Raw genomic sequence first — 72,089 nt, 5'->3', positions numbered from 1 at the left:
GAAAAGAGCTATTAAAACTAACCTTTGTAATACAAGATTTAAATTTTGAAACAGCATAGATCATCTGGCCACTTAGAAATACAAAAATCAGGACCACAGAACTACTACATGAGATACTGAAGATGCAGGCCAGCAACATGTTCTGAAATGACTCTAGGAGATTCCAATGCTAAAGTGTGAGAGTCATTCCATTACTTAAGGATCAGTGGCAGGTGGATTTGTTCCCAACTGAATAGCATCCAGCACTGTGCATGAGACATTGCAAACCTTCAGTAAAAGCATGTAAAGTAAATGCAGAGATAATAAATAAATACAAGCATAGAATTCGGGCTAAGTGAAAAGAAAAAGAAGAGCCTAGTTAAACAAATTTAAAGTATGGTAATTGATAAATATATGCTTAAATAAACAAAATACCATAAGAAACTATATTACCAGTTAAGAATTAAGGGACCCTAGAGAATTTCTTGAGGCAAATCTTGAGTCTTTGTAAACCACCCTGCTGAGGGAGCAAAAATTCATTTGTTAACTGGAAGAAAGCCACGATGCAAAAACGCATAAATTTTCCTTTGTTTTACAGCTTCAGCTTGAGACCTGAAGTTCACATATCTTTGGTGCAGTCATGTTTTGCTTTACTACAAAAAGAAAACAAAAAGCATAGGATTCTTTTGCCTTTTTCCCTGTTGATGTCCTGCATGTAGGAATACCACCCCATTCTTGGGAATTTTCTTTGTTTCCATAGCAAACATTGCTGCAATTTGAAATACCTGAGTTTTTCTAAAAGTTAAAAGAAGTTTTAAATGTACAGAAAAGTAAAAAAAAGAATGTAATGAATACCCATATAACACTAATTAGTTTCTTCCTACGTATTTCATCATTGAAATGCATATTCCCTATGTTTTCTCCAAAAAACTGTCTAGGCATCTACATGTAAATTAACAAACTGATATTATTTTTAAAATCTATTCTGTCTGTACTTATGCATCCCTTTTCCTTTTCTGTATCTTTCTTATTTTCTCTGTTTGCTTTTACTGGTTTTTAGAGGTTTTCTTTTACTTGTGCAGTTTACTAAAAGAATCAGCTTTTGTTTTTAATCATTAAAAACATAATTTTTTTTGCTGAATTCATGTATCAGTTAGAGTAGCCTTTTGTGAAATCTATCCCAAAAACCAAGAGCACACTTTACACACTGTATATTAGGCAATTTGACAATAAATTATATTTTAAAAAGACATAATTTCTGTTGTCTAATATATTTAAGACATTTCTCTCATCTTTTTTATTTTCTTTCCTAAACGTCTCTTATTATATATGGTTGTGGGCTAGATTATGTCACCCCAAAATTCGTGTCTAAGTTTTAATCTCCATTACCTCAGAATGTGCCTATATTTGGAGATAAGTTCTCTAAGGAGGTAATGAAGATCAAATGAAGTCATGACACCAGTTTGATTTATGGTCTTATAAGAAAAGACTTCAATAATGACTTACATAGAGGAGAGATCATATGAGGACACAGGGAGAAGAAGGTGGCTATGTACAAGCCATGGAGAGGCCTCAGGAAAAAAAAATCAACCCTCCTGATACCATGATCTTGGACTTCTAGCTCCAGAATTGTGAGAAAATAAGTTTAAGGTGCCCAGTTTAGAGTACTTTGTTATAGAAGCCCTAGTGAACTAATGCACGGTTTTAAAACTTGTTAATTAATGCTTATTATAAAAGTTACTGATCCCGGGCACCTGGGTGGCTCAGTCAGTTAAGTGTCCAACTTCAGCTCAGGTCATGATCTCATGTTTCGTGGGTTCGAGCCCCGGGTTGGGTCCTGTGCTGACAGCTAGCTCTGAGCCTGGAGCCTGTTTCAGATTCTATGTCTCCCTCTCTCTCTGACCCTCCCTTTCTCATGCTCTCTCTCTCTCAGAAATAAATAAAAAACATTAAAATTTTTTTTAAAAAGTCACTAATCCTAATTGGATAATTGATGAGTCTTCACACACTGAGCACCATCATGTAACCAAGCACACAGACCAGATGCCTGTTTCATATCTTCTATCAGATCTATTGCTCCCCCCTCACCAATTCTGGCCAAGGATAAACTCCACCCTGACTTAAAATAACATAACTCAGTTTTACCTACTACTTTTGTACAAATAACATAATGCACTTTTTCTGTATGTCGTCATGTAACATTACGTTTGCTAGATTTCATCCGTGTTGTTTCATACAGTTGTAGATTGTTCATTCTTATCTCTATATAGTATATCATTGGGTGAGTATAACACCCAATGGATGTGTTATAACAAGCTCTCCATTCTATTGTATTCACTTTTTTGGCTACTATGAACGTATTTATAACCTGTATTCTAGTGAGTACCTTTTGACGAACAGAAGTACATATTTTTCTTGAGTATAACTTAGAATGGGCACTCAAGGCCACTATGTGTGCATGTATTTATCTTTAATAGATATTGCTAAACTGTTTTCCAAAGTGGTTACCCACTTAGAGGCCAACAGCAGGGCATACATCGATTCATATTCTCAGTAACTCTTGGTATTTTTTAATCTTTCCATTGGCCGATTCTAGTAGACATGTAGTGGTCTTGCATGGAAGATTTAATTCACATTCCTCTGATAACTCTTAAAACTGTGCATATTTCTATTTGCTTGCTATCTACTTAAATATCCTCTTTTAGAATTATCTCTTGAACTCTTTTGCCTAATTTTTTAATTAGATATTCTTCCTTTTTCTTGTTTGTGCTTTCTTTTTGTTTTTGTTGTTGTTGCTATTGTTTTGTTGTTTTGTTCTGTTTTTTTTTTTTATTTCCTTGAAGTTCAGCTATTATTGTTAGTTTACTTTAAGTCTGCCTTTAGCTTTTGCTTTTTGTGTTTCAAAATGTTATCTATTGTGCATCTTGTCTGGGAGTTGTGTTACAACATGTTCCAATAGTATCCACTTGGGAAGAATTTTATTTATTTTTGTTTCAAAGACAAGCATATTTTATTTGTGTTTGTACAAATAAAATATAAGGTCTATAGTCATAGAAGTACAAGAAATATTTTCAAGTATTACAAATTACCACAAAATGTGCTCAAGCCAATTTCTTTGGACTAAGATTTCAAATGGAGAATTCATGGTAATATTTTATGATTTACTTTGAAAAGATTAAATTATGAACCTATTTTATGTGTACTAAAATTCATATTATAGACATTTTGTGTACCTTGTATATATGAAAAACTAAACCACACAATAGAAAAATCAATCATTTAAAAAACTTATCACTGTTGATTTGTACATGTCATTCAAAACTGATACCTAACACAATGCCAATCAAAAAGTGAGTATAAAAGTTAATTTATGTAAGCCAAACAGCCTCTATATTTGTATTGTTTATATTTATATGGTAAATATATTTGTATACAATATATATTGTAACATATATAAGTATGCTATGTATAACATATAAATATGTTATGAAAACATTATAAATATATTTATATTGTTTATACAATATACATTCATTCTATCCTTTGGAAACCACAAGGACAAAGTGAATAGGTTATCTCAGTTGCCTAGAATATAAGGAAATTTAAGAGATGAGGAAAGTAGTGTGGTTTGAACACCAGCAATACAACAGAGTAAGTGTACTTATGAAATCTAGTAAATAGTTAAGCCTGAATACACTAGGCCTATTTCCCTAGTTTTTGGGATGAATTCTGGCAATCATTTATAGATTGCCCATTGCAGTAATTCCTAATCTACATACACTTTTGAGTAAATCCAGTATTCTTTATTAATGTCTTCTTAAAAACAAACAAACAAAAAACCCTTTCAATTATTCAATTGCCACATTTTAAAAAAAAGCAGAAATGATATTATCCGGCTTTATTCCTTCTTATTAGTTCTCTGCTTTGTTTGGGCCACAAAGGAAAACATGATGAGAGCTCAGGACATAATTCCTTATGGAAGAATGTTTCTCACTGTAATCTGGCTCTGAATTATGGCTTGGTTGTATTTGTCTTCATCTTTCCCATCATGGAATGACACAGAAGTACACAGTAATACAAAATAAAAATATTTACCTCCTAATAAGACATGGGCATGCTGCAGGGGATTATCAGCTCTTTTTAGGAGGAGAGTTCAATATTTCAAAGCATTTCTGTGACCAGATGATATGAACTCCTGGAAAAAATCAACTTTGATATCATTTAAACCAAAAGAAATCATAAGTACTTTCACCTTCTTTTTGTAAATCTTTGAAATGATCCTATAGTTAGACCATCTGCTGGATTTATTACTTCACTTTTTTCACCAGATGCCTCCTTCACTTATATTCTATATTCTTATATTAATGGCTGCTCATGGACGGACATTCAGGTTGTGCCAAGTTGCCCAGAACAGTCTCCCAGACTGGGCCCAGCATCCCAGTATTCCCTTTGTCCTCTGGGAGACATTTATCAGGAACTAAGAACACAGCATGGATGAGATTAATCCCTGTGATGGGAAAAAAGATTTTAAATGTGAGGTTCAAAAACCATAGAAAATGCTCTATGTAAATAAGATTAAAATCTAAACCTTGGAGAACTTGGCTTCAGGAGTCATTTCTGCTCACTGTAAAACTCAAAGTGTACTATAGCCCAGCAGAGTAAAAGCCTTATTGAGAGGAGACAGTCTGTGGAATCTCAAATAAACAAACCAGCAAAAGGGTTTAGAATTAGAAATTTGACCACATTTGAAGAACAAAAAGACATTGGCTCTAAAGGACATATTTATATTAATAATTAAAGATGTATATTATACTTTCAGCAGAAATTATTTACACCATTCTTATCCTTTAACCTCAACTTTGTATCCTGTTAGCCACTCCCAGACAAGGAAAGCAGATTCATAGTTGCTAGCAAAAGAGTGTTTAATGTCAGGGACGGGTATAAGGAAGTGGGGTGGTGAGGGTTAATTTCAGGCAAACTGCTGCATGTTTGAAGGACACAGATGAATGTGTTGGAGGAGCTAGGCACAGAGGGAGGATCCAGGATGGAGGTAAAAAGATGATTGAGGGAAAAGGGTAGAAGTTTGATATAGAGAGAGGGAGATAGAATGATGCACAGTTTAATTTTTAGAGCTAGGAGAATATGGCTCAAGAATTTTGATTTATTTTGGAATCTTCTCTTTAATATATGGGTGGAGAAGGAGTTTACCAAGTCAATTTAGGATTTCCAGGTACATGGCTCAGGAAGGTTGTGTCTTGAGGACAAATGAGAACTCAGCCCCCTAGAAATATAGAGCCAGTAGTAAATTTACATTCTTCGGTATGTATACACTGTTCTCTGGTAATCCTGATTAGCTTCATCCAGTACCTGACAGCTTACTAGAAATGGATATAGATAGCAAATTGAAATGTCAGACCATAAGAGCTGAGGGTCAGGCTATGGAATACAGCAACCATTCCAAATACAGAGTATTCTCTAAGCCTTCATCTGGGTGTGTGTTGGGGGAGAGGTTGGAAGTCACTTATTCTCCTTTTATAATACTTAACATGCTGTCACTGTTTTACCACGCAAGCCTATGGGTTGTAAACATCTAAGAGCTCTTCTTTGCAGCAGGACTGCTTTAATACAACCATATCTCCTCTCTGGAAAAGTAAAAATTAACAAAGGTATAGATATCCTAACTGCATGTGAAGGTGTTAAATGTGCACACATGTGCTTAATTTAATGCTGTGTTGTAAGTTAATAATAGCTGATTCTAAGAGTATAGATGTTTTCAACATTTTTCCAATGTGAGCTAATATAATCATGTTGTAACTATTACGAACAGCTGCCTCATTACAAAAGTGCTGACATATCCTTTACTGTATTGATGCTGATTAGTGGGAAGAAACTAACTCACTACATTCCAGAGTATAGGGGGTTTGTCTTTCTTAGGGGTATTTTTTATGCTCCATGAAAACTTGACATTTTAAAATGAAGGGTTCAAGTACTAATATATTTTTTTCATCAGACTTCATAATTTTTTTCCCAGGGCCTCAAAATTTAAAGAAATAAATAGGCTCTGAACCTGTTCTCAAGAATGATTCTCACATTGGAAAATTGCTGTTCATTTCAAATCCATTTTTGGAAATGCATACATCAGTTCCTCTATTCCATATATAAACTAGCCATTATGCATTATTCTGTTTTAAGCACTCTGCTATGGGTTGAAGATAAAAAGATGAAATATGTAGTATTTTTCCTTCATAGTCCATAATAACAGGAAAAACACATGTGTAAACAGAAAGTTATAGTTATATGTTTAATATACGATGAGAGTGACAGATATACAGTTGTGGAACTAATAAAAAGAAAAGATTAACTGTTAGGTTCTGTAATTGTAGGAAGGAGCGGAAGACTTTGTAGAGAAGGAACCATGTGAATAAAGTTTCAAAAAATGGAGTTGACCAGAGAGACAAAAAAGGAAAACATTTCTAGCATTACATATTGCCCCTGCATTGCATTTCCACAGAGGCACCATAAGTGTGGGCAACTAAAAGCAATGCAGGAGGGTTGGATTAGGAACCTTGGAAGAGAAAACAATTGGACCTGAGGCACGAGATGCAGGAAGTTACCATTTTATAAAGGGTGTTTATGCCTTGCTAAGGAAGATAGGCTTTGTCCCATAATTAATGGCAAACCGCTAATTGGTTTGAAGCAGGATGATGATGTCTTAACATTTACATTGTGGCAACATGACTTTAATAGCAGATCTGGGATAGATGAGGGAGAGAAAGCTTGGAGTCAGGAAGCCATAGGCTATGCATATGATGGGGGGGGAGGGTTATATTTAGCTGATAGCAGTGGGAGAGAAGATAAATAGCAATTGAAAATTATTTCTGAGGTAAATATATACAGGAAACAATGGGCATGAGTAAAATGGCCAAGGTCAAATGTACCTTGGGCTGTGAAGGAAAAAATTGTGCTCCAAGCAGAATTGCAAAGAAGATTCACATTTAGAGTGCAGATTAGAGTATAGATATGGGGAAAGAACCAGTGTAAGGCTGGCAATGCACAACTGTAAGGAAAGTAGGAAAAGAACTGGAGGACTATGAGCTAGGGTCCCATGTTCTTTTCCGTATTTGCATGTCCTGTTTTCTTCTTATGCAGAGCTAACTCATTTGATTTGAAGTAATTTCTAATTACTCTTGTTTCAGTATAGTTCTATGTCAAGTCATATTTGGGCGATCTATTTTCCGTCACTTGTGCTAATCAGCCTGAACTTAATTGAATTTTTTTCTTTATATACTTCTTTTTTGACATATTAAGTCATATCTATCTATCTGTCTATCTATCTATGTATCTATCTATCATCTATCTATCTATGTATCTATCTATCATCTATCTATCTATGTATCTATCTATCATCTATCTATTTAGTAAAGAGTATGGGAGAATCTGACAACATATAAAATCTTTTAACCAAATATTTCATCTTTGAATCATTACTAACAGTGAACCATAGTTTCACATATACTAGTGCTTCTGACTTGTTTTCTGTACAGAATTTTTTTCATTGAGTGAATATTAAATCTCATTTTTCATAACGTGCAAAAATTAAGAGGTTTGACAAAACCAAGTGCTGACTCTAGTCAACCCCATGTTGAGGGTGTGGTTCAAGGGAGAATTGTTAAATGATGTTTCTGAGAGTGTAATTTCCTGTTGAAGTTTAAAATTTTTATTAGGGGCACATGGGTGACTCAGTGAGTCAGTATCCAGCTCTTGATTTCAGCTCAGGTTATGATCTCACAGTTGTGAGATCGAGCCTGCTTGGGATACTCTGTCTCTCTCTTTGTCGGCTCCTACCCTGCTTGCACTCTCTCAACATAAATAAATAAACATTAAAAAATTTTTTAAATACAAAAATATGTGGAGGGAAAATTACATAAAATGTTAGATTATAACATTTAAAGAGACAAAAATGAAATAAATTGTATGCTTGACCATATTTCTATGTTTTGTATCCACTAGAAAATGAATGGTTACTTGGAGAGCCTATTAGTTCAGGTCAAATCACTAATTAGTTAATGGTTCAAAGACATATTTTCTAATTTTTATGTTTCTTATCTTTTGATTTGGACTAATAAATTAATTATAATCTTTAAACACCCATTTTGCCTGAGTGAAAATTTTGGTTTTATTCAGTTAACTGGGTTATCAGAAGACAGTTTATATTAATATATTGGACATTTTCTCACTATAGTGTTCCTTCACTCCATTTGTTGTTCTTTCTTCAAAGTACTTATCGTAAGAAAGTCCTGGTGAGTTATTACACACCTTTGCTGTGTACAGGAATACTACTTATAGGGTCCTAGGGCATTAATCACCTAAAAGCACTCATTGCTCAAATTAATAGAGAGTGCTTTGAACCCATGATAATAGCACTAGTTTCTTTAGAAGTAGCCAATTCTCCATCATTGCATTGAAGAAAACTATAAAGTCCCTTCCAGAATTGATATGTTTTATTTATAGGAGACTTTACTCCTGGTTTGGCAGGAAATACTTAATAAATGTTGGAGATTGTTGTTCCCACTACTTATTCAAGATATTCTTAGTCTTGTTTACTTATTTTTCTTTGGTTTTGGTTTATGAACTGATTGTACTGCTTCATCACTTTACTAGAATGAGGACCCCATGTGTAGGCATGATGAATTACAATGTGTAATGTTATAGATGGATTTCACAGGTTAACTCTTCTTTCATAGAATATCTCTTTTAATCACAGTGTACTTTGGAGACCCTGAGGGGTAAAATTAGATTTTAAAAAATAGGTGTTAATACTTTATATAAATATATTAGTAATGTTTGTGAAATTCCAGTAGATGTAACCAATGTTGATAAGGAAAGCCATATTACTAGCTAAGTAAAGAAAGCATTTCAAAATAATTTGTTTTTTCAAGGAAATCAATATCATATTAAAATCATTTCAGCAGGAAAACTTTTCTAGATACTATATATTGCTGATTCTGAGATACTTTTTCATTTTAGCACCTTGCTATGTCAGAATGCAGCTTATAATAGATTATATTTTACAATAGGTCTCAGACTGAGCAATCATGACTTAGTCATCTGAAAAGTTTCTCTTAACACCTTTTTGTCATATCAATATTGTTTTGATTTGATTAAATACAGTATTAGGCAGAAATATTTTATGTTTTTTAAATTTTTAAAATGTTTTGATTTATTTCTGAGAGAGAGAGAGACAGTGAGCAGGGGAGGGTCAGAGAGAGAGACGGAGATACAGAATCTGAAGCAGGCTCCAGGCTCTGAGCTAGCTGTCAGAGCCTGACGCGGGGCTCAAACCCACAAACCTTGAGATCATGACCTGAGCCGAAGTTGGACGCTTAACCGACTGAGACACCCAGGCGCCCCAGGCAGAAAGATTTTAATACCATCTATTTAACAGTATAAAAAGCTGATTTGCCAATGAATTTTAGTATTTCAATTTATTCTTATATTAAAAATAAACCATGATGGTATTGTTCTTCCTGTCATGATTCTTACCCATGACTGACTTTTAATCAAGCCATACCTTTGGCTTAAGAAGAGAAGAATTCAGATGGATCCTATCATTTTATCATTAGTTCCTATATGATAGATGGTATTATTCTGGGAACCACAGTTTTGGCTTGACCTGTATGGATTTATCTCAGACTTGTGTTTCAATAATGGTGGGGAGGCATTTCTTATATAAGGGTATAGCCTGTGTCTATTTCTTTCAGAGACATATATAATAATAATAAATAATGTATAATTCTCATTGTGGCAGACTTGAAGGTGGCCCCATGATCCTGCCACCTAGTATTCATGCCGTTGTGAAATCCCATTCCCTTTTTTTACTTTAGCTAATAGAATCATTAGAGCCACGTACGCTTTAAAGCGCAATTATAATTAGGGATGAAGACAGAATTGTAAAATGTTTAGAACATTTCCCTTTATATAAAATAGATAAAACGTTAAGTAAAAATATTTCAAGTCAGAGCAGAATTAACTGTTGAATCAAATTATTTGATGAAATTATTTGAAATTTAGGAAAATAATTTTCCCACAATATTTTTCAGTTCAACATTTTTTATTTTACTTTGAAAAACTAACTATGTACCGTCTTCCATGTGTGGAAGACTATTGTGCGCTCTTTGAATCCTATATAAGGCCTTATTCAATGTCCTAATTATAGTATTTAATTTATTGCATAAAACAGATGAAAAACAACATAAAATATATGTTACTTCTGGCAATATGGCAATTCAATATATTTAGTTGAATTAAAAATATTAGTTAAAATATAGAAAAAATATCTAAGCATATTACCAACTCATGTAACTGTAAGGATTTTCCATGACTCCAAATCAAGTGAACACATGGAAGGTGAGTATCAAAGCTGGATTTTGGCCCTTAGGCATGAATGAAAAAAGAACAGGAAACTTGGCTGCTTTGGTCTTGGTGTTGAGCAGAAGGAAACAGGGTGGAAAAAATATTAGAAAATAAAATTGCTCCAAAATTTCCAAAATTTTTGATCAACAATAATCTTGATATTCTGGAAACTCAGGGAAATGTAAATAGGATACATAAAAATAAATCTCCACCTCGACATATCTAGTTAAACTGGAGAATATCAAGTAAACAGGTAAACATTTTTAAAGCTGCCAAAGAAGAAAAAAAGATCAATAATGGAAGAAGAGTAATTGAAACCAGTTTATATTCAACAACAGTAATAAAAGACAGAAAATAGTGGAAGAATTTCTTCTATGTGCTGAGATCATGTAACTATCAGCCTAGAATTCAGTACTTAGAAGGAATGATTTCATTTGTGAAGGAGAAATAAAAATATCTTTAGAAAAACAAAAACTTAGAATTTACTATCAACAGACACAGACTAAAAGAAATTCTAAAGAATAATTTACCTGGAAAAAATATTACATTAAATAGAATGCCTCTAAGGGAAGAAAGGGTGAGGTGAAGTGGTTTTTGTTGGGTTGTTTGTTTTGTTTTAAATATATTTGTTTTGAGAGAGAGAGAGAGAGAGAGAGAATTCCAAGCAGGCTACACATGATCAGTGGGATCAGTGGGGAGAGAAAGTCTTGAGCAGGCTACATAACCCAGCTTGGAGCCTGATCAAGGTTTGATTTTATGAACCATGAGATCATGATCGTAGCCAAAATCAAGAGTCAGCGCTCAATTGAATGAGCCGCTCTGGTGTCCCACGAGTTTGATAAATAAGTAGTATAAACCAACATTGCCTGGGAAAAATTAATATCTAATTTGTGAAATGAAAAGGACTAGAATTAAACCATTGGACAAAGTAGCCTATGCATAAGGAAGAAATTATTAAGAGACTTTTTAATATCTGGGGGAAATTATATTAATTTAATATTAACTATTAATAAATTTACTACTTTGTTCAGCTAAACAGGCACACTTACATCAAAAATACACTATTAGCAAAAAAAAGTTTAAATATACTTTGTAAATAACAGAAAAAATAAGAAATAAGGGGAAAGTAACATTTAGTAAATCTAAAAGAAAGGTAAGAGGGAGGGAAACAAACAAACAAAAAGGACTGGGGAGAGATGAAAACACGGTTTTAGAAATAAATCCAAATATATTGATAATAACTTTAATTTTTTTCTTTAAAAAAAGCTAGCAAGGCACCGGGACAGCTCAGTCAGTTAAGGGGCCAACTTTGGCCGAGGCCATGATCTCGTAGTTCTGATTTAGAGCCCCATGTTGGGCTCTGTGCTGACAGCTTGGAGCCTGGAGCCTGCATTGGATTCTTGTCTCCCTCTCTCTCTGCCCATCCCCTGCTCACACTCTGTCTCTCAAAAACTAAATAAATCCTAAAAACAATTTTTTTAAGCTAGCAAATGTCTGACTAGTATCTTTCTTTCTAAAAACTTATTTTGGAATAATTATAGATGTATATTCATATTCATAGGTGTAGTTGAAATACAAAATTATTCTGTCACCGCAAAAATAATTCTTGTGCTACCCTTTCATTTTTATATCTGTGAATATTTAGTCTTTTTTGTCTCTCTTAATTTTTTTCTTTGCTTTTTCCTTATTGTTCATATTGACTGTTTCTGTTGTACTGCTCTTCAGGTTTACTGATCCTCCCCCCTCTCTGTTCTCCATTCTTCTGTCCAGTCTATGTGCTGAGATTTTTATTTTGTTTTTTTTTTTAATTTTTTTTAAATGTTTTAATGTTTATTTATTTTTGAGAGAGAGAGAGAGACAGCATGAGCAGGGGAGGGTCAGAGAAAGAGGGAGACACAGAATCTGAAGACAGGCTCCAGGCTCTGAGCTGCCAGCAAAGAGCCTGACGTGGGGCTTAAACCCATGAACTTTGAGATCATGACCTGAGCCAAAGTCGGAGGCTCAACTGACTGAGCCACCCAGGCGCCCCAAGATTTTTATTTTGAAGATTACATTTTTCAATTCTAAAAATTCCATTTGGTTCTTCTTTATATCTTCTAGTTTTTACTGAGTGTTGTGTTTTTTATTCATTTGTTTTAGTTAAATCTATTTGCAGTTGCTCATTGAAGCATTTTAATTTTTATGACGGTTGATTGAAAGTGTTTGTCAAATAATTTTAATATTCATGTCAGCTCATTATAAGCATTTGTCAATTGTCATTTCTCATTTAACTTGAGATTTTCATGGTTCTTGGCGTGATGAGTGATTTTCAGCTGAAACCTGGATCATTTGGGTAATTATACGATGAGACTTTGAATCTTATTTAAATTGTGAGGAGCAGGCCTCCTCTGACACCACTCTGGTAGGATAGAAGGTGTTGCTTTGGTATTGCCAGGTAGGGATAAAAGTCCAGATTCTGATTGGGGAAAGGGAGCAGCTCTTCTTTAATTCTGGCTGGGGGTAACAAGGCAGGATATCTACCAGGCCTGCTGATATAGCCCTAGCTGGGAGGGGGAGGGGCAGTGCTGACCTTCTGTTTGCCTGTGTGAGGGAGTGGCTTCCTTACTGCTGAGCGGTGTGGAAAACCCTGCTAGAACCGCTGTGAGACCACTTCCACGAAGAGTGTCATGGCCCTGGGTGAGGTTGAAAGTCTAGATTCAGCCAGTGGTTTCCCCTGACCAGGGTGGGTCTGAGTAGAGGAAGTAGGAAGCTTAGCAGGAAGGAAAGCTCCCTCCTGGTCTTGTCCAATACCACACCAGCCAGGGTCTTGGGATGCCTAGTTAGAGCCGGGCAGGGTAGAAGTTCATCTTGTCCACTCAGTCTTTGCTGGTGGGTATGGAGGTGGGGCTTCCCTTTTTCTCTGAGGTATTTGGCTAGAGTAGAGCAGTTACTATCTATAAGTTTTCAGTCCAGACTGCCTGTTTCCTGGTTCTTTGGTTACATAGACCAAAATTTTGTTAGGTTTTTTTTTTTTTCCCCATCTGTGTCCATGAATGTTTTTTTGATTCTTTTGACATTATAGCTGCTGTAGTGATGATAAATTAAACTGTCACAACATCAGTTTATCCCTGTCACTTGTATTGTGTCTTTGGAAGCTCCAGTACAGGGCAGCTGTTCATTCTGATTTTTTTGTGCTCGTCTGGGCCTTTCCATGCCCTCTGTTCATCAGCTACTAATGAAGAAAAAAGGTAAAGAGATTCTCCAGTATACCATGGAAGATTGGTGCTAAGTATAGGCACAATTTCTTGTTTGATGCCCATAGGTATTAGTTAGAGGTCTATGCCAATTTTTATGCTGGCATTTGTAGCATAATTAACAGGAATAACATTTAGATGATGTGCACCAGTAAGAGTGAACAAGTTCAGAAGTTACTGAAATTGTCATGTAATGGTTGCTCAGTAGTCCCTCAGTGTCTGTCCTAATCCTTCTGTCCATCTCCAGGACTACGTTTGCTACTTAACCTATCTCAAGGACCCTCAGGGAACTCTCACTGTGTATTTGCTAAATGGTTATTTTCTTACCCAGTGGGGAGCCTCTGGGACCCTATTCAAATTCTATGATCAGAACCTGTTCTGTTTGGGTAGTGGGATATATGTGTATACACATATGCACACCATATATATATTTTTTAATTAATTAATAATCAATAATTAATATTTTTATTATTATTAATTAATAATAATTAATAATTAATAATAATAAATAAATAATAATTAAATATATATTTAATCTCAAAATGTTTCAGCAGGTTAAGCTCCATTTATCCAACTGTTACTGGACATATCTGTTTGATAATTGAACATATTACATACACACACACACAATCTCTCAATAAAACTGGTTTCTCATGTTGTTAACTGTGCAAGGTATCAATGGATGGCCTTGAAATATAGTTGGTTGCCTAAGCCAGAACTTGAAGATAATCATTGACTCTTTCTTCTTCACTTCTGACTTCTAGTTAATGGCAAAATATTCCTTGTTCCTCCACTTTAAGAGCCCCCAGACTCGCCCATTTCTCTTTATTGTCTTTGCTTAGGTTGGTCTTACCTCTCACCTAGATTACAGCAGCTCACTCATAATAGGTCTTCCTGCCTCCTCTATTCTTCCATGGCTCCATCACAGTCTTTTCCATCTCAAACAGTAACTCATCTTCAAAACTGCACTTGATCTAAGCACCAGCCCTCTGAGTGGTCTCCATTGTTTCCCCCTTTGACCCCTTGGGGCCCAGCAGGCAGAGTGGCCTTGATCATTTTAGAAATAAATCACAGCATAATGTATCTTTATTTAAAACTGTTAAGTGGCTTTCCATTTGTACCAAGATGACATGCTAATTTTTTCTTTACTGATATTTTATATTATCTTTACTCTGCCTCATTGTGCACCCTCTTGTTACACGTTCTACTTCCTCATTTGCTGTGCTCCGTATATGCTAGGATTATTTCTCTTCATGCAAGCCATGCTCTTCCTGGCCTTAATATTTTTCCTTTGTGGTTTCAAATTAGCAGAGTTGCCTTTCTCCTAGTTCTTTGAATGTCTGACTTGGACTTTAACATTTGCTCTTCAGGCTTTAGCTCATAGTACTCCCTCAGAAGTCTTTCCTAACTGTCCTAAGTTAGTGATCTCCAGCTCTGTTGTAGCTCACTTGTCATGTTCATTTTCTTTGTAGTTTTTAGCACATTCTGAGTTCTGGGGCTTTATATACCTTTAACTTTAGCTTTAACATATTTGTTTCTTGTCCTCCCCAATAAAATGTAAACTCCCTGAAGGCAGTGCTCAAATTGACCATGTTCAGTGTGTATCTCCTGGTGTATGAACTGTGTCTAGAACATAGTAATGATGACCATAATGATAATGATGACGATGATGGGCTACTTGTGTTTATTACTTACAAAGAGCCAGGCACCGTACTAAACATGTTGTGCATAGGATCCCGTTTAAACTCACATGATGTCGGCTAGACTTGAGTACAGGTATTAATCCCACGGTATTAGAAACAAAATCCATTATATAAGCTATAGCTGCATTAGCTCTCATTCGTTTTCAGATAACTGGAAGAGAAGTTATTACAGAAAACCTAGTAGAAATAAGTCTTAGAAATAAGGCAGTTGGGGGGCGCCTAGGTGGCTTAGGCGGTTAAGCGTCTGACTTTCGCTTAGGTCATGATCTCGCGGTTCGTGGGTTCGAGCCCCGTGTCGGGCTCTGTGCTGACTGCCAGCTCAGAACCTGGAGCCTATTTCAGAGTCTGTATCTCCCTCTCTCTCTGACCCTCCCCTGCTCACGCTGTCTCTCTCTCTCCTAGAAATAAATAAAAATACTAAAAAAAAAAAAAAAAAAAAACAAGAAATAAGGCAGTTGGGTTGCCACACTCACAGCACTAACAGTGCCTGTGGCTAGTAGAAAATAAAAGAATGGGAATATGATCCATATTCTCAGAAGCCACTTCTTCAGTGTGTGGCCTGTCTGGGTCAATTCTTGGGCTTCTGGCTGATTTTGTGGTTAGCTGGTATGGCACTTAATATCAATGATGCATCTTGCTTCTTAAGAACGAAACTTAACACTCGATTTTTACAAATCTGTTCCATCTATCTTTGCCTTTAGTGATGATAGGTAGGCATGTTTATTTTCTTAGTAATTTGGGTGATAGGCTCTATGGTGTGACAGTATATTTTTTAAAATATCTCTATGTATTCAGCCAACTATCTTTCTCTCATTTCTGGATGCAAATAATTGGTGGGGTCTCATGACTTGTTTGTGCATGTAAGCATAAACTCACAGCTTCTCATTTACAGCTTAGTTTTATTTTTCACCCTCACACAGTACATGTACGGAATATTCTTTCTTTATTCACCTCAACATAAGGCTCCTTTACATGCTGGGTGTTAATGCTGTGGCCTAGGGTAAACCATCCTGTGCTTTGCAGGATATTTGTCTACCTTGAACATGAATGATTTCCAGTTGTCTTCCAACATACCCATTTGACATTTGAGAAAAACAAGGCACAGGATGATTAATTAACTTGTTCCTGATCATAAAACTAGTGAGTCACAAAGCCAGAATTTGATTCCAAATACTCTGTTGAGAGTCCATGCACTTAAGCATGAATCTCTCTTTCAATTCTATGCTGTATAATCAAGAGCACATGTGTTCTGTGTAATTGAATAAATAAATCTTCATTCATTTTTTAAATTAAACCTCAACATTTTTCTTAAGAACACTTTCATTTTAATTATTTTCAGCACTTATTAATTGGTAGCATTCATTTAAATACTCAGAATTTTTAGGTTTGATAATGAAATGGCAAACCTCACATATATTTAAGTATTAACTGGGAATAATTTTGGCACGTTGTACACATGGAGCAGACATACTTAGTGTGGCTCAACACATTTTATTTTTCATTCAAGAAATAACCGTGCCCCACTTAGCCCCATATACTTTATTGAGGGTTGGGCTCAATCAGCTAATAGCTGGGGCATAGGAACTGATAAATCAGAACTGCAATTGCTGGAGACAGATAAAACCAAGCAGAGAAAAGAATGTATAACTTTGCCATCTCTTGAGAAATCAGTGTCAATTTTCCTCTGAAAAGTCAAGCTCCATCAGTTTGAGGAAAAGGATTAGAGAAGTTTCTTTAATTAGAAAGTTCAGTGAACAAAGCAAGGAAAATCATTTTCCCTCAGCCTTATGCTGCTCAGAAGGGTAAAGAACCAGGTTGTTAATTCAGCTCCTCTTAAGTGTTGATATAGACTCAAGGCTGTCACCCGTTTGATGGGTGGCCCCTACAACTCTTTAGTTCATGTGCCAGTCCTCTGTGCAGTGAGGAGACTTATGCATAAATCCTAATAGAGAGGGTGGATGGTAGATTGGTTCTTAAAGCAGTCAGTAGCTAACAAATTATCATCTTGGATGAAAAATGAGGTCATGAAGATTTAAATGTGGCAAGAAAGAAGAAGGTGCTGTCTGTGCAGGAAAGATAGTGTGAACCCATCTGTGGTAATAGATTAATTGCCTTCATTAACAAAGATGTATAACTTACATGAACCATCAATAAATGCTTCAGATCTACTCAGGAGTGATTGCTCTGTTGATAATAAAGATAAAACTTATTCCTAAACAAAAGTAAAAGTAAATATATTTCTAAAATTCTCTGTGATATGAAACATAGTTCTATAACAAAGAATAATTATGTATCAAGTAAAAAAAAAGGATGACAACAGAATTACCTTAATAAACTACAATACCTTTAATGAATACTTTATATTTAGCTCTACAGTAGTGTAGGAGGTATTTCTGGCTGGTGAAATTATCTTAACTGACCAGAGCTTTTGCTTTGGCCCTTAAGATAATCAGACAATGTAAAAAAAAAAAAAAAAATCATTCAATGCAGTTATTCTCCAATTCAGCTCGTAGTATTTCCCTCTCCTCTGTTCAAAGAGATGATTCCTGCCCTTCATTCTTCCATTAGGGTATTATTATTATGTATGATTTGTAATAGAAAAAAATACCTTAGAAACACTTTAAAAACTAATTTTTCATTAATTCATGCAAAAGCAGGTACTAGTGGATTTCAAATTAATTAGGGAATAATATCCATATAGTACATGGAATATTTGAGATAATTATTGATATATAATAACACTTATTCTAAAGCAGTCAGAGAGAGAGGGCTATCTGGACTCCAGGTTAACTATAATTGCATTCTTCTGTGCCTTTGATAACCGCAAGCATTTCATATCTTAGAGACTTTTATTATAACCCAACAGAGAGATGCTTTGTAGTCAAGGAAAAAGAATCTGTCTTCAGTAGTTGCAGTGTTAACTACAAGGGAATAAGAACATGAAGTATCATGTTTTTTTGTTTGTCTGTTTTGAGAGAGAGAGAGTGGGTTCAAGTGTCAGAGGGACAGAGAGAGAAGGGGACACAGAATCCAAAGCAGGCTCCACAGTGACAGCAGAGAGCCAGATGTGGGGCTCAATCTCTCAAACCAAGGCCATGACCTGAGGCAAAGTTACACGTTTAACTGACTGAGCTACCTGGGCACCCCTTGAACATGAAGTATCATCTTAAATCATGGCATACATAAGGCTCTGTGATTCATTCAAAAATACTTAATGAGCACTTAGAATGTTGGAGGCAAGGCATAGGTTCTGGAGATAAACTGATAAATAAAAGACACAAAACATTTCTTTTGTAATAGAATTCACATTCTAGTTGGACAAAAGTTAAAAAGTAAGTTGTATATGGGCACCTAGGTGGTTCCATTGGTTGAGCATCTGACTCTTGATTTCAGCTCAGGTTATGATCCCAGGGTCATGGGATCAAGCCCTGCGTCAGGCTCCTTGCTGGGTGTGGAGCCTGCTTAAGAGTCTCTATTTCTCTCTTTCCCTGTGGCCCTCTCTCCCATTCACATGCTCTCTCTCTCTCTCTCTCTCTCTCTCAAAATAAAATAAAAACTAAAAAAAATAAAATAAAAAGTAAGTTGTATAAAATATTTGAAAGCATTAAGTGTGATGGGGAAAAATTAGCAGTGTTAGGAAGATTGAGAATATGGTGGTAGCGAGTGGCAATTGAAGTGGACTGGACCTTGTGAATCTCCCTAAAGAAACTTTAATAAAGACTTAGTAGAGGTGAGGAAGTGTGCCACATGGGTGTATGGGGGAAGACCATCCCAAACAGAAGAAACAACCACTGCAAAGACCAGGAAATAAGAGTACACCAGTCATGGCCAATTTACAGTAAAGCCAGTCTGGGTAGATCAGTAAATTATGGAAAGATTAGAAAGAGTTGTGATATGGACCTTACATTTGCACTCTTGTACTTATGAATAGATTCACACATAAAGGCATACATGTATAATATACTCATTGCTGGCTTTTAATTAATTTACAGTTATATAGATATTCTATTTGGAGAACCTGGGTGACTCTGTTGGTTAAGTGTCCAACTCTTGGTTTCTGCTCAGGTCATGATCTCAAGGTCATGAGTTTGAGCCCTGCATTGCTGACAGTGCAGAGCCTGGTTGGGATTCTCCCTCTCTCTCCCCCTCTCTCTGCCCCTCCCTCACACTCACTTACTCTCTCTCAAAATTAATTAATTAAAATTATCCTATCATTTAAAATGACATTAAAGCAGGCCTTACTCATTCTGTTCTTGCTTTAAAAAAGGAAAATGAAATGGAAATGAGGATAATTTGCAATGAATGTCTGTGAATTTACAGAGCTTGTTTTTACAATGGTGAATTTCCTGTAAACTATCATTTTAATTACTTTTCAAAAACCATTGCTTTAATAATTTGATTTTAAGATTTTTAGAATTTATTTTTTTTTAATTTTTAATGTTTTTTATTTTTAAATTTATTTCTGAGAGAGAGAGAGAGAGACAGCGTGAACAGGGGAGGGTCAGAGAGAGAGGGAGGTACAGAATCCAAAACAGGCTCCAGGCTCTGAGCTGGCTGTCAGCACAGAGCCCAACGCGGGGCTTGAACCCATGAACCATGAGATCATGACCTGAAATGAAGTCAGACACTTAACCAACTGAACCACCCAGGTACCCTAGACTTTTTGAATTTCATCTCATAATTTCTTCTGTGTTGTTTTGAAAATCCAAAGTACATTTCTCTTTCAGAAATGTCAAAAGAACACTCCCTATTCTGAAACACTGTTCCTATCTCATTCTGTCTCAGAGGATCTAAACTGACCAACGTTTGTCTATATTTTGAGTTAAGGCATGGATCCTCCTATCATATGCATATATTCTCCGGAAATGGTGAGACATTAAGTAATCATTACTATAATAGGTTTAATTTATCAGAAAGTAACATTTTACATTTCAAAGCACTTTATAGCACTTTAAAGCTTTTTCACATAATTAAATTATTTCAGACCTTTGGCATATTATACCTGTTTTGCAGATAAAGAAAGTAAAACTTACAGAAATTAGTAAAATGAACTTATTCATATTAGTAAATAGGAAAACCCAACCCATATTTCAGATATTCTGATTCCAAGTGAACTTCTTTATTTTACAAAGTGTAACAGGAGGTAAAAAGTAATTCACAAGGAATCCCTCCTTGCCTAAACTTCAGTCAGACTCCTTTATAGTCAGGTTTTATCTTTTCTGACCACAAATAATTAAATTAAGTCTTGCCCGTTAATCTTTACCACAATACCCTGACTGTTACTTGTTGATTAGTGTCAGTAATAATTCATTTACTCATTTTGGTCTGTCTCTTTAATTAGAATACAAATGCCATGAGGTCAGAGACTGTGATATCTTATTTACCACCTAGTGTCATCTAGAGCTCTCAGCACAATGCACGTAGCTAGTTGACACTCAAATGACTGTTGAATGAGTGAGTGTGCTGGGATATGCTAACTGGGACATGTTGACTTGCTAAAAATGCATCAAGCTGTGATTTAGGACTTTTGATTAGAGGGTTGGGACATTGTGCCTCACTCCCAGACCTCCATGGAGGGAAGAGGGGCTGGAGGTTGAATTTAGTCACCAACAGGCCAATAATTTAATCAATCATGCCTATGTAATGAAACTACTATAAAAATTCCTGACTTTGCAGACCTTCTGAGTTGATGAACAGGTAGAGGTGCTGGGAGGCTGACACTTGGAGAGGTTGTGGATGCTCCATGCTCCTTCCCACATACCTTGTCCTGTGCCTCTCTTCTGTGCAGCTGTTCCTGAGTCATTTTACACATAATATCCCAGTAATGTAGAAAGTCAACTATTCTCCTGAATTTGTGGAGCTGCTTTACCAAATTATTGAACCCTAAGAAGGGGTCGTGGAGAGTCTCTCATTCATAGTTGGTCACTGGTGACAACTCTGACTAATGGTTGGCATTTGAAGTAGGAGAGTAGGGAACCAGTTTTATGGAAATGAGTATTCTGGTAAATAGTACCCACATTGAATTGAATTATAGGGTACCCACATGATGTTGGAGATTTGGTGGGTATGAGACAAATCCCACACATATGATGATCAGAAGTGAAATATTAAGAGGAGACACAGGAGAGTTTATTCTTTTCATGATTAAATGGGTAGCATATTTAAACTGCCTAGCATAAGTTTTAGCCCATGCTAGGAATTCAATTAAAGATAGATACCCTTTTAATCATTTTTTCCTATTAATAGCCAATTCCAGCGTGTTTTCTTTGAACACCAAATATAGCTAAATTATTAGCCAGAATCAACCCTACAGTAATGACAGTATGTTGCATTATGAAGGCCGTATTTCAGAATAGGGTGAAATAATCTATATGCTGTAATTCACCAAAGTGACTGAATGTACCATTAATTGGTAGTGATTTTTATTGAATCTCTCCAACTATATTTTTCATTTTAGTTAACAATGTACAATTTGGTATAAAATTAGAGAACACATTTGAAACTTTTCCTGATGGGTGTTAGGACTTTTACAAAAATGTTCTTTAAACTAAAAATATGGAAACATTTTGAACTTGAGTTTTTACAGAAATTAAACAAATTCAAACTTTTTTAGAGTTTAAATACCATATTCCACCCCCTCCAATGACAATTATTTCTTCCTTAATCTCTGCGGTACTAAAGGACATTTAAAAAAACTGTTTTAAATGAAAGATGCTTTGGAAACAACACTACCTCTTTCAGGTGATCAGAGTAGTTTTTTAAAAATAAGTTATTGATACTGTTTTATTTGCTGAACAATACTCTAATGATTTGCAAGACTTGATGTATCTTTCAAAAGTCTCTTATAAACTCTCATAGAATAAAAAGAACCACAGATTGATAAAGTTTAGTTAATTCATCCATATTAAAAATAAAAGCATATTAATGGCATGGCTGATGAACATTACTAGCCACAATTTAAGATTTCATAACCTTTTTACCATGAAATAGTGAACTGTACTGAGTCGTGACCATGTTTATAGCTGTGGAATAATGGCCCCACCTTATTAGAGTACTGTATAGAAGTTAGAAGACAAAAATCTGGAATTCACCAATAGAAATTTAGAGACTAAATCAAAATAAAATATCCTAGTATTCAGTAGGCAATACTTATTAAAAACCATAAGTAAGTGAATAAACTGAATAATCCACTTCTCTGGGAATGGAGTATTCTCAACAGAAGGATAAACAAATGTAGAGTCCCTGAAGCACAAGCTTGCTTGGGTTGTTTGTGATTCAGAAGTAGCAAAGAGCCAGTGTGCCTGGCTCAGAATGGTGGTAGGAATTGAGAAGGGCACCTATGCATGCTCTTTCCTCCTTCATGGGCAGATTTGGTCCTCCTGACTGCAAATACTTAAGTTTTGCCTATTAATCTACATCATAGTACCCTGACTGTTGCTTATTTATTAGCTTCAGTGATAATTTGTTTGTTTTGGTATGTCTCTTTAAAATACAAATGCCACAAAGCCAGAGACTGTGATATCTTAATTACAATATTAGTTTTATCTCTAGCACTTAGCACAGTGCCAGATACCTGGATGATACTCAAATAATTGTTGAGTGAATGAATGACTGTTCTGTGAGGTAGTAACTGGGACATGCTGATTTGCTAAAAATGTATGAAGCTGTGATGTAGGATTTGTGAGCTTTTTTATAGGCACATTGTATTTCAGTAAAAATCCCTCTGACAGCGCAGATTAAAAATATACACAATGAAAATTTAGCAAACTTGGGGAGGTGTTGATAAAAACAAAAAAAGAAAAAAAAAAAGAAACAGATAGTGACCTGAACCAGACCAGTATGCAACAATCCATCGCTGTTTGTGTAGCCTTACACCCATCCTCTCTATAATGATTTTGCAGTAGCTAGTAACTTCCCACTCTTCCTGGGCCCTTTGTCTGGCCTCTGAAGAATAAAAATCACCATCTAGTTCCTGGATCCCAGAGAAACAGTGGACAAAGGATCCTCCTGTCCATCTAAGCTGAAAAACCATCCCTTAGAAAGTTCTTTACCAAAACAGCAGATACCATTTTAATTGGGATATCTAGCACTGCTATAGTTCAGTTATGTTTTCACTTAAATCACCTTTTGGCAGCATATGGGTAACTAATATCATCTAATTGACTGGAAACAGTAAAATCAGAAGGCATAATTCCACATCACTGATTCTTCCTAAGTCCAACTATTGCTTATAAAAAGTGTTTAAGTATTTTAAAGGTATTTTAATTAATTTATTCATTGTTCTTTTTTACTTCGCAAAGAGAATATTTTAATAAGGAAACATATTCAGGACTCCTTTAATAATAAGCAAAATACAAATTAAAACCCCAATGATATACCACTATGCAATTAGTAGAATGCCTAAAAATAAAATGCCATTATCAATATTTGAAAGAACGTGGAGCAATGAGAATTCTTATGCAGAAACATGTTGGCATTACATACCAGAATTTACCATACATGGAATCCATGATACTACAACCCACTCTTAGGGTATGTGTGTACCCAACAGTAACGTATGCATAGCCACATTATTCTAAACAGCCAAAGAACCCAAATGTCCACTTGCGGAAGAATAGATAAATGAATTGTGATGTATTCATTCAATGAAGTAATATATATCAATAAAAATCTCCAGTTACAATGAGAAAATGAAACAACACGGAGAGCCTTCACAAATACAAGGAGCAAAGAAGCCAGACCCAAAACTGCACACTGTGTGTGTCTTAGTCCATTCCAGCCACTATAACAGAATAGCATAGCCTGGACATCTTGCACAATATTTATTTCTTACAGTTCTGGAATCTGGAAAGGTGCTGGAACATTCAGTGTCTGGTGAGGGCTCTCTTCTTGGTTCAAACAAGGCTATCTTCTCAACTATATTCACATGAGAGATGGAGTGAGAGACCTCCCCAAGGTCTCTTTTATAAAGGCACTAATCCCATCATGCAGGCACCAGTCTGGTGACCTCACAACCTCCCATAGGCCCCACCTCCTAACACCATCACATTGGAAGTTAGATGTCAACCTGTGAATTTGGAGGGGACACAAACATGCAAGTCTGTATGATGAAAACTATAGAAAACTTATGAAAGAAATTGAAGAAGACACAAAGAAATGGAAAAACATTCCATGCTCATGGATTGGAAGAATAAATATAGTTAAAATGTCATTACTACCCAAAGCAATCTACACATCCAATGCAATCTCAATCAAAATTGCACCAGCATACTTCTCAAAACCAGAACAAACTATCCTAAAATGTGTATGGAACCACAAAAGACCCCGAATAGCCAAAATAATACTAAAGAATAAAACCAAAATGGGAGGTATCACCATCCCAGACTTTAGCCTCTACTACAAAGCTGTCATCATCAAGACAGTATGGTATTGGCACAAAAACAGACACATTGACCAAGGAACAGAATTGAGAACTCAGAAGTGGACACAAAAGTGTACAGCCAACTAATCTTTAACAAAGCAGGAAAGAGTATCCAATGGAAAAAAGACAGCCTTTTTAACAGATGGTGTTGGGAGAACTGGACAGCAACATGCAGAAGAATGAAACTAGATCATTTTCTCACACCATACACAAAAATAAACTCAAAATGGATAAAGGAACTGAATGTGAGACAGGAAACCATCAACACCCTAGAGGAGAAAGCAGGAAACAACCTCCTTGACCTCCACCGCAGCAACTTCTTACTTGACACATCCCCAAAAGCAAGGGAATCAAGAGCAAAAATAAACTGTTGGGACCTCATCAAGATTAAAAGCTTCTGCGCGGCAAAGGAAACAATCCATAAAACTAATAGGCAACCAACGGAATGGGAAAAGATAGTTGCAAATGACATATCAGATAAAGGGTTAATATCCAGAATCTATAAGGAACTCACCAAACTCCACACCCGAAAAACAAACAACCCAGTTAAGAAATGGGCAGAAGATATGAACAGACACTTCTCCAAAGAGGACATCCAGATGGCCAACTGACACATGAAACGATGCTCAGCATCCCTCCTCTTCATGGAAATACAAATCAAAACTACACTGAGATACCACCTCACGTCAGTTAGAGTGGCTATAATGAGCAAATCAGAGAACTCTAGATGCTGGCGAGGGTGTGGAGAAACGGGCACCCTCCTACACTGTTGGTGGGAATGGAAACTGGTGCAGCCCCTCTGGAATACAGTGTGGAGGTTCCTCATTAATTTAACAATAGAACTCCCCTATGACCCAGCATTAGCACTGCTAGGAATTTACCCAAGGGATACAGTATTGCTGATGCATAGGAGCACAAGTACCCCAATGTTCATAGCAGCACTCTCAACAATAGCCAAACATGGAAAGAGCCTAAGTGTCCATCAACGGACGAATGGATGAAGAAGATGTGGTTTATCTATACCATGGCATACTACGTGGCAATGAGAAATAATGAAATCTGGCCATGTGTAGCAACATGGATGGACCTTGAGGGTGTTATGCTGAGCGAAATAAGTCAGGCAGAGAAAGACAAATACCATATGACTGCACGTATAGGAGGATTTGGAGGAACTTAATGGAGGACCAAGGGGGAGAAAAGTGGGGGAAATAGTGGGGGAGAGGGAGAGAGGCAAACCATGAGATACTCTTGAATGCTGAGAACAAACTGAGGACTGATGGGTGTGAGGGTGGAGGGGGGATATGTGCATGGAGGATGGCACTTGTTGGGATGAGCACTGGGTGTTATATGGAAACCAAGTTGACAATAAACTATTTGTAAAAAAAAAATCAATCAATCCCCCCCAAATAAAAAAAATAGAAAGAGAAAAAAAAGAAATAATTTATTCATTGTTAAATGTTTGAACAAAAATGTGTCTTCCAGCCCCACTGAGGTTACATATATATTCCAGAAGTCAACATATTCTCTCTTGCTTGTGTTTAATCCATACACAGCAGGTTTTAATAAATTTATAGCATACAACATATTGAAAAATTCAGTTCCTTTAAAATAAATAAAGCAACGATTAGATTGCCCAGTTGAAGAATTCCAAGAGGCGTACTGAAACCAAGAGGTTCACACATACATGTTTCATATAAAAATTTTTCATCTTGTACAGTGCCATTTATTTGACAAACTCTTTGTTCTAATCGAAACAATAATTTGAAAATTTATTTATAATTAAATATTAAAATTATTCTACAGGTTAGATAATAAGTGGTTTAAAAATAATTTCAATAGAGGTTTTATCAGTAAATCATTGCTAAGATATTTGGACTCTGCTTTAGGAGTATAGAAAATCCAGTGGCTTGTGACTCCTGGGAAATACATAAAACCTTCCTTTCCCCTTCACCCCACTCACTAAGTAGTCTACCACCAAGTATCTTCAGAGTTGGAGAACCTTAGTGTGATAGGCAGAGGTAGATAAATCTATTACTGACATTTTTTTGTTTCTGATCCCATTAATTTAAAAAAAAATGAAAAGCTGATTGTCATGGAGAAAGTGTATACATTTCTTATATACATTAGCCGTTTTTGTTGACTGATTATTTGGACCCTGTTATTGACTTCTCTATTTCAAATTCTTCAGGGTGAGATAGAGAATTTGAATTAATATGTTTACCTTTGTTTATGTGAGAGCGAATAGCCTTTGTTCCAGTGACTGAGTTTGTATCTTGGAGAGGTTTCCTGCCTATTACCATTTGTTGTAATTTGAAAAATAGACTTATCTTTTGTACAGATCTTCTCAGTCATTAAAGATTTAATTGACTTGTACTTGGCAAATGGACAAGGCTTCTCTTTCACACCCTAAATTTGAAGGATGGAGTGGTCTTCCTAGACAACCTTAGACAAAATTTTGAGACTTCACAAATGAATCTTCCTAACAATGTTTCATTTTCTACATTTAAAAGTATTAATGGGAATATTTTTATTGATCATTGTGTCTGCTTTGGTATTGTGGTATGATAGTCATTCAATTGCTTCTCTAAAATACCATGATTCTAAAATGTACAATTTGGGGCACCTAGGTGGCTCAGTCAGTTAAGCATTTGACTCTTGATTTTGACTCAAATCATGGTCTCCCAATGTATAGGATTGAGCCTTGCATCAGCCTCTGCTCTGATGGCATGGAGACTGCTTGTGATTCTCTCCTCTCTCTCTGCTCCTCCTGCCTGCTCATGCACTCTCTCTCTTTTTTTCTCTCTCTGTCTCAAAATTAAGGTAGATTAAACAAAGATGTGTGTCCTCTAATTGCATATATTCATTTATTTACTCATTGTTTCATTTATTCATTCCTCTAATATTTATTTAGTATCAACTTGTTTTTAAGGTTAGCAACCAGGCCTTGGAAATGTAGCCATAAAAAAAGACATGCCTCTAGACATCCATGAGTTTATCACTTAGTGGTAAGAGACATCATGCACAGTGCAGGTCATAGGGCTATAAAAGCAGCCCATAAGAGACCAAATTTTATTTAATTGACAGGAAATATTAATATTATAGATTTGTAACTTTGGTAAAAAAAAATCAACCTAGTGTAATTTAAATATTTAATATAGTCCCTATTCTTTTATTATAAAAATGTTACCTTCTGCATTCCTTTTACTGGAAGTCTGGTAGTCATCTTACAAAATAAAACAGGTTTCAGTTAAAATACATTTGAAAAACTTTAAGGAGAGCAATTGTGTGAATGACCTTTATATTATTAATGCCCTGTGCTCCTTTGACAGCAGTAGCAAGAAAATTATTTTATTTAGTTTTTGTTAGGTTCTGTAGGATGTTTTATTTCTGAAAAAGTGTAACATGGAGGATGATAAAAAAGAAGTCCACTTCCTGAACTTTATATCAGCTGATACTGTGGTTGGCATGTCTCTACAACTAACCAAGATAAAAATGCTGTAGTAAATATATATTTATGCTAATAAAAAATGAGGAAGAATTAGATTTTTACTGATACTCTGTCTCCATGTTTTCCTGTAGGATGTAGGTATTTATAACTTTGCTGTTGATAGTATTTTATTGCCCTTTTATATGAAAACAAATCTTATAATGTTTAATTCATTAACATAAAATTTGAAATATATACAGTATAAATAAATAGAGAATTTAATTTCCAGTGTTATACAGAAACATCATTTGGGGCACCTGGATGGCTCAGTTGGTTGAGCATCTGACTCTTGATTTCAGTTCTGGTCATGATCTCAAGTTTCGTGAGTTTGAGCCCCACATCAAACTCTGTGCTGACAGTGTGGAGACTGCTTCGGATCATCTCTCTCTGCCCCTCCCCTGCTCATACTCACACACACTCCCTCCCTTTTTCTCAAAGATAAACAAATAAACCCTAAAAAAAGAAAGTTTTACTGACTTTAGTTTTGTATAGAAAATGTTGGACATGTTTTAATCTGTAAAATCTACACTCAAGAGAAATTTTTATGTAAACCTGACAACTCAGCAGATCCCTAACCTTATGTCCATTATATACAAATCACCTCAGCCTCATACATGAAATCTCTGAAGAAGTAGTAAACTCCACAATTTAAGGACATAATCAAAGCATTATTGTTAAAGAATTCATTGTTGTTGTCTGAGCACTCATGCCCTCTGAGGGCTATGATAGGAAGCTGAAAGAACCACGAAACATGTTAAGATGGGCTGAGCAATGAGTCTGGCTCATTGAGTCAGAAAAATCAGAGTACACCCATGGAAGACGGCAGAGGTTTTATGGTTACCTTCCATTAAAATGTACTTGTCCCCATGCTTCCTTCAAAGGACATTGTTCCTTTGAAGCCAGTAGTTTCATTGCTTGAATGCCACATGAACCTAGTACCTGATTTTCTATGGAAACTCTAACCAAGTCCCGACACCTCAAGAATACAGTTTGGGAAAGTCTCCCAGTTTTTTGCCGCTCCTGGAGCACTATAAACTCACCTACTCCTCGTGTGAATGAACATAGCTACCAAAGCCACCATCCTCATCACCTAGAAGTAGTGGTCTCCATCTACTTTTCCATCAAAAAAAGGGTTTGTTTGTTTTTTTTTTAAAGCTCATTCCTTCCAAAGCAAAGGCTTATAAATACCATGATTTTCAGGGAAGCTCTATCCCTATCCCTAATTGGAATATCTCTTGAATTAATATGGAAAGAATGTCATCTTTTTTTCTTCTTTTCCAAAGGGACTCCAGAAACTACAAATAAGAAAGGCCTAGACAAATACATGTCTCAATCATCTCCGTACAAAATAAGGTCACTGTCAAGTGTGTGTGTGTATTCTCTGAATATTATAGCCAAGGCATCTGAACCAGTTGAGATATTATATTTTTTATTAAAATTGTTTTTTACATTTATTTAGTTTTGAGAGACAGAGTGAGACAGTCCGTGAGCAGGGCAGGGGCAGAGAGAAAAGGAGACACAAACTGAAAGAGGCTCCAAGTTCTGAGCAAACGTTCAGCACAGAGCCTGATGCGGGGCTCAAACCCACAAACTGTGAGATCCTGACTTGAGCTGAAGTCGGATGCTTAACTGACTGGGCCACCCAGGTGCCCCTGAGATACTATACTTTTAGTTGCAATAGCAACTGACTTTCCTGTCTAGATCTCTTGGGCATAAACCTCCATGACTTTTGACTGACTCACAGACTCTCTAGCTGCTGTATTCTGAGCAAGACTTATGCTTTCAACGACCCAGAAATCAGGGCAAATGCCCAGGATAACCTGTCTTTGTAGAGTAGATCTAATTCTCCTTAATTGCTGGATAATGTGCTTCTCCTATCCTAGGCTGCCAAAGGACTCCAGCAAGTCCCTTGATAACAAGTTGTATATTCAATAATTCTTGAAAACACACTTGAGTTCTCAAGACTTTAGGCCAGTTTGTTGCCCACTTAGCATGAGAATGAGCATATAGGCAATTCACTAAGAAGTTTTGATGAACCTGAAAATTAGTGAAGTTTATTTTCTTGTCCGAGTCTATGTAATAGAGAACAGAAGCCTTTTCTCAGGCAAAACTGAGGTACATTATCCTGCATAACACAAAGAACCCTATAAAATAAGCCTTTTTCCAGGTAATCCTTAAATGTTCACGGGTTGGGAATTCTGTCTTATTTTTGGTAGTGGCGAACCTTTGACTTTTATCCTAGTTCTAGAAACTTAGATGCTTGTCTTAATATGTCACATATGGGTTCTCATCTCATTTTTTGTGTTTTCCTGGAACCATAAAATAAGATTTTGTTTTGTTTATGGACTTTGTTCATATATTTCTTCATCAAGACTAGAGTGCAATCTCTTAACATTTCCTGTAGTTGGAATAACTTTAGACCTTGTGGATATTATTTTTATTTTATTTCATTTTATTTTACTTTTGATTTGGTTTGGTTTCTTGAATTAGCTGACAGATTTTTGTTGGATAAAGATCTATACTATAATGGATTTGCTGCCCTACATGGAAAGTTTATCTCAGTTCTTAGTTTTCCCTGGTCTAGCCTGCTCTGATATCAGGCAGGTGCCATTTCTGGTGATTTGAAGAAACAGAAGACCGATGCTTTCCTGTTGGCAAGAATCTCACTTTGAAGCCTTAGATTCTTTAAAATAGAAAATAGGAGAAAAGAAGAAAGCAGTATAGGGAATTCATCTTATGTACTAGATTTATGCTAGGCAATTGTGTATATGTATTATCCTTTGGATGCTAAATTTCTTGGGAGCTGGAAACATGCCTTTTTTTAAAAAATGCAGAGTATAGCAGAGTATCTGGCACCTCATGAATAAATGCTTCATAATATAGGCTCATATTTTCCTTTCACATACAAGCTACAAGAAAGATATCATAACCATATTACAGATAAAAAATTGACGTTCAGGGAAATTAGGCAATTTTCCCAATAACATTTTAAATGACAGCCCAGCATTCATATCTCGGATCTAACTCTAAAATATATATATTCTTTACTCTGATTATTGCTATGTGATTTTGATTTATATCTATGTTATAAAAACTTACTTTAAAAAAGAGTTGAAACAATTTCAATATTAATAGATGTATAACAATATGCATTTTTAAAATTTCATAAACTTACTGAAGTGCTAATTATATATTAAATATATATTTAACTGTTATATATTAACTAATGACTTTTTAAAGTTACTAATAATATATTAAAGACAAAATCGAAAATTAGCTATTTGTTTCCATCAAGTGACACAAAAGAATGTGAGCTCTCCAGAAGAATAGGCGCAGGAGGATGCAATGACGTATGTAGTTTTATTTTTTCACAAATGAAAGATTAAGTTGTTTTTCCTAGTACAAATTTTTCTCAGGACGAACATAAAAGAAAAAATAAGTGAGACTAAAATTTCCTTGGAACTAACTGGACCTCTAGAATTAATAGAAATGATCAGATGATTAACAGTAAGGAAGCGGGCCTGGGTGGCTCAGTCATCTGAGCATCTGACTTTGGCTCAGGTAATGATCTCACGCTTCATGAGTTTAAGCCCCACATTGGGCTCTGTGCTGACAGCTCAGAGCCTGGAGCCTGCTTCAGATTCTGTGTCTCCCTCTCTGTCCCTCCCCACTCACACTCTGTCTCTCTGTCTCTCTCTCAAAAATAAATAAACATTAAAATTAAAAAAAAAACTTTTAATAAAATAGTAAGGAAAAGTTGTGTTAGTTTTCCTTATGATTCTATTCATAAGCTGGTGGAATCATCCAAATGACAGTAACAATGCTAAGGGTTCACTTGGCCACTCAATATTTATACTTGTAAAGTTCCTGATATAGGAGTTTGTGAATATACAGTAGTCATCAGGGGAAGGAATCTTTACATTCTTGAATTTTTGTATTAAATTTTCTTATATTATTTTCTGATATCACTGTAAAGAAGTTTATCACTAAAGTCTGAGATTGCAAAATGTTATATGCAATTTTTAAAGATATCAGTTGTAAACAGTACCCATTAAGTAATAATTATTTCAAATACATAGAATGTGCCTAACAGCTACATACATGCTAAATATTTCACAGGGAGTAAATTCTCTGGACCTGTCCACAACCTGTGAAGTACATGCTGTTATTATCCCTACTTTCCAGCTAACTAAACCTGGATAAAGAAAGATGAAGTCATTTTCCCAGAGTCACAGAGCTATTAGGCAGTAGAAGTAGGATTTGACACTGGAGAGATCAGCAAAAGGATTTACAAATCTAACCCCTACACTGTGTTTAAAGAATGAAAACTTCATTACGTCCAGAAATCTTTGTTTTATTCTCTGACTCATTCCAAATGCAGGAATAGTGTGTCATTCATTGTAGACATTCAATAAATATTTGCAAAATTAATGTTTCTTCTTTCTTTTTGTCAAATATACTCCATTACATTTGTGTTTTTCCCCCCAAAATTCAGTTCCTTAATATATTCTGTTGATTATTATTTATAATTCTCATATAAACTCACTGATCACTTTTTATTGAATAAACTGACATGACTGTAAGAAAGTCTACAGTATTTCCTTTCCCTAAAATTTTAGCTATATTCCTGAAAGCCTTCATAGTAAGGTAATTTGCATTTGAAGAATATTAAGCCTTATGAAGAAAGTATGTTAAAATGCTTAAGGTCACAAATAAATTATAAAATCCTGTATAAATATTTTATGTTTATTAAAATAAAAGAAACCAATTAATTTTCATTTATAATCTTTCAAGGTATTATCCTCTGCAATTATTAAGATTCTTGAGAGTCTGTTGCTTTGTTATAGATAAGGTAAGTATGCATAGGAAGAGTCTTTTAACACCCATACCTAATCCTCATGAATTCAGTTCTGATTTTCTGGTTTGGAATTTTATACTGTGATTTCAGAAAACTCATCTGAGGATTTTAGGATTCAGAATATTTTTATAGTTGAACAACAATGATAGAAAATGTTAATATTTCCTCAAATCAATACAGCCAAGAACTTATGTTGAAACTCTCTTTCTATAAACACAGTTATCGAGCCTAAGTACTATTTGTGATGACTTAATTCCAGCACATATGAGCATGCCACTACACTGAAGCACTCTGACTCTGCTTTTTAAATAACTATACAATTTCATAAACTGAGTACCTTCGTTTAAACAGTACTCAGATCAAGGAAAAGAAAATACCAGCAGCCTGGATCTTCCTCTCCCCTTGCTAGCTTTTGGTTATTTCTATTCCCACCCTACCCCTGTAAGAGTAACTAGTACCTAGATCTCTTGCAGTGTAGGTTAGTCTCATTTGTCTTGGTACTTTATATAAATGGAATCGTATGGTACGAACTTCCCTTTTTCTTCTGACTTCTTTCTCTTCATATTAAGCTTGTAAGAACCACACTTAATGTAGTATGTATAGAATGTTCATTCTCATTCATGTGCACATGTCTTTTGATCAATACTTGTTTGTATTTTTGTCAAATATACCTGTGAGTAACAATGCTTTATTATGTATAAGTTTATTTTTTATTTTTTTTAATAGTTCATTTTGAAAGAGAGATAGAGACAGAATGTGAGCAGGGAAAAGGTAGAGACAGAGGGAGACACAGAATCCGAAGCAGGCTCCAGGCTCTGAGCTGTCAACACAGAGCCTGACACAGGGCTCGAACTCACAAACCATGAGATCATGACCTGAGCCCAAGTTGGACACTTAACTGACTGAGCCACCCAGGAGCCCCTGTATATGTTTAGTTTTAACAGACACTTACACTTTCCTAAAGTGACAAACATTTTCAGACCCAAGGTTAGTTTACAAAATTTCTGTTGCTCCATATCCTCCTCAGTGGTACATTTTTCTCTTTTCTTATTTTAGCAATACTGAAGATTATTTAGTGATATCAAATTGTGGTTTTACTATGTATTTCTCTGATGACTAAGTTCCTCATTTTTTTACATACTTATTGACAACTTGTGAATTCTTTTTGGTTGTGTTCCACATTTTTTGCCAATTTTTATGTTTTAAAAATATATTCCAAATATGAATCCTTTCTCAGATACGTGTATGGCAAATGCCTTCTCTTACTCTGTTAGTTGCCTGTCTATTAATTCCATCTTTTAATGAGTGAAAGTTCATAGTTGCAATATATTCCAATTTATTTATTTTATGGTTAGTATTTTGTGCATTTAGGAAAACCTTGCCTGCTCAAGGTCATTTGCTTTAATTTTCTTCCAAAAGCTTTATTGTTTTGCCTGCCACACATTTATATCTTCAGTTCATCTGGAACAGATTTTTATACCTTGCACAAGCAGTAGTCAAAATACAATTTGTTTTCTTTATAGATATCTGACTATCCCAGCACCATTTATTGGAAATGCTATCCTTTCCCCACACTGACACTCTGACTTCACTTTATCTTACCTCTTTGCTTACTGGTAGCCACACTTTCCATTTGATACACATGTCCTTTTCGCCTATCCACCTTCATTTTATTATCTGTAGCTTAAAGCCACTTTATCTCTAGTTTTAAAAAAAAAGATGTACACACACAACTTTGATATAAACACTGCCTTTAATTTATTATTCTTATTAAAATAGTTTTAATGTTACTTATTTTTGAGAGCCAGAGTACAAGCAGAGGCAAAGAGAGGGGACACAGAATCTGAAACAGGTTACAGGCTCTGAGCTGTCATCACAGAGCCCGATGTGGGACTTGAACTCACAAACTGTAAGATCATGACCTGACCTGAAGTTGGATGCTTAACCAACTAAGTCACTCAGGTGCCCATGTTTTTTTTTTTTTTTTTTTTTTTTTTTTAAGTTTATTTATTTTGAGAGAGACAGAGACAGTGTGAGTGGAGGAGAGGCAGACAGAGAATCCCAAGCAGGCCCCTTGCTGTCAGCACAGAGCCCAACTAGGCTTGAAATTCAAGAAACTGCATGATCATGACCTGAGCCAAAACCAAGTCAAGATGCTTAACTAACCGAGCCACACAGACACCCCAACACTGTTTTTTAAATGGACCTTCGCTGTTAGAGAGTATAGAGCACTGTGTTGACACAACCATGGTTATCAAACAGTTGACTCATCCATTCCCAGTGGGGGCAGTATGTAATCGGTAGAGTGAGAATAGTGAACAGCATCTGCTCCACGCTCCTTGCATGCTTTCCTGTTCTGTGAGGTCAGGATCTGCAGAAACCAAAGAAAACAACAGCCATCTTTTTTTCAGTTTCCCTGAGAACTAGGGTTCTGTATGTTGATAAGCTGTATTCATACAAAGCTGGAAAGACTAAAAATAGCGGAGGAAATGTTCCTGTGGCTTCAGCTATTTCTCTTCTCGCATTCCAGTGTGGAGACACTCACAATTTGTGCAGCGGTGCTCAGCACCCAGTCTTATTTGAGGGTATTAAGAAATAGTTGTGTCTTCTTCCTGATTCCTAGACCACAGGTCGATCAGGTGTCTTTCAAATTGAAGTCTTATTTTTCAGCCTTGTGTTTGTGATAGAAGTTAATACTCTCTCCCGTTGACCTTACCTGTAGTTCATTCTTGTAGCTTTGCCTGAAGATCTAGCCTAGAGCACACCTTTTCAGTATTTCTAACACTTGTGTAAGCATCACATTTCCTACAGTAAATCCCTTAGTGCCTAAATAACTACAACAGCATATTTCCTGCAGCGGTGCCCTTTTGAATAAAGGGGCTATAACATTTGACTGAAGGATGAAGTACTTAAGGAAAGGAGGGCAAATTGCGAGTGGGAACAACTGGCTGCAAAATAAGAGTTCTGACTCTTCAGAGGCAAGGCGATGGAAGGACAATACTGGTAGTAAAGAGATGATACCAATAAGTAAAATAAGCTTATTAAATAATCATATAGTATAACTTCATAAAGGCCTTCAGTGAAGAGAAAGCATGCTTTATCAGCTTATTGTCACTTTTAGTCATGTATTTACCCATTGTTTTTCCCTACTTGCCATTAACCAAGACAGGAAGAGTACATAATGAATACATTTGGAATTTGAACTCTAACTGTGCTGCAGGATGCAGTTTTACTGATTCAGATTTTCAGCTTATTAGAGATCTTCCTCAGCTTACAGTGTGGTTATGTCCCAATAGGCCCATTATAAGTTGAAAGTGTCCTAAGTTAAAGATGCATCGAATGCATCTAAACTACCAAACATCATAGTTTAGCCTAGGCTACCTTCAACATGCTGGGAACAGTCACATTTGCCTACACTTGGACAAAATCATCTGACACAGAGCCTCTTTTGTTACTAGGTGTTGACTATCTCATGTAATTTATTGAATACCACATGAAAGTGAAAACCAGAAAGGTTGTATACAGAATGGATGTAAGCGTATCAATTGTTTACCCTCGTAATCATTCGGCTGATGGGGAAGTGTGCCTCACTGTGCCGCCTAGCATCCCCTAGAGTATCTTACTGCATATCAGTAGCTTGGGAAATGATCAAAACTCAAAATTTGAAGTACAGTTACTACTGAATATGTATCACTTTTGCATCATCATAAAGTTGAAAAATCCCGTGATAAATTTGGTATTGTCTGTATTTGCAATAGAGACATTTACCCAGAGGAAATGAAGTAATTGATTCTTTTTCCTTTGTTACTCGGAACGCACCTAAATCCATAAAGGACCTGGGGTAAATTATATAATAAATCATTAAAATAATGCTAAAATAGGATGATTTATATAAAATCAAAGATAATATTTGTGCCAAAATAGAAACACAAGGCTAGCAATATAGCAGCTGTGTACAGGGTTTGACTTTAAGCTTCCTAGAAACTGAGATAAAATAGACAATATTTTTTACATAATCTATTACCTAAGAAAAGATAAAATTCCAGGCTATCTGAAAAAGAGTTTTCCAAATATATACTGTGAGAAAAATTTAGAGTTGTCACATTCTCTTAAAATGTAATAAATTGTAATACAACTTATAGTAATAATATAAAGCTTAAGCAAACACATTTTCACATTTGAGGAAGATTAATGGTAGACACACTACAGATCAAAATATATTAAATACAATTTTGGTATTCCAATCACATTCAATATTAATCATTTAAAAAAATAGTAAACTTAGCATGTTTTTTTAATTGTGTTATATTATGTATGGGAACTTAATAAAATATAATTTATTGCATTTTCCATAAGGAATGTTACTTTACTGATACCAGTTATTCATTTGGAAATAAAAATGTATTTGAAAATACAAACAGAGAGATAAAATTGAAAATAAATATAAACAAAATTTTTACTAGCTATTGATTTTGATTTTTTTAGCTTTCCTTCAAGAAATCCTTACTGAGAAACTATTTTGTATGGGGACTACAGGAAATACTGGTAATATAAAAGGCATAAAGTCATCAAACTTGCCTGATCCAGTTGTTATTCACATTCTCTGATTACTTTGTTAACATGGGTAAAGCAGAACAAATGAAACACAGTTCTAACATTTCTGTTTCCCTCTTATGATATTATTATTATTTTAAGCTTCCAACAGCCATTTTAGCTCTGTATCCTGGGGTTGTTGGTTTTTCCCTCCTTGGGGTTTTTGCTCTGTTTCCTGGGGTTCTTGCTATTAAAGCTTTATTATAGGAGATTACTTCCATGATGATAATCTCTTCACTTACCACATTTATGTTTTGCACCCTCAGATTCCAGACTGACACACATGCTCTTTGTTCTTGCCAGCCCATGTTGCCTTCATTTTGCAGCTTCTTTGCTGGATACATTCTCTTTTCACCGTGAAGCTGAACTGATTGGGATTTAACCCTCATTATTTGCTGGATTGTCAGAAAAGGATTATTTTATAAGGTGTCTGTCTCGTTTGTTGCTTCTGCGTTGTGTTCAGGCATGGGGAGTTATAATCTTCTAATACCAAAGAATGAAGGGCTATATCTGTAAACCCAGTGGGTACAGAGGAATCTAGGATTTCACATTTCAAAACTGTACTTAACTGGATTTCTTCATCTCCACATGTAGGTCCACTTCTTCCCCATTATGGCCTTGACCTTGGTTTAGACCTCCTGGGCCTGAGAATTCAACATTTTCTGTAGCTCCTTAATTACAGTTAAGCCCTAAACCTGGTTCTCTGCTCTACCTGTCTTTGAGATACAAATCATCAGGATTTCTATAAATGTTGCCAAGGAGACACCGGCTTTCAGTTTGTGCCTTGAATTGGTGATTAATCATTCCAACTGTGCCATTAGCTATCTTCTGCAAATCAATGAAAGTCAGCAGCACTTAATTTCATGGCATTTATGATTAACTGTCCTATCATACTTCTCTAGTAGCAAAGATATTGTACCAGTTTGGTTTTCCCTTTCCACTGATATCCCACTCCAGTTAACATCATTTGGTGAAATTTTTAACAATCACATTGCTACAACATGCCAGAGGCTCCACCTACTCCACCTTTTCCCATTATGCCTGCTTAGTGCCAGCTTGCTGCCAAATGATCCATTTCTACAATCCCATATTAGAGTATGTTCCCTCAAACTACCCTTGGTCGTGGCTATCTTCAGTTATATTGCCTGGAAATAAAACTCTGAGACAGAGAGTTGTACCGGAAGATTTGTTGAACAATGATCTTGGGGAACACACCTGTAAGAAAGACAAAATCAGACACAGAAAGAATCTGTGTCACAGCATGATTGAAAATGAGGCCTCAAACAGTTGGATGGGGGACCTCGGGAGTTAAATTGTCTTTCACTATTCTCCTGAATTGAAACAAAGAAGTGGGAACTTGTATGCCTGCATCAACCAGTCACTGGCTGCAGATTGAAAGTTATGCAAGGAAATAACTTTATATGAAGATGTTTCCACTGGTAATTTCCAGTGAAGGGCACACAGTGTGAGCTATCAGCTGGTCAGCATTCCTAAACTAGGGGATAGATGCATTGACCCTAGAAAGAAAAGGGGAGTTATCTAGGCAGAACATCATAGTACTCATGATAACCTGAAAAAAAAGCATATGATACAGTTTATTGCCCCCAGGATATTATAATCTACTGGAAAGAGGAAGCTGACATTTTTGAAACAATGAAAAAGACATTTGTGCGTTTAATTATTTTGTGAGGTGTTTGATGGTAAGGCCTATGAACCTATACAGGTGGAACCAATTGTGAGAGATTGTAGAAAGTAAACACAGGACAGAATTGTTCACTGGGTTTTACATGTTCTTCCTGCATCTAGTCATGAACTTGTAACTGCTCTCATTGGTGCCGTCTCTTAGAAGTACTGGTGATTAGGCTTCTGATATTGTCTCAAGGTCTTTATTTATTTGTCCTTAAGAATAAATAATAACTTTTTATTGTGAGACAATGAGAACTTGGCATCCATTGGGTTCTGGCAGCCTATTGGGCATGGAAGGTTTTGCTTCTCCATGACCTAGACTCTTGTTACTTGTGCTGGTCTCACAACTTTCTGCCCTCACAAAGGTATATTTTGTTCACTGCTGTCTTCTTCACTCACCACTTCCTTGAGAGAGCACTGGCAAATATTGTATGTCACACAGCCCATCATCGAGTGTTTGAAGTTGCACTCTGGCTGCATAATAGCCTTCTCTTTCTTCCCATCTTGCTCTGCTTCCACAGTACTTTATGTGTATCTATTTTATCTCCTTGCACTGAAATGACTAGTTTTCCTTTCTGATAACACTTGTTTGCATCTTTCATGCAGCATCCCGCAGAAGCATGACTGCATTTTCATGATTTTTTCATTCATTCATCATATGATCACTATTTTGACAAGGCACAAGGGGATACTTAGATACTTAAGACAAACCACTGCTCTCAGTGAAATGACAGCCTTTTAAGGGAGAGCAAACTATAACATAAATTACAATGTAGTATGAAAATGTTCTTACAGTTTATGTCTTTATATATAAGCACTGAATCTGGTACGTTTTGAACTATTCAGTGATCCCTGAACGTAGAACCTTTAGTGTGAACCTTGCTTTTGCTAATGCAATTCCTTTTGCCTGAATTGTGGTACCTTCGTGTAACTAAATATTATTCATCCTTCAAGACCATTTGTCTTGGGTGATCCTATTTTGAGAAGTTCTCGAGAGATGCAACCTAATGTATTTAACTCTTGGTTAGGTGAACTTTCTCTATAATTTCATAGAAAAAAAATCAAGCTTTATTATGTTACTTATTAACTAATTCCATCATTTGCCAGCAGTTGCTATTATTTATTAATAGTGACATTTATTAACCATCTACTATGTGTTGGCTTCTTTCCTACATACTTGGCATGCATTTTTACACTAAGCATCCATGCAATCTTAGGAAGTAAATATTATTTTCATTTCACTGAAACTAATAAAATAATCATCGTGACTCAAGAGGAGTTTATTGGTGCCTCAGAATGATTAATTGTTGTCTAAAACCACAAGGGCTTCTTTCTCTTGATAAAAATTGAAAATGTTTTGACCTTACCTCCTGAGAGACATTTCTGACGGAGACAAGTGAAAAAGTGTATGTAAGACACCCTCAGATACTCATAAACAGTAGTATTTTTCCAAGTAGTAACCTTATGTTCCTGACCACCTAGATTATCTCGTTGGTGTTGATTTTTGCATTGCAGAACTCAGTGAAATTTCACAAAAATATTCATTAGGATATGGAGATGATATTGTAAGATTTTAGAAACATTAACTTTATAGAAAGATTATGTGCATCAAATCTGGGCAAGTAATTCCCTCTTATTTACAAATCTTTCTAAACTATTTCCATCTAATCCTTTTGGGAGTATCATCCTTAGCCCTGAGGTAATCTTAGTCTCTTACAGATGTTCACCTGCCTCATTCAATTACTGACAAAGAAAGAAAATAAAAGTGGCCTAACATGAAAATTCTTCCTCAGAAATTCTCATTTCTTATTTAGGTTTATAGAATATTATTAAATGAGAATACAAACAGAAAAGAAAAAGTGTGTGTGTGTGTGTATGTATGTGTGTGTGTACGTGTAAAATGGAAAATGTACAGTATGTAATGGGAAGGACTACATATACACATATAGATAGCATATACAAAGTTGATGTGTATATGTATGTGTGTGAATGTGTGTGTATGTGTATGTATGTGTGCAAAAATAACCTAGAAATGTATGGCTTTCCAATAAGTGTTATGTGAAATTTAAAGCAATGTTTTAGAAATGTGGGTCTTAATATATTATTCCAGTTAAAATAAAAGATTCTTTGGACATTGAATCTTTATTATATTGTGTTTACTTGATTAGTAGTATTTTTGTAGCTATTTTCTTTTAAGTATTATATTTGTACATAGAGAAATATTTTTATCATAGTGGCAAATGTAAATAATTTCCCGATTTCTGTAACAGACCAAATGCTTTGCCCTCATTACAGTCTTTCATATCACAAATTTCCCCCTGAATTTCAATATATGTGGCTATTAGTTGATGGAAATCATTTCATGCTCATTGAAAAGCAAAATACATTTAATGCTCATAGCAGTCAAAGAGCCACTGAAAATAGACCTCAATTTGCCTTTACAGCATCCATTTCTCTTTGTGAGTCAAAGAAGTCACACTGAGAGAAAAACAGGTGCTTGGAAGCCTGAAAGCCTGCTCTTACTAGATACTAAGAGCCTTAGGAAATGTTAAGTGTTAAGAAATATTTTCTTTTTCTCGATTGTCACTCAGGTACAACTTTCTCTCCATTTACCTTGTCAAATGCCTCTGTCTACTCACATCTTATCTCTCTTTCTGATTTATAATTCAAAAACTGAGAATGAAATCCTAGTATGCCACATGCTATAGCTCAAGATTTATTAAGAAAAAAATTAGGTTGCTGTGCTGATTTTCTTCTGAAATATTTCAATTTTCTTTGTGAAAAGCAAATACCATTTTTCTGACAGGTCACTGGTTTCAAGTAACATTATATTTAACATAAGGATCTACCTCCTTCTAGAATGAGACAAAAAACTGTTAAATTATTCCTTATTTTGAAGAGGCATGACTAGATCTTTGTTGAAACTCTTATTTTTGAGAACATTAGGCAAAAAGAATGAAGAAAGTAAATATGTTTTTCCTTTAAATTGCTGTTACAGTAATCACTAAAGTAGCATTATTATAGGGAAAGTTCAATCTGCCTGTAAATATCAGGTATGTCTTACAAAACCATAATTATATACCATTCAGCCATATTTAAAATATCAAGAGCTCTAGTGAGTAAACCCCTAAACAAGTGTTATTAAAAGGAATAATTTTATCTTTTACTTACTAGACATTAAAGAGCTGTTTGAAATAAAATACATATATTCCTCCAGCTTCAAAACAGAATAAGTATAAAAAGGATCTCCGATAATTCGTCCAGCACATATTTCCTTGTGGCTCAGCTGTGTTTGAAGCAGTTGAAAGAAGTGACTAGTGAAAAGAAAAAATGACCTATTTTAGAGTTACAATTTTTTAGAATAGTTCTCTAAAACCCATTTTATTTTTTTTAATTTCGATTTCAGATTTATGAGTCATAATAACTTGTCATTGAAGTATCTTCATGCATGGAAAATAAGAATGTCTGTTGCTTATTTGCTACATACCATGCCAATTTACCCAAAGAAATGCATCCAAGCACACTTTCTCATCTGATTCACTAAATTTTGATCATTTGTGAAACATAATTGAATCAAAGAGCCAAACAGTTATGTGTGTGGGGTAACTAGATGTAAAGATTGATTACTTAAGAGTAGGTGTTTAGACAAGAGTATTTATTGAATGCTTTTATCTACAAAGGATAATGCCTAGGTATATTTATGTTTATTTAAATTTAAAACCATCTGTCTACATCTGCCTTACATTAGTTTTATTGTTCTAAATACAAATCCATGTCCAAACTAATATTTATAATTATGAATACTTCTGGCATTTTCTTGCTGTAGAAAGATGACTTTAATCTTCCTTCTCATAACTGAAAATGTCAGAGTAAAAAAAAGTGTTGGGTTAAGTGTTAGGAACCCCATGTTTAAGACTAGTTTGTCACAGTTACCTCGGACTCAGTCTGTCTGGGATTTAGTCTTCCTACCTCTGTAACCAAAGAAACACCCAGTGTTCTCCTATTTTCACTCAAGGTGGAAAGCAAATGCTTGAGGTTGTAGTGTTTATATTTTATCCTATTTACCAATGTCATAACCAAATGGAGAGAATATTTTCTTCTGTTCCTTCCTTTTTTCTGTGATTGTGTATCCTTTAAGAAGACGTGAATCTGAGGGATGCCTGGGTGGTTCAGTTGGTTAAGCGTCCAACTTTGGCTCAGGTCACAATCTCAAGGTTCATGAGTTGAAGCCCCGCATCAGTCTCTGCTGTCCACACAGAGCCCACTTTGGATCCTCTGTTTCCTCCCCCCACTCTCCCTATTTCTCTCTCTTTTTCTCAAACTAAATAAATTGACTTAAAAAAAAAAGAAGTGCATTTGAATTCTCTTGGAAATCTTGAAGTCTCCTTGTCTTAGGTGACTTGCAAGCAAATAAATAAAATCTGCCTCTAACTCAGGATCACAGAGCTGAGAACTTAAAGAAACAAAAACAAAAGTAATGTCATTGTCCAATTGAGTAAGTCTAATCTGTACTCTTAGATGTTTCCTGAGGTAATAAGGCTTTCCCTTAATTCCCAGGCCATTTCTGTGTATGATTATTAAACAATAAAAATAATTATATTAATCTTGAACTCTATGTTGTGGCAATTATATTTTATCTCAGTCATAAAAAGTCTGAAAAAATTGATTTCTGTCTGTTTAACATTGTTGCTAACAATTTATTCATCTTTATGCAAGGTTACAACCTTTCCTTCACCGCACATCAATCTACTTATGTATTTATTTTTGGTATCATTTGACTACTTCTTACTTATTTAATTTTTTAAAATTAATACATCAGTTATTTTAAACATATGATTATTGCCTCATCCTAAGTGATAATATTTGGGAAAACATTTGATAGTTAAAATTTTCTAGTACATACTGACATAAATTCAAAACTAATGAGGTAAAAAAAAAAAAAAGACCACCTATTAACTATGGCTAGTCTTCTGAAATGACTCCTGTGGTACATGCACTACATTGTGGGAAACACTGTAATGTTCACTTAAAAGATAGTTTCTTGATAAATTCTTTTAGAAGATAAAAATGAAATCCATCACAAGGGATGAGAACTTTATGTCTTTCAGTTTTCAGAGATTCCATACTTCATTTTTCAATCATACTGGGGGGGCGGGGACCTCCCCTCACTTTGGTGGGTGTAAGATACAGTTGTTTATTTTTTTCCCCCTGATTTGGACATACGTTAAAAAGATTTGACAGAATATATTAAGTACTGAAATTTCAATGGAACTGAGTAGAAAAGATGAAATAAATATTGTTTCAAGGAAATGAAAAGAATTTCATGGTTATCTCAATGAAACATAGTGAAGAGTGACATGGAGCACAAGGAGTATTTCATTCACAAAGAGATGGAGTTTAGTTATCAGGTAGGAAAACCATCCAATAAACCTAAACTCTTTTACAACAGAAAGGGTACTTCCCAAGGAAAGGCAGAGTTATGATATTGTGCAAGAACATAAATAACGAATGCTAAAGAAAAGATCTTGAAAAAGGCTAATAATTCTAGCTACTATACTAAATTTCATTGTTTTCTGAATTTAGCATTTAATGATCTTTTCAATTCAAAGCATCGCCTTTAAATATCTGGAGGTCTGTTTTTATATTTCAAATTTATATTAAATTTGTAATTCTAGAGGCAATAATTTTATTTAAATGTTTTTTAAGAATTGAAATAATACTGTGTCTTCATTAAATATTTTAATCTGTAAATTTACCTATCAGGCACATTTATTTAGATTTTCTATAAAAATAATATATTCAGGTTCACAGACAGTTTGAAATATTTGCATGCCAAAGACAAACTATGATTTTCTTAATATGATTTCCCATCTCTATTATCTGTAGTCAAAACTGTAATGTTATCTACTTGTGAAATACATGCAGAAAAATACCAGTGAAATGGAAATGAGTGACCCCCTCAGCCCTTTTTCTTCCTTCTAAGATTCTGTCGCACCATATTTTCTTGTTATATGCATCATGTCCCTAGAATATTGAAATTTCATTACTCCTCTGCCATGTTCAATTTTTTGAGTTGTACTTTGATGAATATCATTTTCCTCTGCCCCAAAAGACTGACTCCCATTTCTTCGCATATACTCATAGTCATTCTTCCAGAAGCAGTTCAAACCTTTGCGAACCTTATCCTACTTGTAAATGCAGAAGTTTTTGCTTGTTTTCAGTATCTTGTGTTGCCATAAAATTATGTTCATATCCAGAAATTGAAATTATTTTGCATTGTGATTTTTCTATTTGCATTTCGAGGTTTCTCATTTGTGCAGACTAAGGTAGAGATAGCATCCTATTCATCATGTATCACCTGGCTGGCCTTCCTGGATTTTAATATGCATTCACTAAATGTGTTGAAAGGATGATTAAATAAGTCACACCTATGCAATACTACAGAAAACATTCCAAGTTTTAGTCACTGAAAACTGAAATTAGGCAGATGATGCTGACTGAATTTTTCCTTTACTCTTGAATATTTGGATACCATAAAGACATTGGATTAGAGAACAGGAGAAATTACTGGGTGCAGCAAAATATTTTATTTCTTGGACAGATTAATCTTTCAGTACTGTGCAAAATAGACTAGAAGCAAGAAAAAGATTGACATAAGATATAAGTGAGAAAGCTCTAACAATAATATAATTATGAAAAGATGCTGAAGAGGTAAACTTGAGCAGTAAAATGTAAAATATTTTACAGGTAGAAAAAATAGTAGTAAGGGATAACTGGTTATATTCAAAATGGTGATAGAGCAGGGTTTCAGATAGTAAGGTTTATTGTTTGGATGACATTCATAAAAATATGAAATGAAGGAGAATGAAAAGATTTTATTTGTTCTCTTTATAGTTTGGGAAATGAGAGGAAGGGATATGATTACTTAAGTTTTCAACATATTGTCATTGGAGTCCTAATGAACAATTTAGGTAGAGACAGTCAGAAGCCAATATTTTTGATGAATATCTTCTTGATGATAGTCGTTTTAATAGGTGTCAGGTGATATTTCACTCTAGTTTTGATTTACATTTTTCAGATGATTAATGATGTTGAACATGCTTTCATGTATTTGTGAGATCTTTGGATGTCTTCCTCGAAGAATGTCTATTTATTTCCTGTGCCCATTTTTAAAATGGGATTTTTTTTTAAAAAACTGTATGAAATTTTTTTTTAATTTTTTTTTTTTTTTTTTTTTTTTTTTTTGGAGAGAGAAACAGCGTGAGCAGGGGAGGGTCAGAGAGAGAGGGAGTCACAGACTGAAACAGGCTCCAGGCTCTGAGCTGGCAGTCAGCACAGAGCCCGACGCGGGGCTTGAACCCACGAACCGCGAGATCATGACCTAAGCGAAAGTCGGACGCTTAACCGACTAAGCCACCCAGGCGCCCCAAAAACTGTATGAAATTTTTAATGTATTTTGGATATGATATATGGTTTGGAAATTTTTTTCTTTGCAAATTCTGTAGGTTACCTTTTCATTTTGTTAATTGTTTCTTTTTCTGTGCAGAAACCTTTAAATTTGATGTAGTCCGTAGGGCAAATGGGTGGCTGAGCTGGTTAAGCGTCTGACTTCAACTCAGATCATGACCTTGTGGTCCATGAATTTGAGTCTCACATCAGGCTCTGTGCTAACAGCTCGGAGCCTGGAGCCTGCTTCGGATTCTGTGTCTCCCTTTCTCTCTGCTCCTACCCTGCTATTCCCTCCCTCTCTCAAAAATTAATAAATATTTTTAAAAACTTTTTAATTTAATGTAGTCCCATGTGTGTGTTTTTGCTTTTGCTCCTGTGCTTTTGGTGTCATATTCAAGAAATCATTGGCAAGACCAATGTAATCAATCTTTTCCTTTATTTTTATTATTACTATTTTTTTGAATTTTAATTTAAAGTCATGTATTAGTCAAATACATTTTGAGTTGGTTATTTATTTATTTATATATTTATTTATTTAGAGTGAGTGCAGGGGAGGGGCAGAGAGAGATAGGGAGAGAGAGAATCACAAGCAGGCTCCACAGTGATGTTGTGGGGCTTGAATCCATGAACCATGAGATCATGACCAGAGCTGAAATCAAGAGTCCATGCTTGACCACTTGGGCCACCCAGGGACCCGTTGAGTTGGTTTTTGTGAATGGTATAAAATAGGGGTCCAGTGTCATTATTCTACATGTGGAAAGCTAGTTTTCCCAGCACCATTTGTTGAATAGGGTATCCTTTCCTAATTTGCATTTGTGTGGCACCCTTGTCAAAGATCAGTTCACCATGTATGCATGGATTTGTTTCTAGGTTTTCTATTCTATTGCTCCATATATCTGTGTTTATGCCAGTATTGTACTGTTCTGATCACTATAGTTTTATAGTATATTTTGAAATAAGAAAGTGTGATGTATTCAATAGCTTTGTTTATCTTGGTCAGGACTGATAGATTTATTCATGATCCGTGGTTCCACTTGAATTATAGAATTACTTTTTCTATTTCAGTAAAAAATACCATTGGTATTTTGATAGGGATTTGAATTCAATCTGTAGATTGCTTTGAGGAGTATGGACATTTCAAGAATATTAACTCTTCCAATCTATAAATGCAGGACATCTTTCTGTTTGTTTGTCTAGAGTAAATGGTTTCATCAGTGTTTTGTGCTGTTTGGTATACAAGTCTTTCGCTTTCTTAGTTAACTTTCTTCCTAAGCATTTTATTCTTTCTGGTACTACTGTAAATGTGATTGTCTTCCTAATTTCTTATTCAAATAGTTCATTGTTAGTGTATAGAAACAAAACTGATTTTTGTATGTTGATTTTGTATCCTGCAACTTTACTAAGTTTGTTTATTTGTCCTAATGGTTTTTTGGTGGAATATTCTAGGTTTTCTATATATAAGATCATGTCATCTACAAACAGGACAACTTTATTTCTTTTAAATTTGGATGCTATTTATTTCTTTATCTTGCCTAATTACTTTGGCTAGGGGTTCCAGTACTACACTGAGTAGAAGTGGTGAGATTGGCATCCTTGCTTTGTTCCTGATCTATGAGTAAAAGCTTTCAGTTTTTCACCATTGAGTATAAAGTTAGCTGTGGGTTTGTCATGTATAGCTTTATTGCATTGAAGTATGTTTCATTTATACTTCATTTTTAAAAAACCTTTTCCGCCTGACTTATTTCGCTCAGCATAACACCCTCAAGGTCCATCCATGTTGCTACACATGGCCAGATTTCATTCTTTCTCATTGCCATGTAGTAGTCCATTGTTTAGATAAACCACATATTCTTGATCCATTCGTCCATTGATGGACACTTAGGCTCTTTCCATGTTTTGGCTATTGTTGAGAGTGCTGCTATGAACATTGGGGTACATGTGCTCCTATGCATCAGCACTCCTATATCCCTTGGTTAAATATCGTGTGTTTGCACGTATAGGAGGATTGGGAAGAACTTAATGGAGGACCATGGGTGAGAAGAAGGGGAGAAATGGTGGGGGAAAGGGAGAGAGGCAAACCATGAGAGACTCTTGAATGTTGAGAACAAACTGAGGACTCATGGGGGGGGGCGGGGAGATGGGCATGGAGGAGGGCACTTGTGAGGATGAGCACCGAGTGTCATATGGAAACCAACTTGACAATAAACTATTTGTAAATTTAAAAAAACCTAGTAACATACCAAATGGGCAATTGGATACAGGTAAAATTATACACGAGGATAACAAATTTTGGAGGCATTAGCAAATATTTAAGTAATTGGATGGGCTGAGAGAGAAAGGATAAGAAGATAAGACTAGCAGGAAGATCCCTTCTTATAATGTAGGGGGCTAAATAATTTGAACCAAACCTTGTTGAGGCCAGTTGGAAAAGGTGAACAAAACATTTGTAAAAATCTGTTTAAAGTCAAGGAGGAGTAAGGAAATCAATGAAGAATTATGGGAGCATGAACAAAATTAAATCAAGATGTGAACTAAATGAAAATTCAAGCACAGTAGATCACAAACTTTGAAATATAGCTAAAGCAGTACTTAGAGGAAAACTTAAAGGATTAAATGCTGTATATTAGAAAATAAGATAAGTCTAATATCAATTACCTCAACTTCCAAATTAAGAAACTATAAGATGAAATAAAATTAAACCTAAAGTAACAGGAAATAATTAAAGTGGAAATAAAACAGGAAACCAAAAATAAATTAAATACTTAATGAACCCAAAGTGGACTCTTTAAAATCATCAATAAAAGCAATCAGTCTACAGCATCTGATCAGAATACCATTATCAGGAAGGAAACAGGTAACATTGTTAATTCTGATATTGAAAAGTTAATAAGGGCATACTGGAACAAATATTATGCCAGTAATTTTGACATTGATAAAATAGACAAAGATAAATGGACAAATTCTTTGACATAAAATTTCAACATTCCATAAGAAACAGTGTTAATAGTTTCATAATGAGTAACTACTGATTGATAATTAAAAATTATGAATTAAAATTAAAAATAAAAAATTCCAGGGTAAATTTGCTTCATTGGGAAAGTCTACCTGAAATTTAAGAAAAAAGTAATTTGACTTTTCACACAAACTGTTGCAGCAAATTGAAGACAAAGGAATACTTCTCAATTCCTATTATGAGTCCAACATTACTAATGCTAGACTTGATAAGGATATTAAGAAAAATGACAACTAGGGAGTAATGTGAGATTATCTGTTTCCATCAACTGGAGAGTAATGATTCAGGATAACAGGAACAAGTGAATCAGAGTTCCACATTTGGAAGCAGTCATGGTTGGGCATGGCCCAGAAACCAAGATTATTGACAAGAAATACAGCAAGTACACTTGAAGGAAGAGTGTAACAAAGGATATGTCAAGGTAAAGCAGGTAGGGATCAATCCCACCTGCATTGACTCAGCCATATTTGGAAAGGACCAAGAGATGAAGATTCAGCATGGACAGGTTCTCCACATGATAAATGAACTTTATTGATATTTTATAGCATTTGAGGAAGAGACAGAGCGTCCTGGGATGGATGGACACAAGAAGAGTAAAAGGTCCAGCAACAGTGATTCTGTAGAAAGGAGTGAGGCCCAGGAAGCTGAGTGCTGCATAGGACTGGAACCTGGAAGTCACCTGAGACAATGCCTTATAACCCCAAAGAAGGGGAAAGGTGCATCTACCAATGAGGAAACATTGGGTCACTGGAGTCAAGGCTTGGAACTTTATACCTATTTTTTAATTTTAGAGAGCACCAAGATGTCCCTCAGTAAGGAATGGATACATAAACTGTGGCACCTCCAGACAACAGAATATTAGTAATGCTAAAAGGAAATGAACTCTCAAGCCATGAAAAGACACAAAGGAATCTTAAATGCATATTACTAAGTGAAAGAAACCGATTTGAAAGGCTACTGTATGATTATAACTAGATGACATTCTGTAAGAGTAGTAACTGGAGATAGTACAAAGATCAGAGATTGCAGGAGGTTGGGGGAGGGAAGAATAGGCAGAGCACAGAGGATTTTTAGTGCACTGAAACTATTATGTATGATACCGTAATGGTAGATACATGTAATTATACATTTGTGCAAACTCAGAGATTGTAAAATGCTAAGAGTGAGCCCTGATGAATACAATGGATTTTGGATGATAAAAATGTGTCAGTGTTGTTTTACATTGTGATAATTGTGACAAATCTAACACTCAGGTGCAGGATGTTGATAGCGGTACAGGCTGTGCATGCATGCTTTAATAAGATACACAAATATAACCTAGAGAATAACATTATATGAAAGGAAAAATATAAGCTAATATCTTCTGTGTTTCAATTTATTTTTTATGATTTAAAGAAAGGAAATACCTTTTTTCAGTGGGAAAACCCAACTTTGTAAAAACGTCTCTTCGTGCCAAATTGATCTATAGATTCAGTACAGTATTTTGTCAAATGCAAATATAATTTATTTGAAATTTACAAGCCAAATCTACAATTTATATGATTATATAAGACCAAAATTAGCAGACATAAGCTTAAAGAAGAGTATGAGAGTACAGGATCCACGATATATCAAAACTTATTATAAAATTACAGCAATAAAATCAATGCTGTATTTCTGTAAGAATAGACAAATAGACCAGTGGAGGTGAGCCCATGATTTGTGTAAGTCTACTTTGACAATCCTACCTTGCTTTTACACCCATAAATCCTTAGGGCTATGGTACATGTTTTAAGAGTGGAAAGGGAGCAAAAGTACTAGGATTATTTAATGGAGGGATGACTCTCTCTTTATCCGTGGTATTAAATGAGAAAAGCCTGGAGATAGAATATGAATAACAAATCTTAACAGTGCAATTTAAAGGAAATAGATTTAGACCTAAAGAATTAACTAAGTGAAAAGAATAAGAATGTGAAGCAGAAGAATAATTAACCAAAAATACTATTTTTGGCTGTTAATATCAGTTTTGGTGAAAACTGGGCCTTTAAAGGAGAAAACAAGAATATTGGCAGGTAATGAATTAAGATCAGATTTTCTGGTTGCTGAAAACCTTTCCATGCTTCAGTGGCCGCTTTAACCTACATATTTACTGGAAAAGTAAATCACTTATAACCATTGATTTCCTTCAGGCTATGGAATCCAGAGGGTATTCTGTTAAAGGCCATTTTGTGAAGAAAACATAGTGAAAGACTAATCCTTGTCAGCATGAACTCTTAGAACAAACCATTTTGGGGAGGGTGGGTCACATCACTAATACTGGATAATGCTGATTTAAAGGGATTATTTGGTTATGGACTGATCCTAAGTGGCTACAAACTTTTGTGAACAGGCCATTATGAGTGATATGAAAATTAATCTGTCACAGTGGGTTTCCACACTTACCCAAGAGGAGAAACTGTCCTCCATAACTAGCAACTAGAATCCATTTTTTGACATAGTAGAAGTATCACACATATCAGTACCCCAAATTGGCTGTATAAGGATACATGCCTAAACTAAGATTGTTGACACAGACCATGATAGATGCTGTCATATAGCCAATTCCCTGTTTCTCCACAAATTTTGGGATTCCTGTATATATAACTCTACTAAGTGCCAAGAAAATATTCCAGAGGCAGGAACTCATTTTCTAGTTTATTTATTGTGCCTGAAAAAAAAGGAGTGTGTATGATAGGAATATTTACTATTCAGACAGTGAAGATGTTAAGTAGTCATTGAAAAATAAAACATAAGGGGAAAATCAATTGTATTGCCAATAGAAAGTACATTATCAAATTTGGGACATAAGAGAGAGGTTTCCTCCTACTGTAGCTATCAGTTCTGGTGGCTATAACACATTACCACAGACTGAGTCACTTAGACAACAGATATATATTTCTCACATTTTAAAAGTCTAGAAAGTTCACAATCAAGGTTCTGGTAAGGGCTTTCTTCCTGATATACAGACAGCTACCTTGTTTTATCATCACATGGTAGAGATAGAAGAAGCAAGCACCTTTGTCTTATTAGGCTCTAATTCCATAATATGGGTTCTACTGTTACTACTTATTACCTTCCAAAGACCTATCTTCAAATGCTATAATACTGGGGATTAGGGTTTCAACATATGAATTTTGGGATGACACAAACATTCAGTCCATAGTATCTAACACTTGGTCCCCCAAATGACACAATTATACTTCTTAAGTAACCCACAAAATTAACTCTATTTGGCCAACCCTTTATGAATTTAAATCCTGTTATAAGGGTTGTAATTTGAACAGAAAATACTTGAACATGGTGCTGAATTTACTCTCTTAGATAAATAAAATTTACAATGCTTGAAGAAAATTATGATCTGATCCTGCATACCCTAGCAGGGGATTCAAGGCCTTTTACAGTTGCATGGGTGAGATGATCTGGAAGTAGTGTAAAAAATTTCTGGAGATATTAGTGGGCAGTTATCCCACAGGAGAGGAAGAGAGTGCTCTTACAGGGCCATATATGAAACCTACAGGTCAGGTAGAAGTGGAGGGTACAGCTATAGATTGGAAAATGTGACTACAGAATGTATTTCAAGGTTCTCATGCCCTTACTTGAATGTGAAATTGGAATTGATATTATGTGCAAATGGGATGCTATCTAGTTTTAATTGGATATGCTGGATGGGAATCTGTATTGCCTAGGCACTGTTCTGTAAGAAAATTAAGCAGTGTAGAATTCTAAAAGTACAAGGCCACTCGTTCTTTATTTTTTTAATGTTTTTTTAAAATGTTTTACTTATTAGAGAGAGAGAGAGAGACAGCATGAGCAGGGGAGAGTCAGAGGGAGAGGTAGACACAGAATCTGAAGCAGGCTCCAGGCTCTGAGCTAGCTGTCAGCACAGAGCCTGATGTGGGGCTTGAACCCACAAACCCCCCATGAGATCATGACCTGAGGTGATGTTGGACACTTAACCGACCGAGCCACCCAGGTGCCCCCAAGACCACTCATTTTTATGAAGGAAATGATCAAAGTAGGAGCATTAAAGCCCATTCACTTGTGGGATATGAGAGTTGCTATTGGAGGATATAACAAAGTGGCTCTCCTCATTGTTTATACCATAACCAATGTAGTAAAGACTGTACAAGAAGTGTAACTGACCAAAGATGATTGGTATCATAGATTTAGGTAATGCTTTCCTTTTAATATCTTTTTGAAATCCAGTATAATATTTCTTGCATTTTTGTGACATGGTGTTCAATATATATGTATGAATTTTCCACAGGAATATTTAAACTCAAAGGCATATATAATAATTTAATGTAGTGGCATTTGAACTCTGACAACCATCAAGAGCAAACTGGTCCCTTGCACTGATTATATCATGATAATTGCCTCCTAGACAGAAAGAATGCAGGAGAATTTAAGTCTTTCATACGACAAGAAATGTCTGTCTGATAAACACAGCTGAAATATAAAGCTGTTCCAATGTGTTGAATTTTGAGGAGTAAAATTGCCTGGAGAAAGATACCCTCCAAATGGTGAGAAATGAATGACTATCATTACTGATTTTGCCATTACACAGGACACCCAAAGACAGGTGGATCTTCTGGGTTTTTGTGAAATTCCCCCTTAAAGATTTTATTAATCCCAATTCACAGAGACATTAGAAATAAAGTGAATTTGAATGGAGCCCTGAACAAAAACAAACACTAAAAGATCCGTCTAAAACTTCTTACCTGATGGCCAGCTGGTTTAGTATTGTCCGCAAGTAGGGTATGCTTACTGGAGACGTTAGTAGAAACTGGATATTGTGTTCAGCAGAGATCACTAGGGATTTGTGCTCAAAAGCTGCAGATATCTCAAAAGAGGCTGAGACCATTTTCAGACCTTTGGAAGGACAATTACCAGCTTGTTACCATGAACATTGGTAAAAAGTGACCCTAGCGATGAACAACTGATAATCCTGGGCCCAGCAATACCTTTCCTGTCTTGGGTAATATCAGGAAGCACAGAGAAGGAGTCATTCAGCCGCAGTCACTGATGAAATGGAAATATTATATTCAACCATATGTGTGACAAGAAGAAATTCAGGAGACGTAATCTACATATATGAGTAGCTTATTTCGCTGGCTCCAAGGCCAATAACAGAGCCCTTTGTGGATCGCCTACCTCTCTATCCCCATATTATCTATTTCTATATGAATTGACTTGCTTGCTTTGCTGATGGGAGTTTTTAAATCTAGGATTGTATAGCAACTGAAGTTTGGCCACAATACATCTGTTCAGAAAGTAAAAGTAAATCTATAGAAGGGGCGGAACTGAAAGCTGTTTAATTAGGAATAAACAGTAGAAGAACTAGGCTTGGACTTGAGTATTAGGTATTTATATATTCTTATGCCAGAATTAATAGCATTTCCATGTAATCCTAGATATTTGAATACTAACCACAGCCCTTTTTGAAATATGGAATACTTAGTTTCTATGAGACTTTGGATGAAGCAGAATTAAGGTAGGCTAAATAAGATGCCCACCCAAAAGTTGCAGACAGACATGCTGGGGCAAGTGCCTTAAGCAGAACTCTAAAGCTAGCTCCTAGGATTCATGAAATAAATTGGCAGGGGATGGGAGGGGCATGCCTGACCAGATACATTTGAAGTGAGGAGAATACATTCCTTTCATATCTGACTGTGGCAATAATGTGGGAAGGACATCTACTCACTGCCAACTGGGGAGAAATTCTACTTGAAGATGTGCTTACACAGAATTACTGACTTGGCACTCAACCCCTATCAGTATCATTGTAGGGCTACAAATGTATATTGATTGTAGGTAAAACTATTTTATTCTAGGTGTTGCTTATTTTCAGAAACAAGCAACTTCTGGGAGTACAAGGAAAACTTAGAAACAACAAATAGTTGGGCCGCCTGGTTGCCTTAGTCAGTCAAGTGTCTGACTTCAGCTCAGGTCATGATCTTGCACTTCATGAGTTCCAGCCTCGCATAGGGCTCTGTGCTGACAGTTGAGAGCCTGGATCCTGCTTCAGATTCTGTGTCTCCCTCTCTCCCTGCCCCTCCCCTGATTGTGTTCTTTTCCTCCCTCTCTCAAAAATAAATAAACATTTAAAAAAAATGACAGATAGTTGATCATTTGTGTCCACATGAATAGATATCCTCTGATAAAAGTTTATACTTCATGCCACTACTGTTCAAAAATAAGATATGAAAAAATAATGTTACATAAACCTATCACATACCATATAACCCTCAGAGAAGTATTCTTATTGGGCAACAGAATTAGCAATTAAAATATTTGATGCTTAAAACTTAAGATGGACATTTTGATGTTGGTAAGGCTATGGAGCAACATAACCTCTCAAATAGTTTTGAGGAATTTGAAATTTGTAGTACTTGTTTTTTTTAAAAAGTTGACCTCTTATTTTTAAAAAGTATAGACCCATTCTCTGACTCAGCAATTTTATTTCAATAGAAGCGTATGTGTACATGCACAATGAGACATATGCAGGAAGGATCATCACAGCATTATTTACAGTAGTTCAAAACTGGAAACAAAGATTTCCACTAACAGTAAGATGGAGAAGTAAATTGTTATGTATTTATATAATTGAATTCAATAAAACATTGAACAATGAATTAACTCTATGGGATAAAATGGATAAAAATTTCAAATATATTAAGTGAAAGAATCTTGGAGCAAAATAACATATTGCATATGTATCTCCATGTGATTAAAATTTAGTAAGAGACAAAGTACATTTATATTGTTAAAATGGAGGATAGAGTTTACCTTAGGACAGAGCCACAGCATATAACTAGGAAAGTGATGAATGGATAACTAGATGTTAATTTATTTCTTACCTAATTTTACATGGCTGGTGAGTGGCAGACCAATAATTTGGACTTAGGTCAATTAATTATAAAATCTACATCAACAATCTTTCCACCAATTAATCCTTCTATCATTGGCCATTTTCATGTTTCAAGATTGCCATATGTCTACAACATAAGTAATCTAGTCCTAAATTTTACATTTGAGAGCATCTATGTATTTCTACTGGTGACTGGCCATTCATCTCTCCATTCAACCTCTCCATATAGCTAACCTGATCCTCCTTACATTACAGTGATCTTTTAATTAAATGCCAGGCTGGGCTTCTGTAGCTCTACATTTAAAAACAAAAAACAAAAACCTACTGCATAAATTCTGTCCTGATTAATTTTGACCTTGAGTTCTCATTCTTCAGTAAATGATCATCCAACATTTCCTTTTATGTATTTCACCTGTCACTGATCAACATATTTTTCCTTACAAATTTTGTTAGCATAGTAAAAATATGTTCTATTTCTGTTTAACACTTCATTACAAAATGTAATGGTACAAAGCAAAAGTATATTATCATCTTTCATGATTTTGTGCTTTGACTAGGTTCAGCGGGGCTGTGTTTTGGTGAATTACAATAATATGAATGTTTAATTAGATAACTGGATTTGCAAATGATTTCTTCCCTTATGGTTCTGATGACTGGGCTGGAATATCTGGGACAGCTAGGGATGGTCACTTATCTTTTCATGTAGCCTCTCAAGCTAACTTGAGCTTCTTCATATGATAGTCTTAGAGTAAGGAGACTTCCTGCCAATTGGCCACCTTCTCTGAAAATATTCCAAGAGACCACAGCAGAATTTTCAAGACTTCCTCTAACCTAACTCCTGTCATGAAGTGTCACTTCTGTTACTTTTAATCTGGGCCAATCCAGATTTAAAGAAAAGGAACACCTACACAAAGCCATAAAAACATACATTACATAAAGGTGTTCATTGGAAGTTGATTGAAGACAAGCTGTCATGGTGAACCTCTGGTTTGTAGTCATTCACACCACTCCTTATTTGAACATTGAAAGTCCTCCAAAGCATTTTCCTATTATAGCATGAGATTCAAGATGTAAATCTTTATTGTCATTGTCCAAATTAGATTTAGGCATGGAAGAGTTTTCTCAGAATTCTTTAACATTTATCTCACCTAACACCTGCAAAGTAAGGGGATGTATTATATAGAACATATAGTGGTGATACATGGATATCATAGACTGTGGAAATGAGGCATCCATAGGGAGCTTTAAAAAGCTTGGGGGCACTTGGGTGGCTCAGTCAGTTAAATGTCTGACTTGGTTCAGGTCATAAATCTCACGCTTTATGGATTTAAGCCCTGCATTGGGCTCTGTGCTAACAGCAGAGCCCGGAGCCTGCTTTGGATTTTCTGCCCCCCCCCCCCCTCTGCCCCTCCTTCGCTTGTGCTCTTTCTCTGTCCTCAAAAAATGTTAAAAAATATTTTTAAAAAGCTCGCACATATTCTTGGATATCTATAAGGCCAAACACATGTGTAAGACAGTGCACATGCTCAGTGTAGACCTAAAACGGCCCTGTGGTCTCACTTTCAGATGACCTTATGGTTGTGAACGGGAAGTGCAGACTAAGTCAGAGTTGTATACTTTCTGGCGGAGTGTGTGAGGCATTCCACTGTATATATACAGAGCACCTCAGCAGAGACGAGGCATTTAAGAAAATCTGTGTCCAATCATTAGCTGACCACTAAGTTAACAATCAGATAATTCAGTGGCCGCTCAGGACAAAGAAGAGAGACCTCAGAGATTTAATTCAGAAAAGTCACAAGACAAACAACTACAACAAATAGCAGCAAAAAGGGGGAACATCTGATTTCCCACTTAGTCGTGGTTTATAAATCCTTTTTTCTATTGCTGTATTTGCATTGCTAGCATTTTGTTGAGGTTGTTTGCATCTATATTTATAAGAGATATTGGTGTGTAGTTTCTTTTCTTGTGCTATGTTTATCTGGTCTGGTATAAGAGATGGATAGTGTGTACTTCTCTGTTTTAGAAAAATTTTTGATAAATTGTGTTCCATGTTATATACCCAGGAGAAATGAAAACATATCTATGCAAAAACTTGTTCAGGAATAGTAGCACTGTTGACAGTAGCCCACAGGTGGAAACAACCCGAATAAGATGAACTGGTGAATGGATTTAAAAAATACCTTATATTCATGTAATGCAGTATTATTCAACGATGAAGAGGAATGAAGCACTGATGTATGCTATATGATAAAACACTAGTAGACATTGAAAGTATGCTAAGGAACAGAAGTCAATACAAAAGGCCACACATTATATGATTTATAAGAAATGTCCACAAAAGGCAAATACAGACACAAAGAAAGCAGATTAGATATTGCCAAGGAATAGTTTAGGGGAATGAGAAGTATCTGCATATGGATATGAATATGGGGTTTCTTTTGTGGTGATGAAAATATGCTGAAATTAGGTAATTAGTTATACAATTTTGTGAATATACTAAAACTTCTGAATTGTGCACTTTAAAATGTTGAGTTTATAGCATATCAACTCTATATTAAAATTCCTTAGAAGTGCTTTTGTTTATCTTAAATGTAGTATGTTCTGTCTTAGACCTTTCTGAAGTAGTAACAAAGGGGACCATATAGTACCATCTGGGATTTGATTTTTGCTCTGGAAGCATTTCATACTTTGCAAATATTTGGTTAGGAGAGACTGTGAAGAGAAACAATCTTATTTTTCAATTTAGGAAATCACATTTCTTTATACTCACTTCACATTCTTTTCAAAATTGAACATTTTATTATTTTGTTCAAAATACATTTTTAATATTATAGACATATAAAAGATCCTAGATATTATAAATCTGTATTTTTCTGGAAAATCTCTATAGATCCATGAATTTATTAGATACTCATGTGTTTTCATGTTAAGTGACAGTATTGTCACACTCCCTGCCATTACATAGAATGTGTTTTTTTGCCATCTTCAATAGCATTGTCTTATCTGTCCTTCAAGCTCTAATGAACCATTTTCTCCAGGCTCATCCAGTTGACATTAAAAGCTATCTTTGGGCTTTTGCAGATCATACTTACTACTCAGTTTAAAACCCAATGCTAAATGTTTTAGGTTTTGTTTTAGGTTTTGATACATTGACTGCCCATTTCCAGGCACCTGATTTTATCTTAGTTTATCTATTACCATGTAACAAAAATATTTAAAGCTAAAAATAACAAACAACAATTTGGAGTGTGAGGAATTCAGGCAGAGATCGGCTAGGTGAATCACTTGTTCCACGTGTCAACTGAAACCATTCACTGGTACTTTTTAGGCTGGTCTGGAGGGTCCAAGATGGAAGAAAGACTTGGCTGGCTGGGATGTTTTTTGAATGAAAGCATCTCTATGAGGTAGCTTGGACCTCTACACAATGTGAGTAATGGCATAGTAATCAAACTTTTTTCATGGTGCCCGGCCTCCAGTAGGATTCCAAGAGACTAGGGCAGAAACTGCAATATATTTTTCTGAATTGGCCTCATAGGTCACATACTATCACTGGTAAACACATTGTATTCTTGATAAGAAAATCACAGACAATCCCAGATTCAAAGGTTAAGGATGAGAAGAGTCTGTGAATACTGGGAACTGTGTTTCATTTGGGGAAGTAGGAAGATTTGTGGAGACAAACCTTTTCCATATTTAAAATTATATGCTATTATCTTATGGATATACATGCACATAGATATATAAGTTCCTAGAGTTAAATTTGCAGCTTCCTTTACTTTTAGCAGCTGACCTACCTTTGATTCCTTTGAACCATCTACACCCACCCAAATTTTTTTTTCATATTTCTGGTGTAGGGATTTATCAAAAAATAAAGTAACCTCACATGTCATTTATTCCATTCCAAGCTGTAGGTTCTCTTTAACATCTAGGTAACAGTTTTGTTTTTTTGTTTTTGGGGTTTTTTTTCAGATTAGCCTTAAGCGGGAAAAATATTAGGTAGCATCCTAAATGTGCAGAATCCTGTAAGATAGTTATAATTCATTTGAAAGATTCTCTTTCCCACCAACATTAAGTGTAGCAAATTTTCTTTGTTATAAACAGTGTAACAAAATATAGTTTCAGTGAAATTCATTAAATCAACTAGCTTTGAACATTGTAGTTCAAAAGAAAATACATCATGTCATCATCTGAAAAAAGGTCACTGGTCTTATACACGGGATTTTCTGTTGTTTGGACATTTTCTTATTTTCAAGCATTGTCACACCTGACCTTTAGCTTAGAAGTAACTTTTGGCCTTTTGCTGCTACTGTTTCACTAAACACCTTTAAATATAAACTAGAAGTATGTTGCAAAAGCTGGCATATTTAGGGAAGTGCAGCAATACCAATGCAATGTAAAAAGCATAGAAGAGAAAGAAAATAAGGTGATTATGTACTGTCTTACTTTCTAAATATTTTTGGGATGGCAGAAGATATAAAACAAAGCTCATTGAATGCTTCTTTCGGATCTTTGTGCTCACAGATATGTGAAGTTTTTGTTGGTTTTGTTTTATTTTGTAAGAGCTTCGCATTGCTTTCAAAACCGTTGACAGGGAATGAAAGCTGAGAGGGGAATCTATCTGCATGTGACTAGCTATTACTATATGCAACTACTAACTTTCCCTTTACAAGTATATAATATCCCTGGAGGGTAGGTGGACACATTTCACAAGTCCCAATTGTCATAAAAAAGAGGAAATCAGTGATTAATTTTTATTAAGAGACAGATGCCAGCTAAAAATAAAGACACAAGACTAAAAAGGTAAAATGGGCCTTCATATGCAGATTTTTTGAGCCACTAACAAAAGCTTACACATCTGATACTGACAAGCTGGACTTTTGAATAAACAATTTAAAAAGTCTGGAAAAGTAAGTCTATGGGTTATAAAAAGTCTGGAAAAGTAAGTCTATGGGTCTGAAGTATTACTGCTAAGTTGAAAAGAAAACACAAGCAACAGTTGTATCTTCTTGATACCTATCATCTTCAAAGCATATCTTTACATTTTAGTGTAACAAATTACCTGCAAACTTAGTTTCTTAAACGTCTGACATGTTGGGTAAGTCAGAAATTTAAGAATGGCTTAGCTGGGTGGTTTCGTTCCACCCAGAAGAGATTCTTGTGGAACCATAATCAAGATGCTGGTTAGTGTGGCAGACTTGATTGGAGCTGGAAGATCTCAAGCTCATTTGCAAGGTTGCTGGCAGATGTGTTGGTTGCCTACCAGATGGAACTTCCCACAATATAACATGGCACTTGGCTTCTTCTAGAAGGAGGAAGGTGTGAGAACGAAGGAAGAACATTACGTAAAAGGGAAGCTGCAGCATTTTTAAATAACCTAATTTAGAAATGACATATCGTTATTATGCCGTTTTCTGTTGGTGACACACACAGACCAACAATGATACAATGTGGGAGAAGTATAGAAGCTATGACTTCAAGACGGGAGCGGATCATTGGCAGCCATCTTGAGGTTAGCTACCACAATGCCAAATAAGATAGTTAAACCACAGTACATCTTAAAACAGACTAAAAGGCCTTTCTAAAATCTCTATTTTATTCAATCTCTCTTTCTATAAATACGATCAGTAAAGATGTATTATGATGATAAGTGTAAGTCAAACGTATGAATATAGGTATATATAATGCATATATATTTGTAGGTGTGTTTATGTATGTTATATGCTATTCAGGCTATTTTCTTTATATAGTTTCCTCTTTCTTTTTTTCACAAAAAGAGAAAGGAAGTTCTTGCTGCATAAGTTTTTACATTTCAGCAGAAAGTCATAAACCATTACTTGGTCGGTAATTATACTTTTATGCTTAAAATTAAGCAATTTCTTTAAGAATGATATTATATGTTTATATTATTTTCTGAGTGAAGAGACAAATAGTGGCTTGAATTTTCCTCTGGCATGCATAAAATTATTCTAATACAACATCATTGTAAATAACATGTATCTTAATATGCAGTTATATTTTAAAAGATAATCGTCTCATATTAAACCAGTGATTGACAGGACATTCATCATGGACAATCAGACACATGTATTTTTAGGCTCTATTCAACAATTAACTATTTAATAGTACCTCTTAATTTAAAAATATCATGGAGATAAATACAGTGTTTTCTCTGAGGGATGATTCTGTGCAATTTTGTTGAATTGTAGGGTATGACAAATTAATTTTAAGCTAGCATATGTCTGAGTTGATTAGCTTATGCATTATATCACTGCATTTTAAATATTTTAATTAGCCATAAAATGCCAATAACTCACAGATTTCCTTAATTTTGAAATAGTTTACAGGTGGCATTTAAAAAGTTTCTTATTAAAAATCATTTTTCTTTTCCATGAAATCGGCTCTTGGGCACTTTTTTGTTTTTGCAAATTATTGTATAGCGATAAATCTGTAAATTCCAGTGGGAAGTTATGACTTAAATCTTAGCTATATTAGGTATTCCTTTTTTATAACACATATTGTCCTGCCCTTCCTCAAATTTGATAAGACTGCTTTAAGTTTTAACTGGGATTAATGGTTCTCTGTCATTACTGAGAGGGTAATTGTTGAAATAGACTCTTGGTTCACTTTCCATGAGCTGCTACTTCTCTCATATTGAGGACCATTTTATGGAGATAAGGATAATATTTGTAGTACTGACTTACTGCCTTCCTTTGTGAAAATATACCTCAGTAGTAAGTTAGGTATTTGTATATGAATGTATAGTGAGTTAGAATTTTACTTATTTATTTGCATACTTGCCTAATTAAGGAATAAAAATTAATTGCAGAGCTTCATTAAGTAAAGATGTTATTTTTAGAATTAATTTTCATTTTCTCCAAAATTTCTTTTTTTTTTATTTTCTCCAAAATTTCTTTAAGAAAACTAAGATACATCCAGTAACCAAATTGATCACTTTGAGTGTTACTGGATGGCACCCACACAAAAAGTTTAATTAGATAAATATATAATTTTTAGTAAACATGTATTAATACCTGTCTAAATAATCTGTATTGAAGTTTATTTATTCGAATAAGGACATTTATATTTTCAAAGACTATTAAGTTAAACTAAATTGTCAGCCACTTAGAAAATTATTTTCTGTCAACTCCAAACATTTCTGAGGTAAATATTATTTCTTTAAAAATTATTTTTTATTATTTTTAATATTAATATTATTTTCAATAGACAAATTGAGTGACTCACTCAAGGCCATGCTGAAAAGAAATTATAGAGACAGAAATAGTTGTTCTCACTTTTGAGTTTCCAATCGTCCAGAATACCTATAGTAGAAATGTTTCCAGTGGGAGAAAAGAATGCATTTTCCAATTTGAAATTACTTCTACCCATACTAATTATCAAACGTACTCTCATGAAAGGCAGACAGACATCCTTCATTCTTTATCTTACGTGACCTTCTGTTCCCGTGAGCTGCCTCCCTCCTTCTTGAGACTCTTCTCTTAGCATCCATATTGCAACTCTGGGTTTCAATATGGAAACCTTTGCTAATAAAGTCTTATCCTCATCTTTTTTACCCCCTTTTAAACCCCTAAGTTGTTGTTTTGAGATAAGGCCCATTTCATTTTCTCTTGCATTTCTATAAAGAAACTGGCTCCTTGTCAACTTCTAATTTTCATTCCACCATATTACTATCCTTGCATTCTGCTGATCATTCTTAGTTTAGAGTAAGAAGAGAAAGAAATTGTTTTATGACTCCTGAAATGTGGCAGGACTTTAAAGATGACATATTTTGGGTCATTTCATGGTTAAGTTTGATTTAATTCAGAAAAGTCACAAGACAAACAACTACTACAACAAATAGCAGCAAAAAGAAACCCTGGGAAGGGGGAAAATCTGACTTCCCACTTAGTCGTGGTTTGTAAATCCTTTTTTATATTGCTGTATTTGCATTGCTAGCATTTTGTTGGGAGTGTTTGCATCTATGTTTATAAGAGATATTGGTGTGTAGTTTCTTTTCTTGTGTTATGTTTGTCTGGTTTGGTATAAGAGATGGATAGTGTGTTCTTATGTTTACAGTACTACTGTGAACAATACCCCAAAAATGGAAAGAGTCCCATTGACTCTTGACTGATGAATGTCCCATTGTCTGATGAATTGATAAACAATACATCTCATATATATATATATCATATATACGTATATATATGTATATACAGATAAGATAATATCTCTCATATACATGTATATAGATATATATGAGAGATATTTAATGTATATGAGAGACATATAAGATAATAATATTTCTCATACATGTAAATACATGTATAAAAAAGAATAAAAGTTGCCATTTAATTTTTTTTAAATGTTTATTTGGTTTTTTGAGAGAGAAACAGAGTATGAGTGGGGGAGGGTCAGAGTGAGAGGGAGACACAGAATCCGAAGGCTTCAGGTTCTGAGCTGCCAGCACAGAACCTGACACAGGGTTCAAACCCACGAACTGTGAGATCATGACTTGAGCTGAAGTCGGCCACTTAACCGACTAAGCCACCCAGGCACCCCTAAAAATTGCCATTTTTAATGATGTAGATGAAACTAGAGTGTATCATGCTAAGCAAAATAGGTCAGATAAAGACAAATACCATATGATTTCACTCAAATGTGGAAATTAGGAAAGAAAACAGATGAACATAGGGAAGGGAAGGAAAAATAAGATAAAAACAGGTAGGCAGACCATAAAAGACTTAACTATAGAGAACAAACTGAGGGTTACTGGAGGGGAAGGGTGTGGGGGAATGAGCTACATGGATGATGGGCATTGAGAAGGGCACTTACTGAGATGAGCACTGGGTGTTACAACTAAGTGATGAATCACTAAATTCTACTCCTGAAACCAATACTACACTATATGTTAACTAACTTAAATTTAAATAACACTTTGGAGGAGTGGGAGGGAGCATAGCTTCCTATTATTGATTCCATATCAGGTACTCCTCTAAGAGCTTTGACTGCATCACCCCCATCTAATTCCAGATACCAATAAGATAGTTACTAGTACTATTTCCATTTTACACGAGGAAACTGAGGCTTACTGTGTTTAGCAAAACGTTGAAGATTACACATATGATTGAGTGGGGAGATAGAATCTCATGCTGGTTTTATATGTGGGCACAGCAAACGCTTAGTGACTACAATACCCTAAAATTATAATTCCCTATAACATTTATTGTTAGTTCAGAAACACTTCACGTATTTTTTAAAATATATTTTTTGGGAGAGGGCATGCATGCATGTGCATGAACAGGGGAGGGGCACACACACAGAGAGAGAGACAGAGTCAAAGAATCCCAAGCAGGCTCCATGCTGTCAGCACATAGCCCAACACAGGACTCAAAGTCACAAGCTGTTGGATCACAACCTGAGCCAAAACCGAGAGTTGGACAACTGACTTAGCCATCCAGGCACCTGACACTTTATATTAATGTCAGGGTGCTTGTTGTAAGGGTATTTTTAAATTTTGAATTTAAATTTTAAAATTTGAACTAAATTATCTTACCAAATCATTCTGATAATTTTTGCTTTTTAGGACAAAGGAAAGTTTATATAGTCAGGCATCTACCTACATATCTATACACATAGTTGTAGGGAAACAGGCCCTGACATCATATTTCATTCATTCATTTTTTTTTTAAATTCAAGACAGAGAAAGTTGAGTTGGTATCTATTCAAGATGTAATAAGTATGCTTATTAATCAAAAAACTATTCTGCGATTACTTATACATTGGTCCCGTTAACATGAATGAGAAATAAAAGTCTGCGGAAATATGACTTAGTAAACATTGTGCAAATGAAAAATTAGGTTCTGTTTCAATCACTTGAGGTGAAAGAGTTTACAGAGTTCTAATAATACCTGCAACATTTACATCTGATCTGAATCATATTTAGTTCTGGTGTATAAAGCAGGGAAGCTAATGTGATACTGTAGGGGAAAAATCCACATAATGAGTGATCAAAGAGCCTAAAGGGCTCCTATTATATGTCTTAGATTTCGTTTTACCTCTCATTTATGTGTAGCAATGAGGTGTGAAAATTGTTCTTTGGTTGTCTTAAGTATCTGTAAACTGCATCACACCACACTTCTTCACTACTTAATGGGAATGAGTGAGATTCACTTTACAATTAATTCCTGCATTTAAATGAAAAAAAGGTAATATCCAAATGGTGTTAAACTTCCTCTTCAAGTGAGGTTTCCAGTGAATGAGTCACTATTTCTTTCAAGTCTAGTTAGCAATAACTTCTTTTATGTAAGATTCTTTTTTTTTTTTTACATTGAAGAGCTTTTCCAAGTACACAATTGTACAGATTATACTCAATCAAGATTAAATCATCTAATCGAATATCTTTCACTGGAGTGACAGGTAGCCAGACCAATATCCAGTGATGTTTCTAAGATATAGCTTAGGGTAAGTATGAATTTCTCACCCTATAAAGAACTAAAAAAAAAAAAATCCACTTTTTACTGTTGCTATTACTAAATAAAGTCCTTTGCCATGTCTAAATCCCTAGCATTTATTCACAGGTTATTAAATTTGTGGTTTATTGACTCTTTTCATTTCAAAAGAGATTAATAGTTTTTTTTGCTAAATTATTGAGTGCTTGATCCTAAGAAAATGAGAATTTCAGTCCCTTTACAGCTGGTCAGTATTATGGAGTGCCTGCTTATGCCCTTTATCTTTTGCCCCCATTAAAATTTTGAAACCTTCAACTTCATGTTTGGAAATGGAGCACGGGGTGGTGGTTAGAGTTAAATGAGGTCATGAGATCCTGAAGCCGCAGGATGGGATTAGTGCCCTTCTAAGAAGATAAAGAGACGGGAACTCACTCTGTAGCCCCAGTGAAGTTGTAGCTATCTATAAGCCAGGAAGTGGGCTCTCAGGGAACATTGAATTTGCTGGTAACTAGGACTTCCCTGCCTCTAGTATTAGGAAAAATAAATGTTGTTTAAGCTACCCAGCATTTTTGTTATAGCTCTTCATACTGACTAAAATAATCAACTTCACTTAGATTACTCTTCTACCTTTCTGCTGTTCGGTCAAAAGTAGTTAGACCTTGAGAATTCAGAGTAATAGCTAATCTCTATCATAATTTCTTTAAGAGAAGCTTAAAGTTGTCAGTGCAGGAGTAATTACAACAGTGATGCAGAGTGGTATCACCTTTTTCCAAGATCTCTCTGTTTATAAATTCACAGAGACAATTTTTTGAAGTCATATTTGAACCAAGTGCTGCTTGCTCTTTATGACTGGGATGCTGCTAAAAGGTTGAAAAGCTTATCACTAAGCAATATTATTATAATTCCATTTCTGTTTTTGCTTCATTTTCTTCTATTTTTCACAGTGTGGCTACAACTAAATATTGTCAATTATCTTGTACAATGCTAACATGGGCGTGTAGCTTAGGACATATATATTGCAACAGGCTGAAAAAGGCTCTTCTGCATTCACCCAAGTTTAAAGGTATAATCAGAAATATTTGTAAGGCTTTAGAGTAATAACATAAATTTAACTGATGATTGGAATTATCATCCCCCTTTTCATCCCACTGCTCCATATCTTCTCATGATTATGCCAAAAATTACTTGAGTTAAAAGAATAATATCCTTGTCAAGAAGTGACATTGTCAAGTGTCAAAGAAGTATGTTCTTTTTTTAATGATTATTTATTTATTTTGAGAAAGAGTAACAGGTAGAGAGTACAAGCAGGGGAGAGGCAGAGAGAGAGGGAGAGAGAATCAAACTCCATAGCTATTAACACTCAGAACCTGATGCAGGGTTCAAACCCACGAATCATAAGATCATGAAACGAAGAGTTGGATGTTCAACCACTGAGCCACCTAGATGCACCAGAAGTAAGTTCTTTGTAAGAGCAATCAATTTTTTTCCTAGACTGTCCCTCCCAATATCTCACAGACATCCTACACCCTAAATTGTATAAAATGCTATTAAATAAATATTCTTTTTTTTTTTAAATGTTTTATTTATTTCTAGGAGAGAGAGAGACAGCGTGAGCAGGGGAGGGTCAGAGAGAGAGGGAGTCACAGTCTGAAACAGGCTCCAGGCTCCGAGCTGGCAGTCAGCACAGAGCCCGACGCGGGGCTCGAACCCACGAACCGCGAGATCATGACCCAAGCCAAAGTCGGACGCTTAACCGACTAAGCCACCCAGGCGCCCCGCTTAAATAAATATTCTTGCTCAAAACATGATTCCATCTTTAAAAAGTCTAAAGACCCTAATAAAAAATACATACTAATAAGAATTGAGAAATGTTAATAAAAAGGTTTTTCTCAATTGCTCCAAAGGCAATTTTATTAGTGTAGAATAAGAAATGTTACACTTTAAAATATTAAATATTTTTCACAAATATCTTCAGAAAAAATATGTGCTCTCATCTTCATCAAAATGCATATTTATAGTCAACTTATTCTTCTTTTAGCCAGGGTTTGGGAATAATACAATAAAGGACACATTGCCCCACTGTTTTGTTAGAAAGAAAAAGAAAACCCTGAATTCTTCCTCAACTTCCAAAACATGGGTTCATTTAATGAGTCTTTGTCTTTGAATAAGTCATCTCCTAAGTTCAAACTGTGCAGTTTTTCTATAAATATTAATCTCTATTGTATATAATATGCTAATTATGCTATGCCAATATATGCAAGTAATTCACGGGAATTACAAAATTCTCTCTACTGGCTAGTTAACATAAGTTCTCGAAGACCTCCTATTTGGTGGCTTTTTCTTTTCCATTACAATTATTCAAGAACCTATGATTATTCATAACATTTTTCCACCTTCTTTTCCAGTCACCAGTCACCCAGATATTACACTTTTTCTCCCTGTAGATATGATAAATAGCCTTTCCTCTGTATAAGTTGTTTCCATCATCTATCCCATCCTCTTATATTCTGTAGCCTTAATATTCTCTGTCTTGACTTTTCACATCATGTAACGATTTGTAGTTTTGCTGAAATCTAGTGTGAATCATGTGCATTGTGAACTGATATGGTGGAACATATCTCCGGGCTAGTGACAGTGGCTAATGAAGTCCCCAGCAACTGACTTTCACGTACTGTTTTTGGTTTTTCTATAAACTAATCTTCCTAAACTTACTTTTTTAACAAGGGAGAGAACTTTGATTCTTTCTTAATATGGCCATAAAATTAGAACTAAGGTTATTACCATAAACTGTAGGTATTTTGTAAATCATTTACATTAACTCCCATAAGCCATTAAATTAAATTCCTATTGTAATTCTCTAGGATGTACTATTTAGTCAGTACTGTAACTTAGTACTTAAAAAATAGGGCATTTTGATTTTTTTAGGGTTCACTCTACCTTCAGATGAAAACGTTCTCTTTATGGCCATCTAATAAGTGAGCCACACCTGTGTATTCTGAATGGTCTCTAAGAGAACCCATCAAAGAGCCTTTACTGTGATTATGAGCAAATAGCACATCCATTAGTTGTTTTCTTTGTTGACATGATCCAAGCATCTTTTCATTTTCCTGAAAAAGTATTTCTTAGTAATTTTCTTTCAATAATTAATTTCCTTTTGAAATTGAGTACATATTGAAATTTATTCTGAGTATATTATTTTAAGCTGGACTCAGTGAAACTGAGAAATGCCTAAAACAAAAATGAGTGAGGGACATAAAGTTATTGCTTCTGGATAAGCAATTATTTTTCCTTTTGCTGTAGAGGGTATAAATACAAATGTGTAAAAAATTTATCCCAGACAGCAAATTTTGGTGATTAGAAAAGAGAGGCAGGGGTGTCTGAGTGGCTCTGTCGATTTCAGCTCAGGTCATGTGAAATCGAGCCCCACGTGCTCCATGCTGGTGGTGGAGCCTGCCTGAGATTCTCTCTCTCTCTCTCTCTCTCTCTCTCTCTCTCTCTCTCTCTCTCTCTCCCTCTCCCTCTCTCTCTCTCTCCCTCCCTCCTTCACCTATGCCCCTTTCCTCTGCTCCTGCACATTTTCTTTCTTTCAAATTAAATAAACATTAAAAAGAAAAAGAAAAGAGAGGCTTCTACTTGGGAACTTCTGTGGAATATGCCCCACTTTCATCCTTTCACAGGTGAACAAATCTAGTATCTGTAAAATATAAGCAGTAGTTAGAGTGGAGATATACAGTAATAACACTGTTCATGAGTTGTATGAAATTAAAAGCTAATGTTGGCAGAATCATCCCTATGGATATAAAAAATGTGAACCATTAGTAATACTTAGATTTTCTTACAAACAGCATAAAGTGTTTGGTATTAGTGATAAATAACTAACAGTGAAGAACATAAAAATAAAGTCACTGTAATGTCCGCTATTTATCTGCAAAACTTGAGATTGCAATATTAAAACATTTTCTATATCTGCTTTTAAAAGAATTGTAAATAATAATCAGGAACACTCCATAAATGAGACAATCACAGAAATACAGGGAGCAAATAAATATTAATTACAAAAGGCTATTGTAGACATACAATTATTAATTTTGTTACAAAGTGTTGTTTTGAGTAGAAAAAGTCAATGCATATAATTGAAACTCTGTAATTCAGATATGAATTAAATATATCTTACATATACACACACAAATTTACTTCATTATGTTTCCTAGTTTGGGCACTGTAATTCAAATATAATTCTAATTGTCTGTTTGAATTATTGAAATAAAATATGTATCCATACTCTTGAGTCACATATATTATTTATTCACATGTGCAAAAGAGAAAAACTTTAGACAAAAACTTGTAAAATCATGGTTTTAAATATTTTTAACAGTGGAACTTTTTTTCCAAATAAAAATCTGGCTTTAAAAATCAATATACTAAAAAGAAAAAAACAATTATTTAAATACTACCTGTTTCACTTTCTCCTCTGATATTCCTCCTCATGATGGGAATCTCAGAACTTTCAGATCTGGATTTCAACTTGAAAGCCCCTTCCCAAGTACATCCTTGAAAATAGAATTGATCGCAATTACATGCACATAACAGTTGACTTACTCCTGCAGAGCTTCACCCTGAGCCCAACTGAACATTGGGTCCTTTAGTAGAATTCATAAAGGAGCAAGGAAGAAGTTACAAGTAAGTAACAGCATTAACTTCAACAATATGGGCATAGTATATTAGGTATAAGATAAAAGTACCAAACGGAAATAAGGATAGAGAAAAAAAAGGTTGAGGAAGAGGCTAAAACAAAACAAAACAACAAAACAAAACAAACAGAGGTTCTTGAGTGCTCTGTAGGACATTTTCAATAGTGTGGTAGAAAATATAGAAATGTTTAAAGTATGAAATATGATGGAAGCTGAATTTGTAATGCAG

At 35.2% G+C, this 72,089-nt stretch overlaps 1 pseudogene; it reads left to right on the top strand.

Annotated features, from left to right (window-relative positions):
- The first annotated feature begins 50,113 nt into the window (after positions 1-50,113).
- On the top strand, positions 50,114-50,697 carry LOC120223804 (annotated as a pseudogene).
- The last annotated feature ends 21,392 nt before the right edge of the window (positions 50,698-72,089 follow it).

This window comes from Hyaena hyaena, unplaced genomic scaffold (genome assembly GCF_003009895.1).
Source record: "Hyaena hyaena isolate Hyena2069 unplaced genomic scaffold, ASM300989v1 scaffold_1054, whole genome shotgun sequence".
NCBI classification, from domain to species: domain Eukaryota; kingdom Metazoa; phylum Chordata; class Mammalia; order Carnivora; family Hyaenidae; genus Hyaena; species Hyaena hyaena.
This window is presented reverse-complemented; position numbering and strand designations above follow the sequence as displayed.